We start from the raw sequence: 62,903 nt of genomic DNA, 5'->3' as shown, positions 1-62,903 counted from the left end.
TCAGATTAATAATTATAAGTACTTTGTAATGTTAACTGAAAAGCTTGCATTAGTTTGAGAGCAATGAATTCATTACACTTAGTTAAAACAATTTTCGCTTTTCTATCGATTGCGAAAACGCCGGGCACCCCTTGTAACTTTAGGACTGACAGGAACTTCCAGACTGCAACGCCGCAGAAGCAGTCCAAAAGTTACTGCTATTCTAAATGGGTGTGCTTTTTCGAAATTCGTTTGTGAAAACTTGTGAATGGACACTTGGTCAGTAGATTAAACCCTCTGCAAGTACGCGAAAGATTAATCCCAAGGATAAATATTCTCACCACGAAACCATTATTCTTGACTTTAAGTTTCGTGCCACGTGTTTTCGATGGGAGTTCAAAGGAAATTCATTGGAATTTTAAAGTGTTCAAAACTTTCGTAAAAGTTAAAGCCTTCCCCGCGTGTGAGACTGTGATAGCCCACTCACTGAAGGTTGATGGCGTTTTGACTACCGGTTAGCCTACATGTAGCCTAAGTTACTTTATATTTCTTCAAAACAGTATGATAGTTATGAAAAAAAAACAGACCAAAAATAGGCTCAGTGCTTCATTCACTAGAAAACTTTGGTTTTAACTTTCATGAAATACATAAAATATAGACTAGTCAAAGACTACGGTCGTCAACTAGGCTACAACTCAAGACCAGCGGCTAACAAGTCAGCCTTCAAATGCAAACTTTGCACGATATATTAAGGCCTGTAGCTTATTAAATGCCACCGATTCACGTATACCGACGATTCAAACTTTGAAATGTTTGGAGCAATGATCAATTAAATTATTTGTTTCAACAGCGCCATATAGCCTACAACGAGTCAATAAAACACTCATAACACTACATTGTGAATCGTAGGTTGCATCATAGCACAATCAGGATGACAGCAAAAGACTATAGGCTAAGTGGTCATCTAGTCAATCACCTCCCCATGCAAATTTATTTGCCAACGCACGTAAGGCACGGACACAACTTCAAATGGTATAATACAAACAAATCAGGTTAAAATGATAGCACGTAAATTGTTAGATTACAAATTAAAATTTCATTCCAATACAGCAACAATTTCTGGTACAAAAACATCTTTTAAGTTTCATCTTATTTTCGCTTCATTCCCAATTACGTTTCTGCTGTATACCATGTTGTTAAGATGCAATGGTGGAAAAGTCTTCAAGTTCAACATGTTTCCAATGTTGAAATCATTTATACAAATCTGTTGCAAGCGTCAAATCTGACAACCTTGTTTTAGTAACTTCTGGACTGGCAGTAACTTTCAGACCGCATATACGCGGTCCAGAAGTTACGGTAACTTTCAGACCGCAGTAACTCCTGGACCGTTACACCGGTCACCGAGATTGACAGAATGAAGTTTCTGATTGTTGAAGTCTTGTTGCAGGGAAATTATTAGATGCCGCTGAATGGAGAGCAGTCCTTAACGTGCGTTGCTCAAGCGCACGCCCCGAGAGTCGAACCAGCGGCACTTGATCTTGAAGCTTCTTCGTTCCAGAAGTGAGACGCTAACCAATTGAGCTATGCAGCTTCCTAGGCTACAATAAGACTTTGTTTTTTAGCGGCTTAAAACGAAAAAAAAATGCTAAACGTGTCATAATTAATGGCTCATTTAATCATTTAATAGAGTATTTCTGACTTTGCTTTCTACCTTCTAGAGTTAGACTAAACTATGAAAAGTTGCTTTCGCAAAAAGTGTGAAAATCACATTGCTTGCAGATTTGATGATCTTTTAAGTCGGGAGTTACCCATCTTCGATTCTTTTAATGTTGATTTCAGTTTTTAAAAAGGAGCAGTTCGGTAATACATAACTTCATTTGTTCAGTACGAAATTGTTTGTTATCGAAACGGCTAACTCAATAGCCTACAAACTAATAAAGAAACATTGAAACGTAAACGCTAAGATGCATTTTAGAATAAGTCAAAAAATGACTCCTAGAGCACAATTTTTAGACTACTTATTTCAAACAGCCGAAAAACGCTGGACAAACTAAGAGTTGGTGAGCATAGGCGTAGCCAGGAGGGGGGGGGCGAAAGGGGCCATGCCCCCCCAAATTTTCAAAGTTTGGATTCCGAAGTTGAACCCTTTGTTGAAAATATAATATAATTTGTATAAATTTATATTGTTTTTCAAGACATCTGGCTATTAACACCCCCCAGGACTTGTTTTAGACACACAGAAAGACACCAATAAATTTTGCAAATCGTAAATCGCGCAAAGTTTATGCGATTTACGCTTCTTTTAACTAATCTGTGGAAGCAATTTCAGAATCGCTTACTCTGTTGGTTTTTTTGTAGCTAAATATTTTTGTGTTCTCTAATTTTAGCCGCAATTTTTGCCCGTTCGTGTGTAACAGCTACCTTTAATAAGTTAAGTAATAGCTGTTTATCTGTCTATAAATTTCATACAAATATTAGGCTACCCTGAAAGTGTTTCCAGGTTCTATAATCCATTATTTGAGTGTAATTTTGCAAAAATTTTCCGTGGGACCATGCCCCCGGACCCTCCTAGAATACGCGTGCCTTCGGCACGCTCTAACCCCCCATCAGCTTTATTTCTTCCCTTGCTTAACCCAACAGGAAACGCCACTGCAGATGTCTTAAATTAAACACTTTGTCGTTCTCTTTAATTCATCAAATATTTGGCCCCCCCTCCCCAAATTTTTTTTTCTGGCTACGCCACTGTTGGTGAGCCTCCAATTAATACAGCTCTGTGCAATGTAAGCTAATGAACATAGAGCTTTCTCACTGGCAGGCCTATTTCTTTTTCAAACAGCTAAACAAACTAAAATGAGTGGGCCCCTGAACGATTATGGCCACTCCAATTTCCATGCATAGCCTACTAGCCGAAAAAACCTAAAAACTGTTAGCTTATATTGTTCATTCTATCTCAAGACATTGTTGATTCGACCCAACTCTGGTATTCTTTTGTTTTATTTTACATCCGCTTCTGGTTAACATGCATAGCCTCAAGGATAAAGACACTAGATTGCATTACAATCAGATATATTTTTATTGATTTCACGTCAAAGATAGGCTACAATACCGTACAAACATCCAGCTGCCAAAGATTTGCAACCGTGCTAAATATTAAAACTATTAGGCATAGGCTCCTATTTTGGTCTCAAGCACGTCATAATATTAGCGTTTTGTCGCTGTTACCTTTTTTTAAAACTCTGATACGTTTTGTAAGTGTTGTAATGGTCACAAATAAAAACAAACTGAAAAAATGGTAATTTACAACGTGGTAAGCGATGACCTAGCCTACCGGAAAAGCATAGATTAGATAGGCTGTTTACTTAATTATTTGATTAAATACCACCGCATTTAATAAAACGTATGGTTGATGCCACTGCTTTTACTAAAGTTTAAAAGTACGCACTTTGCAGTTCAATAACATCAAACCTTCAATTATTATCTTTAAATGTCCTAATTTTATGCAAGCCATGCTGGTCTGGCGAGAAAACAGGTAAAAAAAGGTGGCCCAAAGGTCTGTTCAAAATATCATACGCCACCGTCTTCTTGTATTTATTCATCCTCAACATAATTTTTCGTCACAATATGACGATTGAGGCACCACCACAAAAGGTTCAACGATATCTCAACTGCGTCCTTGGGGTGCATGAGCCGCCTACTATGCCCACATCAGTGGCCTCAAATAAGATTGTCTTTACGGTGTCCTGGGGCTTGATGATCTCTTTGACCAAAATCCTTGAACCGGTGTTTGATTCTCGGCTAAGACGGTAGTGGGCTTAGGTTAAATTCACTTTCAGCATTTTTGTGTCTGGTTTTGACAAAATAACGCAATTGTTCAATCACAGCTGCAGTATCGTGTTCTCCATGAACCTAAAAAAGTAACAAAGTTTTTTATTTTAAAGTATTTTTGTTATGACAACATTCAAAAACCAGAAGGAGATGTTAACACAGTAACTCTAAACTGATTTATTCACTGTATTTTTTTTCAAGGGTTTTGTTGACGTGTCTGAGGGAGTCTTTGGGCCTATCTTACTACTCCTCATAATGTTTCTTCGAGTTACACCGAGAGGCTGCGTGAGAGCAACCAATGTTTGATCTCATAATCCAAAACACGTTGATGTTTCTCTCCATCTGGTGGAGGGACGATGGAAGAAAACAGCGCAAAGGTTACAAATCTGATGGGAGCGTCGTGCTCTTTTTAGCAAGATGTGAAACAAAAATGGTCACATTTGATACATTTAAAACATTAAAACATTCAACCCTTTCCCCCTGAACCCATCGAACGCTACACACTAGTTTTCGTATTCCAGCTACTCACTTTATTATCTCGAGTGCGGATGTTGACAGTGTCATTTGCTTCTTCCCTCTCTCCAACCACAAGGATGAAGTTATATTGCTCCACCTGGGCTTTCCGGATCTTCTTGTTCAACGTCAAGCCGGGATCGAGCTCCAGATCCACCTGGAAACCTGCATCATGGAAGCGGGACTTTACGGATGCTGCGTAGGTGTCATACTTGGAGGAGACAGAAACCACCATTATCTGTGAAAACGAAGAAGAGTTCGTGAAAAAATATTCCGACGCTTCAACCTGCAAGCTTCGGACCTTTGTAGGAAATTAATTTGAGATTTCAGTCAACTTTATGAAAACGGTAACCACCCCACATAGGCCTTGGGTACTTCAACAAAATTTAAAGTTTCAACTTTTCATTAAGTAAACACATATAAGCGTGGGAAACTTGAACATTTTAAAGCGATTAAAGCTTAAAAAATGGTTTGTTAGTCATATTCAATCACAACAATGCTTCAAGATGGAGTACAGAACTTCTAAACTTGCTTTTATTCAGTTGAGAACAAATAATAATGATTCGGATGCACCTTACATTCAATTATTCATAATAGAACCAGGGAAACCAAGTGTCAACAGCAATAATAATGATGTTTCATTCTCTTTCTTTCTACCAAAGCGAAACAATTCAAATCATGCGTCATAATATGCAAGTTCCTCCAAACACTACGGCACCTACCTGTCTAGGAGAGAGCCACAGAGGCCATCTTCCTCCATAGTTCTCAGTGAGGATGGCCACCATCCTTTCCACGGAGCCAAGAACAGCTCTGTGGATGATGACTGGTCTCTTCACGTCTCCTTCGCCACTGCAACGATATGCCCATTTTGTCAATCCAATTTAATTACATCAAACTTGTCAGTTAAAGCCCTATTATTTTGTTACTGCTCCAACAACCGATGCCAATTGAATATAACAAGAAAGCGGCTTCCAATGACCACGAACACTCGAACAGTCTGGTGCAGCTCAATTGCGATGATATAACAAGCAAACAAATAGCGATATCCAGATAGCAATTCAACCGTTTTTTACATCGATTCAACGTCTGTAGACGTTGAATCGATGTAAAAATGACGGATTTGCTGTCTGGGATAGTTACAATGACACTCACGTGACGTAGGTTAGGTTAAAGCGGATAGGTAGTTGGAAGTCAAGTTGTATGGTGGCGCACTGGTGGGGGCGATGAAGCGCATCGGTGATCTATAGGCGGTAAAATGTCATTATAACGTAACAAGTGGTTGGGTGGGCAATAGAAGATCAAAAACCATTCATCGAAGGTTCTTTTTCAACAACAGTTACCTAAATACGTAAGTAGTCAAGATTTTCCTGACTAATAAGTTTAATCGGCTAGCGTAGAAGCCACAGCTGCTAAACAGTTACGGTTACTCGGTTAGTTAAACCCAATGCTCACTATGGTAGTGATTACTCGGTGTAGTGCTGAAGATCAGGAAGAACTCTTTACACAAACAAAGTCGTTAAAGCTTAATCTAGCCATCGAAAAATACACGGAGCTAATAGAGTTGTGCTATGATAGCATTATCCTGTAACTGTACAAGTGTACAAGGACAAATTTTTGTAGACTGAGCTGTGGCAGCTGACAATGCCAAGCTTTTAAGTTTCAATTTTGGTTAGATTATAACTCAATAGTAAAGCTGATGATCTTCATTAGAGTAACAATCATTTGAATACCATGAACAGATGACTGATGGTGGTGTAAAATTTATTCTCTCCCAAAGCTATACAATCATTAGAAAGTAAATTACACGGGTAGATATGGATGGGCGGATAAATACCTGGATATCGATCTTCGGCCCATAGAATGCTCCATCTCCTGGGTTTAGTGACCACGCTTGTTTGAACTCATCCAAGCATTCTGACAGTTGCTGAAAGGAAATGATTTATTCCATCAAGAGGCTATACAATATGTATGAAACTTCGACTTCTTTATAATGGTTCAGTGTACTATTATTCTTTAATAGTTTTTGTCATTATGACCAATATTTACCACAACGAAAACAAATAAACAATACGTGGGAACAGTGTGAAAGTATGAAAGAAGAAAGCGGTTTCAAGATCAACCAATCTTGTAGCGCCCTTTTGTATAATTTTCGAATACTAGCCGGTTTGAACACAGATGCACAAATTGCACATGTATGTAGGCTGTAGCCTCTTTGAATGGCATCAATGGTAGTGCAAGAAAGATAAATCCTAACCATGAGCAAAAGACTTTATAAAATAAGTTAGGTAAAAAGTTACAACAAAAAAGAAACAGCCCAGACCATTCACAGAGAATTTGAAACAACATTTTGTTTAGGATAAATCAGAATTCTCCATTGAGAAGTGCTTAGACTTAGAATAAAGACAAGAAACTTTGCACTTAAACATAATTTAAATACGTACACGACTAATCCAAGCGGACTGCATACCTGTTCAGCGTCATCCCATTCGGCAATTTCTCCGAGGCAGTTCTCGGGTCGAGTAGAGAGGAAAAGTTTGAAGTTGAACCCCAAAGTGTCGTAGACGGTTTTCAAGAAGTCCAATGTGTTCCGTATTTCCTTGATGTGCAGAGTGAAAAGATAAAAAATTACAATCACATAACTTTTGCGAATGACGACAGTCAAGATCTATACCCTGCGTTTAGAGACATGCAAAGAATGTGGGCAATGGGCATGCAATGCGACAAAATTCTGTTATTACACATCTTTACTTTCTTAGAACGGGCATGACGGTCTGAAGAGATATTGAAGTTAATATCGCCATAATTAGCATGGGTAGAAAATATAATGAAAAAAATCCGACCAAACTGAATTGATTTTATGACGAGGTTGTATTCATGAAGTAAATTTTAAATTGAATAGTAAATTGAGAAAACACAACAAAAGACAAAAAGGGTATCGTCCGATTTTAGCGGCTTCTAAAGTACGAAAAGCATCTCACAGATGCATCGCACCCATTCATTGACTTGGATTTTTCGCGACTGTCATGAATGCAACGCTATGTCTGGCAAGCAGGATAGTTACACGTATCACACAAACCTGTTTGATTTGCTCCGACCTTGCAAATATGTGGCCATCGTCTTGTTGGAACCTTCGCACTCTGGTCAGGCCGTTGAGGGCACCGGAGATCTCGTTTCGATGCAGAACACCAAAATCAGCGTATCGGATAGGAAGCTCCCTCCATGATCGTTTGCGGTGGGCGTACATCAAGCTAGAAAGAATATCATGAACATACTTCCAATTTTGATCTAAATTCGCCACCTTCAAACACATCCGGGAGATTAGAAACCTTTACAATACGTGACGTAGCAGAACCGAAAGTAAAAAGATGTCAAAACGCAATAGACAATTATTCAACGTGCGTGAACATTCACTTGAGTTGTAGAATAGCCTACAATCCCTACATGTCTGTGGGTAGCACGGCTATGAAACCTGATTGGGCTAACCCGACGTGAACGTGTCAAAATGGTGGAAATTTTTAAGACTCAGACAAACTTAAAGCAAACTTTGTGGGAAACGTTTGTATCTCACCAGTGGCCAGGGCAGTTCATAGGTTTGAGAGCGAAGGTGGTTCTCTCCACATCAAATGAAAACAAGTTCTCAGAAAAGTGCTCCCAATGTCCTGACGTCATCCACAAGTTGGACTTGTAAATGTTCGGAGAAACAACTTCTTCAAATCCTCTCTTCCTGTATTCCTCCTACAACAAAGGCATGAAACTAAAGTTGTAAGGAATGGACTTTACAAAAAGTAACGGCACGACCAATTAGCCGCTCACCAACTGATTGCTTGCAACAATTACAACCATAAATCCGAAACTTCTTAACTAGACCCAAAACTGAAACCAATAAAATGTAACACACAAAGCCTTCTTACCATGTTACTCGAGTCTCTATGATGAACTTTTTACATATTATTTTGAAGCTTGGAAACATAACTCGTCTTCATTGCAAATCGTCTTCACTAACCTTGATGAATTCAATGAGAGCGTTGTAGATGAAAGCTCCTTTTGGGAGGAAGAAACAGCTTCCTGGACTTTGTTCGTGGAAAAAGAACAACTCCTGATCTCTCCCCAACTTCCTGTGATCTCTTAGCTTCGCCTCCTCCTGATTGAACACGGAAAAACAAAGACACGAAAAGATCATACTTCCAGTCAAGTTATTTCATAACTATGCAACTAAAAATGTTGTTTTTGCTCATTTTTGAACATCACAGTTAACGTTTCAAAAGCACCGACTGACAACATGGACAATGAATATCAAGATAACTTTAAATTAACGATGTCAAGCTTCATGGGATTCCACCAAGTGATTTAGCGGACCGAACACTACAACACAAAACGAAATCTGATTGCTCAAAAACAACGAAATACCATTCGGTGGCTTAGTCAATAGATGACTTAGTCTGTTGTCGTGACTGCATTAAGCAGTTAAGCTGCATATTTTTCAGCGCCAAACAAAACAGTAGTAGACGACACCTATCATTACACGATATCTTGATGAGCCACTCCGTGTATGAACAGAGTTGGAAGATTTGAAAAACCTGAAAATGCTGCCATTCCTTCAGTGCTTTCTTATCCGGGAAGCTGATACCGTAGATTCGCTGTAGCGATTCCATGTCAGCTTTTCCTTCCCAATAAGTTAGAGAGCTCTGTGGGAAAATCATAAAACATAACATCGTAAACACGATGGCAGAATATTGAAGGAATGATTGTTTTCCTTGTAAAAGAAACTTTTAAAATTGACAAATCAAAATATCTGAAGAGATGATTACTGAAGATAAATTGGAAAAAATAGCATAGAAAATACTCCACCTTGTATTGCTGTTTGAACTTGGAAAAAAAACTCCTTAATGCAAAAGCTTGTAATAACGTTTGGTATTTGAAAAACACGTTTCTGTAGCAATGCTGGATTAGAAAGGCTCGGCCATTTAGAGGCTTACTTTGTACAACAGGATCTCTTTAATCTTCCCTGTGTGTCTTAGATGTGGACCTCTGCATAAGTCGATGAGTGACCCGCATCGGTACACAGTTGCTGTTGGTGTTCGTACTTTCTCATTCAAAAGGCGGAGCTGGAAGGATGAAGTACAAATTATGTTTACATAACGTTAAACGACAAAAAACAACGTTGAGGAAGTATTCTTAAGGAAACACAACAACAGTGTAGCGGTTACCTTAAAAGGATTATTTTCAAACAATTTCAAAAGATTCTTTTTGGTCACTTCCAACCTTTCAAACGGTTGTTTTTCTTTTACAATCGACTTCATCACTTGTTCAAGCACAGGAAAATCTTGCTGGTTTGAAACCTGCCTGGTACAATACAAAAGTAAAATTAAAACTTTTAATTGCATCGTTGCCCAGTGGCGAGAGCACGTGACCGACACTCGAAAGGGCATCGGTTCGACTCCCACTCCGAGCACGAGGCTGTATTTTTGAAAAGACAAGATTAAACTGCCCCAAGTCCACTTAACCTGAATTTTCAACCAGCGGGAGTAAGCAACTAAGCATTAATACAACAAATGTTCATTTACCAGCAACAACACGACATTTTTAACTCAATTCAAGTCGAAATTGAGACATAGCAATCGTACAAGCTACAAAACTGTCACAAACGGTAAATCAACAACCTCAAGAAAAAAATAGTTCATTCGTTACGGAAAAAGCTTTGCAGCTTCAAACCTAGTTGTCAATTACCTTCCATCCATGAACATATCATAATAAAACCCCTGGTCAATGGGAGGGCCATAGCATAGGCAACCATCGTAGACACGTTCCATGGCTTCTCCCAATACGTGGGCAGTGGAGTGCCAATACACAGCCTGAAATACAACTCATATTCAAGCAATGAAATCAAGCCAAAAATTGGTACATTTGTTGATCTAACTACTTGTATTGAACTAACAAGAGATTTAGTATACCAAACTTCGTGTTTCTTGTGGCTGTCTGCCATCAGGACATCATCTGGGATAATACCGCATTTTAGGGGCATCTAACTTATCATCCCGTAGGCTTTGGAAGTAGCCCTCGCTACCTCTTACGCTATCCACCACTCCCCTAGCTACTACTTCTAAAGCGGCATGGAGCACCATTGATTGGTTATGAAGGATAGATGTAAATTTATTAAAATTAAAATTTGCAAAGCACAGTCGTTGATTCACTAAGCCGCATGCAGACCAAATGTATTTTTGCGGCAAACATCAGAATGCTTATTATGCCACAATGGACGCCTGGGGAGCGCGGACGTTGAATCTAGGCAAAAAAGGATTGCATCAAAAAAAGATCAAACAAAGAATGATGATGTCATAACGATTGATGTAAAGTTTATTAACGGAGTTTTGTTTTTGAAAAAAGAATTGGTTTCCTGATTGAGGGAGTTACTACGCCAAAAAAATCATTATTTTTTTTGTTTCCCTGCATATGGGGCCAACATTTTTAATAAGCATGTTCAGTTGTTCACCTTGGCTGCATCATCGTCGAATCTGAGAAGCTGCACAGTACTGTCTCCCTCTAGAGGACGGTCAAGGTCCCAAATGACATCATTTACTTTAGCGACAATGCAAGAATCGGCAAAGCGTTGACTGAAATCACAAATATAAAAGTACTTACAATCATGGCCGTTGCAATTCTGATACACTATGACAAACCTTTTCGTCTTTAACATACAAAAGACATCATTAGAAGTCTTTTGTATCAATAAATGGTGATTTACAACGTTTCTTCGTGAACAGAGAGAGATCCAAGTTACAAAATTGGTGAAAGAAGCAAAACATGAACGAAAAAATGCAGCGTGTCTAAACGTTCAGTATATAGTTAGAGAAGAACGCTGTGGATCACTGAGCACAAGTGTGAAGCAGTCATGGCAAACCATCCGTGTAACGCCACAACCACCACACACATATTTTTAAGCAAAAGCACATCAGTACGTTAAGGTCGAGTGTTTTTGTAGGTTTAAACACGTTCTTTGTCTGCATAACCAGTCATACACGCTCTGAGACTTTCCATAAGATAAAGATAGGTACGCATGTAACTGACAGTTCAAGTACATTGTGCTATACAGTTCTCACCATTTCAGACAAAAAGACGCTAAGCTTGTTTACGATGGACCAGCCGAACTCAAGCCAATACAGCGCAACTGATTATCTCAGCATAAGCACCGGAGCAGGTATGAAGATGTAAAGTTCTAATTTACTACTTAAGGCTCAACTGATTAATACAGGCATATATACAATAGTAGTGAAGTTGAGAGTCTAAAGTAAGTTTGAGAGGCCAAATGGTGGAGCTAGATTTTATAAAATATCATTTTTGTATCATAATGTTAAAATTTCAACAACAAGAAATTGCGAAATCTGAGTTCTTCTTTAATTCGACTACATCATTTCAACGAAAAGTAATTAAAACTTCAAAATTGAAAATCACTATGTGATCTGAAGTCGAATCAATATAACGATACCTATAATAGAATAATCAAAGCTGTTCATCAACTTTATTTACATTACAGTCATTGGGTTTACTGTGCTGCTTGCTTTCGTGGTGACGGGAGCAGTGTTGAAGGAGAATGCAGTCATACGACAAGCTAGGAGAAGAACTGAGCGACTAAGCCGGTGAGTGGTTATTAATTCCCAGACAACAATGAACAAATTAACCGTTTTTTACATTGATTTAACGTTTGCAGAATCAATGTAAAAGCGGTTAATTTTTTGTCTGGGTTTTGATCATCCAGTAAATGTAAAAAGAACGAATATCCCGACTGGATCAGTTCAGTAGAGTATATCCCTAAGAGGGGCAAGGGACGTACGGTAGGCATTTCTCTCTGGAACAGTGTACTGTTCGTGTTCATGAAAGAAATCAAAGGCTATGATAGTCGAAGAGGCACCACTCCGCAATCAACGAGATGCCTTTAAGTGTCTTGCCGAAGACACAACCACATGCTCTTGAGTGGTGTCGAACCGGCGCCCTTTTGAACGTCAAACTATGACTCCACCACTCAGCTCAAGTCATTTTCCGGATTTTGTTTCGCGAGCAAACATTCGTTTGGTAGCTACGCACTCTTTTCAGCCAGTTTTATAAATTAAAGTGTAACCATTATTTTGTACCAAAAAGTGGGTTATATACATCATAATATAGGCTATTAGTTACATTAAAAACTAAATATCTGTTCGCAACTAACTACAGTACATTTGAGCAATAGAAATGAGCACCATTCTTCGTAAACTATTGTAACCCACTTCCGTACCAAAATTGTATCATATAAAAAAGTTAGATGGGTGAAATGAAGTCAACTATGTAGTTGGGTGGAAGATAAATCAATTATGGTGTGAAATATGTTTCTTCAGAAAACGTACGGGTGCAGACAACCCTGCCGGGCCAGAAGCGCAAGAAGGCAAGGTAAGTATCAGCCTAGGCCAGTGAATCAGTCCATTTCTACGTTTGCAGACGTTGAACCAATGTGAAAAACAACTCATTTGCTAGTCGAGTAGATACAGTCCATTTCTACGTTTGCAGACGTTGAACCAATGTGAAAAACAACTCATTTGCTAGTCGAGTAGATACAGTCCATTTCTACGTTTGCAGACGTTGAACCAATGTGAAAAACAACTCATTTGCTAGTCGAGTAGATACAATGGTGAAAGGTAAAGGAGGTCTCAGTTAATCCAGGCATTGGGTAATGAGAAAATAATGTTTTCGTTATACTAAGTTTTTGACACCAACGAGAGTAGGGTGGCCAGTTCCCTTCTCTCGGCCACATTTTCTTCAGCAACTACACCCAACACAGGCAACACACCAACTTACGCCCATACCCTGAGTAGAAGTGAATGGTGTTTTTCAACTATGTAAACCCTGTCTGCTTTGTAAAGCGCTGTGGAGCAACGCATTCTGCGATGGATACAGCGCTATATAAAAACTAACATTATTATTATTATTAACTACTGGCTTAAGCGTGGGGGAGAGTGAAGATAATCTGCAGCATAAAAAATGTAATGTACAAAGAAATGATTAAAATGAATAACTTTTTTTTATCTTTCAGAACTCATCAAATTTCTTAGAATATGAAGACATATCTCCATCCACGCAACAAACTGGCCCAGTTTCAGGTAGCCAAGTCCAAACAGCAAATATGCCTCTAACGTTTGCAGACGTTGAATCAATGTAAAAATGCCGACTGGAGCTACAATATGTGCAACAAGAAAGCAATCTAGCAAGTAGAGGAGACAGCTTTTTGAGTGATCTACATCTTAATCTAACAACCCTTATTTAAATGTGTAGCATTTTAAGTAGCTTATCGGATGTAGATTACAAAGCATTGCATACATAGCATCAGTGCTGTCTGGGGCCCCTAACATGTGGTATCAAGCAAATCAACTGATTACTCTGCGCTAAACCACTTTGTAACGAGATTTTGAGCAATTGGCCAACTTATTTATAATTAAGTGACTTATTATATATCTGCTACAAAGTTGATTTATCTTATTCAATCATATGCTTCAGAATCAACTGCTGGAATGATGGGCATGAAGAAAAATGGTATCACTGGAATCAATGAAAATATCAAAGTCAACTCCTTGATGAACCACACCAATGCTTCCAATGAAGATGCAACGCAAAATGACGTCAGCGGCGATTCTACTCAATCAAATGTAGCATCTGAACAGGCCAACAAAGAACTGAAAAACACAAAGCAAGATATTGACAAAATATATCCAGAAATAACAATACCCCAAGATATCCCTTATATGGATGATAATGCTGATGCAGACTGCGGTAACCACAAAGAAAGTAATCCCAGCACAACATCAAAGACACACCAATATGAAAATTGGGATACAAATGCTACCACTGGTATCCTTCAAAGTGAAGTCACGCAAACCGAGTACAAGCCAGAAGCTAAAATAAGAAAGCCAGCACGTGAAAACACCGCGAACATAGAGCTTCAAAGTTTTAGTGAAAAAGATCAACCAAGCACAGGGCAGGACGGCACAGACGAAACGCACCTATCAGTAACAGCACTAAGATCGGTCTTTGAATGACAAAAAGGAAACTGGGATTATCGCAGAAGTGGGAGTATCAAACTGCAATGACATAACCCATTCAGACATATAGTTTGTATAAATGATCAACAATTAAAAAGAAAATAAAAAAGTGAAAAACTGCAAACTGTTTTGATGCATAACAAGTTGTTTTTAAAGAAATCATTTGTAAACAGGGTTGAGAAAAACCCAGGTTTTTTTGGGTTTTATTGTTTTTTTTTTAAAAAGATGCAAAAAAAGGTAGATTAATGCTTATTTCACCTCAAATACTACTTTTTACGAATGAAGTGCCTTTCACTCACAGTACATGCTTGCACAACTCAACAAAATAATGCACTAGGGCTGTTGTTGCATGAATGTTGCATCATCCATTAATTTCAAGATCAAGTTGGATGTTGCATCATCCACTGATTTCTATGCCAAGTTGATGCTACCGTGGTAGAAATCACATTATTGCATCATTTGCTTTAGATTTGAAGGCAAGGAGCATTTACACCATCATGTTTAAATATTTTTTATCATTTATATATATATACAGTAGAATTCGCCTATAACGGCACCTCTAGAGGATTTGCAAAAACTGACGTTATAGCCGAATTGACGTTATAGACGAACTACCGCAAACTATTCCACAAGTGTTTTTTGATTAAAGAAAGAGGTGTATAATCCAATCAGGGTTACTGTGCACCACCAAACTGACAAAAGGCAGGCAGAAAATACAGTAAACAAAGAAATTGTTTAAAAAAAAAATAATCTACAGCGAAAGGTACAGGTAATTTGCGCAATCCAGCTCGTTACATACAGTAGTAGAAAAGTTCATTGTTTATTAGCAAAAAAGGCATTGATCTTGAGCTGTTTCGGTTTTGACACGGATTCGACACAGCTGTAGAGCTGCTTTTTACACGTGATAGTTTTTCACGCGGGAAAAAAGTTAATTCACTTAAAGTCCCTGCTGAGAACGACGTAGCAAAATAAAGGGAAGACATTTTGCAAGCAGCAGCGCTAACTGGATTAAAAGACTGACCGTTCGTGGTGAAGGTGATGGCTTAAAGTGACGTTATAAACGAACAAAAGACGTCTGGGACCAATAAAGGGTGCTGTCACATGCGAATTGACGTTATAGGCGATGCTGTTGTAGCCGAACTACAATGTATGTAAAAGATAGGAATTCTGCCGGGACCGAGCAAAATGTGACGTAATAGGCGAATTGACGTTATAAACCAGTGGTTCTCAAACTTTTTCAAAAAATTTGTTGAACGGTCCCCTTGCGATTTTTTCAACGATTCACGGTCCACTAAAAACTTAAGGCAAATTAGCACAAAACGGTAAATAATAATTTATTTGTTACATGCAATTAAAAATGTACCCGTCAATAAAATGGGTGCACCTGCTTGGATGTTATCAGTTCTATATTAGGTTCCGTTTGGTTCAATATGATCTTGATATTATGCATTACATCCAACATGTTTTGAGCTAGGCATCAATGTGACATTGACTTCTGTATCTTTGACACCACCTGCGACAAAATGTTTTCCGATAGCTTAGATATTTTCCTACTCACAGTGTCGTCTGGCAGATACTTGCTTCAGCTTTTGAGTTTCAGATTCTCCCAAAACTGATACAATAACTTGGCAACAAGGCAAGATCCCTGGTTCTCCGATGGTGTGAGGCTTCCCAGCAATAGCCATTTTTCTTGCAACTTCGTAGGAGGCCCTTACCCATGCAATATTTTCCTTCCATTGATCACTAGTGCTATCAAATCTTGACCTAACTAAACTATGAGCTTGCCGTTTAAAAAGATCTGCATCTTTGTTTAGATAATCTGGATGATGTGTTACCAAATGTCTTCTCAGCTTGATAGGTTTTAGAGCAGAACTTGCTAAAACTTTACAACATAGCACGCACTGCGGCTTTTCTTCTCCAGAATGTATCACAGTGGAAGCGAATTGAATATAGGAATCATTGAATCTTAATTTTTTTCGAGGCTGAGCCATTTTCACTTTTTATACTCAAATTTAAGTTAAAAATTCAATTATAGTAAAGTTAAAAAGTTATTAATTTTTGGCTAATTCGACTGAGGTTAAAAAAGCTAAAAGTTCGGAAAGACATTCGATTCAAAACTTAAATCAGTAAAAATAACCAGCCTTAAATCAACTTCGCCTAACTCCTTTTTAGTCAAGTAATTTGATAATTCTGTTCTTGATCTGGTAAACACAAGTGTTGTAGGAGTACGTCACCACTATGCACTCCTTGATGTCACCAAGGCGATAGAAACGAAGACCATCACAATGAAACGAAAGGCCAGGCTTAAATACCTGTGTGAAGGGATGCCAAGCCAGCTTACTAAACTATATCTTTAACTTTGGTTTGGAAAATAAGTTGAAAAAAAGTTGAGATCGAGCAAATTTTTTTGGAAGGTGCTTCGCGGTCCCAGAAAATTGTCTCGCGGACCCCAAAAGGACTGCGGACCCCAGTTTGAGAACCACTGTTATAAACGAAGCCGTTATAGGCGAATTCTACTGTACAGTATATTATATAGTAATGGATAAGCAATTGAGCGATTGCGTGGCCAATGGCCATAGGCAAATGCTCTGAAACAGCCATGTGTTAGAATCCAGAATCTGTAATTGGTAAATAGCCTACTAAATTGCATTTTACATCATATATATATACAGACTACAGTAGAGTAGTACTTTCACCAGTTTAACCATAGTATAAGGCCTTCTTGCATAAATGAGTTTTAGTATAGTATACACAAAGTGGCATTACTTGATTTTTGTGTACTGTACAATATCCACTGCGTTTTCAGTTTATTCTTGGAAATTTACTTCACAATCACATCCTTAAGTCCTAATTTAAAGTTTGTTTTAAGTGCTTTGTAGTGTTTTTGTTCATTCTTTTAATTTTCTTATACAAACTGGACAAATATGATGCTCTGGGTTTTTTTATGGGTTTTTAAGTGGGTTTTTTAAAAAAAACCCACCCTGGTTTTTTTGGGTCGGGTAAAATACCGACAACCCTGTTTGTAAACATGTAATTTCGAACAATATACTTATATACATATTGTACTATATGGTATATACATAGTACAATTATGCAGTATCACTCAGTAAATAGAACTTATACATTTATAGACGATTACATGTGTGCTGTGCAGTATGCAATATCTATACTCTCATCAGTTTCATGGTTTATATACATTACTAAATGCAAAATAAGGTGGAATAGTGCAGTAGATAAAGCACTGACTTCCCAATCACGGTATTCTGTTTTGATTCATAGTTTGAACTGCTTTTTGAAAAATCATTCCGATCTGTTTAGGGGGTAAAAAGTTGCGAGAGCATAGTTGCTGAAGAAAAAGTGGCAGAGAGAAACTGGCCACTCAATTGGCATTAATACTGAAGACTTTGTCTAGTGAGAACTTAATCTTCTCATCCCCTGATACTTGGTATCAAGTATATAACTACAGTATATATAATGTATATACTGTATGACATGTATGACTTACCTTTACGTTTTGTTATGCCAACAACCCCCGACCTCACAGGCAAAAGTTCCTAGTTTTATATATAAAAATCTCCTTTAAAATGGCAATTTCTTCAAGAAAAAAATAAGCATGTAATAAAAAAATAAGTTTTATGAGAGATAATTGGTAAGCAAGGTATTGGGGTATTGGCAAGAAAAACCTAGAGACATGCGTTCAACAGCAGTATTTTTGTTTTGAACGCAAAACCTGGTACAGGTCTGTTTGCAATTAAATTAGTAATGCTGATTTAATGTCACAGCATTTAGCTAAGGAAATATTCTACCGTGTTTTAATACTTTTAAGATTTTCGTTTTGTCACTTAAACTTTTGCATGACCTCTGTTCTGCTAAAATACAATCACACAAATATACATTGTTTTTGATGTACCGTAGTGTAATAAAAACAAACTGACACTGGTGTCGGTAGCATTAAAAGCAAAATATTTTGAACCTTATTCCTTGAGCAATGTGATGAGGAGTTGTAATCCATGATTGCCCATCAACAACCTTTCCATCAGGGAGAGTGACTTCAATAGAAGTTGATTGGGCTTCTTGCTTTTCTGGAAACCAAAGGTTTATTCCAAAGTATTAACAGCAGTAAAAATACATTCAAAGATTGGAGCAACAGCTGAGTTGCTGTGCATCATAAATTAAAAACTATAATATATATAATATATATTATAAATTAAAAACTAGCAAAGTAATTGTAAAGGCAAAATAAATAACAAAAAACTACCAATAACTGTAATTATCTATATAATAATAAATCAAATATAGCTATTACTATCTGAATCCTTAACAGCCTGTTTCACCTTTGACGGATCATCAGAACAGAATGTCTTATTTAAATAGAATTCTATAATTATAATTATATGAATAATTATACTAATAATTTTAAATAGATTTTATTTGAATAAGAACTTCTGATGATCCGTGTAGGTGAAACAGGCTGTTAAGGATTCAGATAGTAATAACTATATTTGATTTAATTCGCTCTGCTTTGCTTTTTTGCTTAGCATTGAGCACTTTTGTAGTATTAATAGTTTTTATTGTTTTTATATTAGATATATAATATTATATATCATATGCAGAAGGATGTCATACTTTCATCATACTTCCAGTGACTACAACAGTCCATAAGGATTATTTTAGCGGTATTGAAAATTGCTTAAAGTAACAGCATACCTTTCAACACTATATCTGACTGCCGTTTCAGCTCAGCATATAAATCAAGTCGTTTTTGAATATACGTTGGCCATGGTTCAAGCTCTTTGCAATGGAATGATGTATTTCCTTTTCCACTTGAACTTTTTGCTTTTAAAATGAACACATACACAATAATTTCACAAATTAATTTAGTTAACTGTGGTGGTATTTCATATTTATAAACTAACATGAATTGTAATTGATCAACCATTGTTAATTTTTTCAAAACATCATTTTACTATGAACTTCTTACAATTCTGTAAATTGATTTTGTAAAATACCTTCCTTAAATGACAGTACCTCAGTGCATAACTGTACTTAGCAAAAACTCAAAATGATGTAGCGTGTAGCCATGTTATAAAATAACTCAATAAATCTTAATACTTATATAAGTTTTATTAAAAAAATAAACAGTGTTTAAATGTGTCTTGTCAAAACAATAAGATACAATTTTCAAGATTCAGTTTGACTATGAAACAAAAAGTATATTTCCCAACACGCAATACACACTAACAGACTTGATGATTGCAACTGAACAATGATGGAGATGAACAATAAGTATGAAGAAATCAATCATTTCATAACAATGTGAATACTATATAAATACCTGTTTTGGATTCTTTGCATATTTTTTCATTTGATTGAGAAGATATCTGAAAATTAAAAAAGTCTTTGCCACTAAAGTGATCTGATGAACAGACTTGATGAAGATGCTCACTGCTCAGCTCAGGCCTCTAAGCCCATTTATTTTTCTGACGGCCAAGTTATGGCCTACCAGAGCTTCTTCCCAACGACCAAATTCTGACTCCCAGCAGTGGCAGGCAAAATAAAAATCGATTAAAAATTTGTCTTTTTAAAAATGCATTGATTAATATCACGTTTTTGCGTTCACTCATTTAAGAACAATGTACATAAGGCCCTGAAACATATTTGCAGTTGTAAAATACACTGCTTTCCAAGTGGTGTAGAGCTAGTTCTTGAGTTTTTATAAATTGACACTCGGACTTATTGCAAAACTTTTATCAGCAACATTTCTTGTCGGCTTGTGGAAGACTTTGACTTGTTTGTGAAAATGCGAATGGTTGCAAATGCAAATGAAGAAAAAAAAGTTTTACATATATACAAACGCAAGTGAAGAGAAAATGCAAACACAAACACAGAGTGGAGAAATGTTGGCTTGTTGAAGCCAGCGACCAAACATGGCTTACCGAAATGATAGTTTTGAAGGTCATTTAATGACTTCTTGGTGGCCATGGCCGCCAGGAACTTAAAGGCCTGATGCTGAAAACTGCTCCTCCAATACAACATAAATGATAAAACAAACCTTAAAGTTATCCACACACTGATAAACAAACCTTAAAGCAGTGGTTCTCAACTGGGGGTCCGCGGACCCCTTGGGGTCCGCGAAGCGATTTCAGGGGGTCCGTGAAAGCTTGCGAGTTTGCAGCATGATTGATAAGTTACGAAATGTAAAAATTGGTTGGTTGTGCTTTATTTGTGTATTAGGCTACTGTGATTTTCAAACTGTACTTCCCAACGAACCGGTGCGATGTCCTTTGAAAGTTCAAAGGTTTGGTTTCTAACTAAAAAAATATCATATATATAAATGAATTAATTTTTTAATAAGGCTATGTTCAACTTAATTTTTTTGAGACAGTAGTCTATTGGTCAATGCTTAACTTAGAAATACAAACGTTGGTCAGCAGTCTATCACCACTCACAGTTTTGCGATGACAAAGATTATAACGAATTAATATTGATTAGAAACGAAAAAAAAGGAAGAAATTGTTTGTAACGGTCGCAAAATTCTATTGGTTTTTGATAAAATTTATAGAAAAACATCAAATCAACATCATTATAGATTATATAGCCTACTGATTTTTAATGTGCCAACATAAAGCTCATAACATAATTTCTCTAATGTCATCAATCGTCATAAGTGTGTCGCGAGTTCACCAAATTCTTTTAAGTCGTTTCGAAACTCATAAAATATTTGATTCCATTATAATTACAGGAAAAGCGATATACCAAAATTTCAGATAAAATTTTTTCGGGGGTCCGCGACCGCTTCGAAGGTACCAAAAGGGGTCCGCCAAAACAAAAAGGTTGAGAACCACTGCCTTAAAGGCTCACCAAATTAAAACATCTTCTAAAAATCTTCAAATTAAGCACTCAAAAGTTTACACTTTTTTGAATTTGAAATAAAAATCAACAACCAACATGTAACATTGTTTGTAACAACACCTTTTTTAAATTTTGAAATGCCAATTTTCGTCTGAGAAATGTATATCTCCATTTAGACAACATATGAATTACATTTGATGAAAGTTAAACAAATAAGATGATTATAGAAACGGTACAGCTGAAACACAAAAATAAATGTAAAGTGTAATGGGCCTGCAAACCCTGTATGTTGAAAATAAATTTGGTTTTGATTACTGATATTCTAGGTTTTAACTGTGAAGTGCACCCTTGAGAACAACACTGCATTTCAAGTGAAGTGGTGTGAAACTGTTGGTGACCCAAAGTTGGGTTGCCAGTTGCATCTAATCGGCCATCAACCAAGCCTAAGAAATGAGCCATATGGGTTGCAATATGTGAGAGTTTATTATTAATAGCAATCACAATGAAACACTTCTTTTTGTAACAATTGTTATTTGGATTTTACAACTTTGAAATGTAAAAAGGAAACAAAATCACATAACAGGCCTTAAAATTCGTTTTTGTTGACAGCGGACAAATGTGGTGCCTTGGTGAACAAACTAAGTCTTAGGACAGACACACAAGTTTTAGCGTCGATGGTCATGCTTAATCACTTTATCTTGATAATTCTTCATCATTTGAGAACTACAGCTAACCTACGGTTTAGAAGGCTTTTGTGGTGGGTCCACGTCTTTTAGGCGCAGACAGTTAGGCGCCCGTCAAATAGGCGCGCACACTGTGGCGTCAGGATATTTAGGTGCTGAGCACTGTGGCGCCCGTTCATTTAGGTGCTATTCCTTGTAAAGTCTGCGAATTGTATCAGCTCAGCTTTGGCAAAACCTAGTCAGGGTTTTGACGGGAAACTAAGTTACTCTTCACTCAAGCCTACCACCCGCTTGAATATAAGCTACGGTATGATATACTTTTTTCTGATGTAGTGTAGTTATTATTTGACTTATACAGTATAACTAAAAGTGAACTCAGTCATGTTTGGAAATAACAGCTGACTAACAGCAAATAAATGCCAAACACGCGCATTAAAAAAACAATATTTTTCTGTTCAATGCCGGTTTAAGCAGATTCACTCACTGAAGCCATGACATATTTTTCTGTTCAATACAACATTTTGTGTAAAAAGCATTGCCGGATAAAGCAGCTTCACTCACTGAAGCCATGACTAACAACAAATAAATGCACGCGCATTAACAAAACAACATATTTTTCTGTTCAATATAACATATTGTGTGAAAAGCATTGCCCTTCCTGCCAAGCTCATACAATCTGCAGACTTTACTAGGAATAGCACCTAAATGAACGGGCGCCACAGTGCTCCGCACCTAAATATGCAGACGCCACAGTGTGCGCGCCTATTTGACCGGCGCCTAACTGTCAGCGCCTAAAAGACTTGCTCCCTTTGTGGTGCTGGTTCGACTCCTGAGGTGTGCGCTTGAGCAATGCATTCTAAGGATTGCTTTTTATTCAGCGGCCCCTAATGGATGGAATAATTCCCTAGCAACAAGACTTTAACAATCGGAATACTTCACTCTGTCAATCTCGATAACTAGCCCAGCATCAAAAGCCCATGCAAGTATACAAAACTGTCAGAATTAACCTAGATAAAAGCTTTGGCAGTCTGAGGATAAATATTCAAAACCAAAGTAATTTTGCTTATAACGCTGGATGAAAAAATAAACTGTAGTGTTTTCACCACCTGACTATATAGCGTAAACCTCCAAATAAAAATCAGTCAATTTTTAGCCTTTTCATTGTCTAAAACTACATTGTAAATGTAGGAACTACATTTATTTGTAACATGCTGTGATGAAGCTGGCCCCTTAATGTCAGCTTGCATCAAAAAGCCTGTCAAAAGCCTCTACAAATATTGAGAAATTACCTACAAATATAAAAACTATGAAGACTTTGTCAGCCTAAAGATAAAGGTTCAAAACCAACCAACCCAGCAAATGTTTCTCGCCAGCAGTATGTAGCAATCTGAATTGACAACATTAGACACTGTGTTTTGCTCATGAGGCTGGCCTCAATATCACACCACTAATTCGGCCGCAGACTATCTGCCACCGCCTTTAACAGTCAGTTTAACTCATGCTTGAGTAACGCACGTTAAGGGCTGCTCTTCCAGCAACAAAACTTCAACTATCGCAAACTTCACTCCGTCAATCTCAGTGACCGGGCCTGCGTCAGAGATTCAAAGCCTCTACAAGTATGCGAAACTGCCAGGATTAAGCTCTGCAAGAAGCTTTCCCAGTCCGAGGATAAAGATTCAACAAATCAAATCTTGAGGAAAGAAAAAACAAACAAAACCAGCAAGCACCAGGAGAGAACATTGTGAAGGGAGCGTTCTTCCTGGCTATCAGCACTAAAACGAGTACTCATAGTACAGCAACATAAACGTTGATTGGACAACGTACAAGATACATAACGTTGATGTGGATAACAACATACGGTAACATTGTTTAGATGACATCTAAATGGCTAGCGTGGAAGCTACACCGTTATTGTTAGCAAATCACAATTTTTTCTGCATTAGTGAGTACTCAGCCTTGTGCTGATAGCCAGAAAAAATGCTCCCTTCTTCACAACCTAGCAAAGATAAAAATTACCCTACTGTGACAGAACATATGCCTAAGATGGTAGCCTAAGTGTAAGTTGAACATTTAAAGATTTCACTCATGCCAATATTTCAGTCTAAAGCACATCTCATCGTTTGCGTTCAGTTGGTTCTACCTGTTTCTAGACCTATGTTATGTATGGACAGTGTTGTTTTTATTGAAATGAACACAATTCAGAACTGAAAAGTGTTTTGTTTACAAATATTAAAGATTTATTTGTTGCTGCACTGCTCGCCAATGCAGAGTTGCCAAACAAAAATCTAACTTCTTGCCAAAGAAGATTGAGTATTTAAAAAAAAACGAACTGTACAGTTTTTGTTTCTGACCATCACAAGTACCAGATCAAAACATTCAGACAGTTGAGAAACCAATATTTTCAAATGCTAAAATTGTGAGCCAAATGAAGTAAAAAACAGCTATCATGTTTGTTGAATTAGGTAGGAAACATGTTAAAACTTTTTTTAATCGTTTGACCTTGAACAAGTGTTTCAGAAGGGATTATCCAATGCAAATCAAAGGTAGGTGTTAAGTAGCAAACATTATTTATTAATTTTTGTTGCGTTGGGAAACTGACGCACTATTGTTTTCCTTAGTCCACTTCATTTGAAGAATAGCCTAACGACAGAGCCTGCAGGTTTCTTTCGAAATTGGAGCGAACGGGCTCTATTGCTTAGATCATTATTAGGTCTGCTGGAAGGGCAGTCTAACTTTCGGAGCGAACACTCAGCACAAGTTAGTCCTTTAAAATTTGGCGATAGGCCTTCCAAAAATTCTGTGATATTCTTTTGGAAATTCAGAATCACAATAGCCTACTATGCTAAGTAAGTTTACCGTCAGTAAGCCTAATTGATCAAAATATAAACTGGTGTAGCCTAGTTACCTAAGACAGCAACTTCATTTGGTAGGCACCTAGTTCTTCTATCTGTGAGGAAATTGGCTTTATTGATGTAAACTTTTCTTGAACAAGACGTCAAAAGCAAAAATACTTTGCTTTTGCTATGCTGGCCTAACTCAACTACCGGTAGCCTACTAAAGTTTGTTGGTTGCAATGCCAATGAGTATGCAGACCAAGTTGGCCTGACTTCGAAAAATGGTGTAGGATTAGGCCGAATTCAGTTTAACGATTTTGTTAACTTAAAATGGTGAAATATTTAGTGCCATCTTGTTTATCGTGTCTCTATTGCAACGTTTGTCTTCACACTTTTGAATAAGTAGGCTGCCAATTAAAACACGGCTATTTGTTTGCTGGTTTCCTGAAGTCAAAGTCTAGCCTGACCGAACTCAGCTCATTTAAAATTTATTATTTTAACGTTCGCGTTTTGTCGCTTCTACCTTTGCTTCTTTGACGTGTATTGTTTTTGCTGATGGTCAAAAATAAAAACAAACTGAACTTCTTTTTAAAAAAATTCTGTAACTACTGTATTAACTGGGCTAGCCTACCTGTAAGCCTAGCCTATAGATCTGACTCGTAGGCCTAGCCTACCCTCACAGGTTTTAGGATAGGCTACGTTTGTCGATCATTTGGCGCGAAATCTTAAAAACGGTTCGAGACCTCTATTTTAAGCAGCGTAGGTTATAACGAAAGAAACCGAACTTAACGGTAGTCTTCGTGTGGAAGAGATTAATATTAGGCAGCTTCGGGAAAACTGAGCTCACTTTATCCCTTACAATAAAACTTATTAAACAGGCTGGTTGGCCTACTGGGGCTGTTGAAAACAAATATGTTTCGTCTCGCTGGGACGCGAATGAAAACTTTGGAATGCAGAAAGTACATTTACAGGCAGAAATATTTTGTTGATTTCTTTTCGTATAGGCCTACTGGTTTTAGTTCAAACTCATTCATGGAGTCAAAATAAGATGTTTCAAACAGTCTGAGACTGGTTGGCTTAACCTAGCCCATAGCCGAAGATTCCACCATTTTCGTGATTACCTAACAAGTTCTGTTCAACAGCATGACTGCACTGCATAGCAAGTATCTGAGCTGAATGTAGATAGCTCATCCACAAAGCTACCGGTAGCCTAAGAAAACAATGTCGTTTTTTTTTTCGAGCATTTAGCAATATTTTGGACTTCATCTTACAAACACAATAGCAGCACACTGTACATTACAATGAGTAAGCACAAATAACGAACGGTATTTACAAACAGGAGCTTAGAAGAAGGCCTAGGCCCACACGAAATAAATCAACAAGTAGGGGAGACTCGGGTAAGTTGGCCCAGTAAAATGTAAAATTGAATTTGTGAGCTAACAACAAAACATATGTTAAAGCGAATGCTATTGAAGAGTAGAGAATTTATCACTCTAGAAGTGGACATATTCTTGCACCAAACAAACATTCTTGGGTAGGCCTATCTAATTTTTCAAGTTTTCCGAAAAAATTAAAATGGACCATCTTGCCCGGCTGTTCAGGTAAGTTGGCCCACCATGAAAGGTAAGTTGGCCACGTGTCCATCTCTCGGTATACAAACAGTGGAAAAGCTCTCTTTCTCCTCAATTTTACTTTCTTTCTAATTATTGCTTGGTTTTATACAGGCACACTGTATATACAGTGTATGCATTCATGTACCGGTAAGGTTTATAATACAATATAATCTACTATTATAATGCAGTATTTTACCTCAGTAAACTATTACATGAATACACCAAATAAACTTTCGAAAATAACGAAGGCTGTATCAAATATCATGTAGTTGAAAGGGCATGCCTTTATTCCTAACGATACTGATAGGTAGGACCTTTGTTTGCAGTACAAACCCCATTTTGCATGGGTACCAATACCGGAATATTTTTTAATGTAGGCTATCTCCGAAACGAGGTACGTTTTACGCTAGACCGTCGCTTGAGAAGTGGTTGCATATTTTTCTTTGACTCACACCATTCCTCAACATCTTTAGCCCATCTTACACCTGCTGAGACACATTTCCGCGATTGTTTTTTTTTTTTTATATAATTACTTACCATTATATTCTATTATTACAATATGGGTTGGGAATAAGTTGTTGCAATCTGTGGCATAAAAACGATGTTAGGAAGTGAATTATTGATTGCTTAATGCTGATGTAAAGCCGCGATTTACTTACTTTGGATACTTGATACTTCAATCTTGAAAAAATAAGTCATCGTATTAATTAGTGCATTATCATTCTATAATACCTCGTGAAGGCAAGTTGGCCATGGTGGCTAACGTACCCACTCACGAAATGGGCCAACTTCCCTGCATGGCAACCATATTGTAAAAACTAACATTTACGTCAAACTATCGAGCTTCTAACAACGGTTTCACCGTCGAAGTGAGCTTTAATAACTACCCTAGCGCTGCACTCACTAAATAATAGCCTTTCTTATATAATGAGAAAAAACTCACTCGACATCAAAAAAATTCTAAAATCCAAAAATTTTAAAAATCATGATTTTTCATACAAAAATTGTGCTCACATGTTTATATTGCTTGCTAGAGCCTCCCAACCTGGTGATAAGGTAGTTTCAACAGCATTTTTTCGGTATGCGTATGATACGTCACAATAACTATTGCACTTAAAAAAATATTTAGAGTGGGCCAACTTGCCCATTGGGCCAACTTACCTGAGTCTCCCCTACGCTTTCGTTATAGCTTTATAAAATCATGGTTGAAATAATAAATTTATCTATTGAAATTTGTTTCAAGCTCAACAAGTTATTCCACGGCAAGTGATCCAAAAAGTGTCTTTTAGGCACTTTCTGTTGAACTTTAACGAGCTTGCAATAGACTTCCGCCTACGTCCACGCTGGGCATACAAACGGACCAAAGAATTATAACAAAACGCAGTAGCTAAGACATGGTTAAATATACACACATTTAAGGCTACAGAAGCCTAGGATAGGCTATCATTGTTTAGCTAATGATTTAAAGAAGTTAAACAAATTTTTTCTATCTCTAAATTAGTAAATTTTGTCTTTTGAATCACTTGTTGTGGAACAATTGCACAAAATTCCAGAATATCAGTTTAGTTTGTTTTAATTTCTGAAAATTACAACGAAAAACAACACATGCCCAACATAGCAAAGGTCTAAAAAAAGGTAGAAGCGACAAAACGCGAATGTTATGACTTTTTACAAACCCACAGCGCAATAAGAGAATTTCTAACGTTTTAAGTAAAAGGCGGCACACATGCTTTATGCTTGCAGAAAAGCTTTGCAGTGGCTCAGCAGGCTTCAAATGAGAGTGTTCCATTTCCAAGTGAGGTGTAGGCTAGTCTAATGGCTTGAATTAGGCAACATCAGGTCAATTTTTATCAATTTAAACAAATTAAAGGCCAATACATGGCGAACAAGCAATGACAGAAAATAATAAAACTTTTTGACTTCTAAACAGACCCACATGAACCAAATCATACAACTCGCTCTAAAGTTTAATACAAGAATATCTCAAGTTGTGTTGGTAGCCTAGGCTATGTAGCACGAAACAGCTGAAGCTGTTTTCGGGATTTTGCTCTCTTTCGGTACCACAAACCTATAAGTAGTTTCCGACAGAGCACAACGGTCTGATCAGAGTGCAAAAAGTCAATGGTGCCTAAATTCACATAAGTTCTCACGATTTGCGCGTATCGATCAGCAATAAGCGGAATCACATCAATGTATAAAAACATTAAACAATCCCTTGCAGTAACTCACAAATCTAGCGATTAAACATTTAGAATCAAACCCTTGCATGACTCATCTTAAAAGAATCTGACTTCTGTCAAGTTCCGCAGCTAGGGTTTCCAGCGCCCGTGGGCAATGACAGCTCCCTGATGAGGAAGAGTTATAAAGAGTAATTCAGTACCGTACTGGAAATTTTAAAAGGCCAACCTGGTGTCCTCTCATAGCACGCTCAGATATAGAGACTTCCATCCCTAGCTACGCCACTGTCTCTAGTTAATGAACTAGTAAGCAAATAAGTTAAAAGCAAAGTAACGCGAATGCCTGTTGATATCAGACCAAGATTGCGACTGTCTATTGTAACATTGTGTGATTAAACAGCAAATTAGTTCGCGACTGCACTATTTTAAAACGATGCGCCCAAACTTCCTGGTAATCTACATTTCTCACAAAAGACTCGCCGGAGTAAAGAGTGAAACAAAACGTCTACAAAGAAAACTATCCTGCTCTCTTCATTTCGGTAGCTGCTAAATAGACATCACAGCGGTTTGCTTCTCGATTAGTTCAACACTAACCAGCAAATAAATCCTTTGTGTAAGGATTCACCGACGGGAATAGTTGCTCAAGCTGGTGCCACAAATATCAAGTCACAGACGAATCCGACCGAACGCAGAATAAATGCGTACAACCACAAACGATTGTCAATGGTTTAGGAATTACAACTGACATGTAAAACGATTATGGGGCCACACTGATAATGCAAATAACCGGATTCGCCTGTATCAAGCTAGACACATAAAGCAGCACACACAAGTCTTCTATGAAACCAACTACAACTCCTATATTTTGAATACATCCATCTTATCAATGGTTGCGGCTGCACCCAGAAATTAGACCACAGGCTAAATAAAAAGTATGGGCCTGTTTAAAATATTACCTCCACTAAAAACCTTTGCAGCAAAACACAATTCTGAAAACTTTGACTTTCATGCCTTTTCTTGAGACACTAATGCATTACGGTGTACGGTATAGTATCACATAACTATAGCATGAATAATCACAAAATAACTGCACCAACAAATGTAAGATACTTCGCTGTCTGTAGGCTACATTATGATAAAATATCTGAATATTTTGTTCTAACAGTATTTTTATTAAACATTTATTATTAAATCTGAAAGTGTTTGCTTACTATTGTCTACACAATGTAAGTTGGTAGGCTAGAAACCAGCTTTTCCTGTCTAACGTTCAACCAAACCATAATTACAACCAATGTCTCATGACAGTAACTAGTTAAACAAATCAATTTGCAACCAACACAGCCTAAAAGTTGCTTGCTTAGCTGTACTTGCGCTATAAGTGAGCTTTCTAATCTCTAAGGGTTGGATGCACCAACAGTGGATCTTTTAAGAGGCCGATTAAGCAAACCGTCTAATTAGTTTACGCTAAGTTTATTGGTAGATCAGTAATCTACGGTTCTAATCAGCGGTTTACGGATGAAGAAAAAAGTTCTCAGCAGACAATTTTGAAACTGAACTTCACCAGATTTTTGTCATCACTAAATGATTCAATGTTGGTGCATTCAACGTTAAATTGAACGACAGAAGATTTTTCATGACTTAAGATTCAGAATAAGTCATTGTCAACAAATCTTCGCAAACATACAAAGTCAAGTAACATAACATTTAAAACTAGATGAGTTGAATCTAGCAACGTAACGAGGTGAATCTCAAAATGAGCAATGTAACTTTACGTTTGTGATACATCAAGATAACTTCTCTGTCAATGCTCTATCTCTTAAACGCATTTCGAAGTCCGACTTTCTGTAACCTTTTTCTAGAGTTATTTTTATCTCTCTACACATAATGAACGAGAGTAACTTTTCTAGTATTCTTGGAGATGAGTTGCAAAGTACGTGACAGAATTCACTGTTTTTGACAAATGCAACCAGCTTCCTTCTACAATGGTGCTTCGCAATCTGTACTGCAGGGAACGGAATACTTTAACGCGCTAGACTTGTGAATAGGCTTATTAAAACACAAATATCTCATATGGGTGCACTTTTATACGTTTAGTTACAATCATGGTCAAATTTTATGCGTTTATCCATATGCTGTGACTGGAAAAAACGTTACGGAGCACTGCTGCACTATTTTCTTGTAGCATTTGGAAGAATCGCGCGGGCTTGATTTTGAAATTTGTTTCAATATCAGTACTGCATCAGTATTGCCTATCTTGGCTAGATCTGACACTGACAAACGAATTAAAACAATCTAAGCTCATTTTAACCCATTCAATGTAATGCAAGTTATTGTGTGATTTATATAAAAAAAATTGCTTATTCTTACACTTTCACCGTTTGAGAAGTATTTGATTTCTAGTCTCACTAGCAAGTACCGAATCACTCCAGTGGATCCCAATGTAGGGTCCACGACTCCTAAGCTGTCTATGGAAAGTTCGAGGTGATTTATAAATGCGCTGATCTTCGGGAAATTTTGTTAAAATTTTTACTTATGGTAACTGAGAAATTTCCAGCCTAACAGGCTTAATACTTTCACGAAAGGGACAGCGGCTATAAAAAAAACGTAGAAAATCACTCGTTTACTCAACTTTGGTTTTGTTTTACCAACAACAAAGACAAACTTTGAACCTATCAACAATGCAGAACAACACCGTGACATAGGTGAAGGCTGCGAATCCACAACTCTAACATTACAGAGACACTAAAACACCACAACAAATCTCCAACTAGTTTTTGATTAACAACTGTGATCATAGATGTGAAATATTAGCTTGATGTGGGTAGAAAAAACATGGTCATGTTTCGAACGTACCACTAATCCCCCTAGCTCAAGTTTAACAGTTTCCAGAAGACAGGTTCTTTTAAATGAGGCCAGATAAAAAAAAATGTAGCATTCCGACTTTTTATCGTTGAAATGAAGCATATGAGTGTTAACATAGTGAGAGATGAAATTTTTCTGTAAAAACAGACCACAATTTAAAAGCAATCAGAGCAATCCTATATCAGTTTCCCCAAATTCAAGAACACATGCTCAAAGCATCAGATTCTTACCACACATCATCTGCAATAACGCTTTCCTTCTTCATCATGCAGTAAGCTGTCTCAGAATCGTATTCTTGGCATTCCGTTAAAAGGGGGTGGGCGCATCATTCGGGGACGAAAATTGGGAGAACGAGGAGGGGGCGGGAAGCGGTGGATAGAAGGCCTAGGATGTGGAAAACTAGGAACATGCATGAGACCAGCCTCTTTGAGTGCTTCTTCCTCCATTCTTCTTTCGTCTGTTAGACGAGCCAATTCTAGCTCGATTAAGTCATCTTTAGTACTTGCCTGAAGCATTGGACTTGCCATTCGAGGGGATAATCGATGCATGTTTGAAGGAGCAAAACGCTCACGGGGTGAAAGAGGCCGAGCCGGGTGTAGAAGCCGCATACGAGGAGCGATGGATCGTCTAGGATGTGGAGGAGATACAGATCGCCGGATGTTGTGTGGAAACATTGGACGCTGAGGAAAACGTTCACGTGGCGATGGAGGGCGGTCAAAACGTGGCGGGTAAGAGGGTGAAGTGGGTCTGACAGGAAAACGTCTTCGGTCATTGTCACCCTTAAACCTTTGTAAATCGTTTGGTAAATTTGGATGGTTTGGGGAATGAAAGCGAGCATCTCTATCATCAATATTTCTTGGAAAGCGAAAAAATGGTCGAATTGGAGGTTCGTGACAATTTGGTCCGGCCTCACGGGGAAACTCTGGCCGGATAGGACGAGAAATGTTATTTTCGAGTGATGGTCGAACTGAGTGTTCATGACGAATAGGACCTTGATCATGAGAAAACTCTGGCCGCATGGGACGAGGGGGAAATGGCCGAGAAATATCGTCTGAAGGTGGTCTTTTTGAACCTTGATCATGAGGAAACTCTGGCCGCATGGGACGAGGGGGAAATGGCCGAGAAATATCGTCTAAAGGTGGTCTTTTTGAACCTTGATCATGAGGAAACTCTGGCCGCATGGGACGAGGGGGAAATGGCCGAGAAATATCGTCTAAAGGTGGTCTTTTTGAACCTTGATCAAAAGGAAACTCTGGCCGTATAGGACGAGGGGGAAATGGCCGAGAAATATCGTCTGAAGGTGGTCGATTCGAACCTTGATCATGATGAAACTCTGGCCGCATGGGACGAGGGGCAAATGGCTGAGAAATATCGTCTGAAGGTGGTCGATTCAAACCTTGATCATGAGGAAACTCTGGCCGCATAGGACGAGGGGGAAATGGCCGAAAAGGGTCTTCTGGAGGTGGTGGTTGATTTGGGCCTTCATCATGAGAAAATTCTGGCCGCATGGAACGAGGGGGAAATGGCCGAGAAGGGTCTTCTGGCGGTGATCGATTAGGGCCTTGATCATGATGAAACTCTGGCCGCATGGAATGAGGGGAAAATGGCCGAGAAGGGTCTTCTGGAGGAAACTCTGGCCGCATGGGACAAGGGGAGAATGTCCGAGAAGGGCCTTCTGGAGGTGGTCGATTTGGACCTATATCATGAGCAAACTCTGGCCGCATGGAATGAGGGGGAAATAGCCGAGAAGGGTCTTCTGGAGGTGCTGGTCGATTAGGGCCTACATCATGAAGAAACTCTGACCGCACAGGATGAGGGGGAAATGGCTGAGAAATATCGTCTAGAGATGGTGGTCGATTAGGGTCTGCATCATTAGGAATTTCTGGCGGCATGAGATGAAGTGAAAATGGTTGAGAAATATCTTTTTCTGGAGATCGTCGAATTGGAAGTGGGCCTGAACCATGTGGAAACTCAGTTCGCATAGCAGGGGAAGGCATCCGTGGAGGAAAAGAATTATCCGGAATAAATTTCCGTTGCTCTTCGTCTCTTTCTCCCCAATTTCGACCATCTGACAGAAGAGGGGGTGTTCCATTATTGGCAACAAACACTTCATTATTTGATCGCAAATCTTTCTCATACATAGAACTCTTGTTTTCAATGCCAGGTACAAAACCAACTGGCAGTTTATCTGGTTGATCGTCAAGAGTCGAGCTAGATGACACACTCAGACCCTGATCTGGAGTCAGTCCTGATGAGTTTGCCCTGAAAAGCATCATGTCATTCAAGCTATATTCACACTTAACAATCAAAATTGGCATTATTTCAACACAACGATAACAATTTCTGGTGACGTACCTGTAGTCAATGTCACATGATTCATCCAGTTCCCAGCTTCGTTGTTTGGAGACAAGTCTAGGAATGTCTGACTTTGATGTGGTTGAGCGCATCTCAGAATCAGAGTATCTACTATTAATAGGGTCCTGCTGTGATCCGGACGGCCATGTAGAAGATGCATAACTGGATGGTAAAGATGAAACATCACTGCTATGAGGGTATGAGTGCCATGGATCAGTTTCGGTGATACGAGATCGCAGAGGCGATGTGGGATTGGCAGCATCGGACGGTGAAGCATCTAATGGCCATACAGGAACAACTATGTTGGAGGAGTGTTCTTCCCATTTTTGTTTCTGTGGTGGTGCGGGATTATTATCGGTCATATTGTCTTTTCCAGGGTGCCAGCGGTCAAACTCCTGATTGTTAGAAGACTGAATGTTCATAGGTGCGACAGATGAGCCAACACTAGGTTGTGGACCATCTGAGTTTAGTTTATTGGCAGAACCAACAAATTGCGTCAGAAAATTAAATGCATCTCCACTGAAACGAGGAGGTGAAAGAATCGTAGAATGCGAAGATGGTGCCGCATATGACACTTCATCAAGAGTTGGAGTGGAAGAACCATCAGACGTTGGCATGGACTGGTTTGATTTCTGGACAGACATAGTCGGTTTAAAACCTCCTTCGTTTTTTATTTGAGAACTCTCCTTGGCGGTAATAGAAGATACAACACTTGGCTTCGGGCTATTAAAAAAGTCCAAAGATCTTGGATTACTGGGTTCGGAATCTGAAGCTTTTCTCGGTGCCAATAAACCAGAGGCAGAATTATTTGCTTTGTTTACAGATTTTTTTGTAAACTTTGTAAAGTTAGAGTCTGAATCATTGTCACTGTCATGACGCGAGACCTTCCTTTTGTCTCGTGTGATGCGCGAATCAAAGAATTCGGCGAGCCGCGAATCCAAGCTCTGATGTCGAGAAGGACTTGCGATGTTTAAATCCGAGGAACCAGTAGGAGATGGAGGAGACTCAATTCCTGGAGGACAGTCTTCTGGAGGAGCTGCTGACCTGTGAAAAAAAATTGCCTTTTTCAATTTGTGTGACCGAAGATTTATACCTATAATAGTCTTGTGCTGTAGTTTGTTATCCCGGAACACTGATAAAAAACAGGACTCAACATGTTCCAGGCTTTAACTGCTTCACCAACACATTAACACTAATCTTGTTTTAAAATAAGCAAGTTCTATGGAAACAGAGATGTTAAAACATTATCAATAAGCACCTCCGAAGTGTCGGGGTATAGCATCCGCCATCAAAGATAGTTCAAAGCTAAAAAATGGCATGGTTAGTCATAAAAACTGAAGTAAAAAGCAGATAGGGTAGTCAAACTATGCTAACATGTGCCAGCTATACAACGCTTTCGATACCTTCGGTCTTGAGTGGCATGTTCCGACCCAGTTTGAAAGGTCACTGAAGTTCCTTTGGTAGTTTCCGTCTAAACAGATTGGATGAAAATTAATAAAGCACTTGAACAGATTTGATATCATCAAACGTTTTCGATAAAGGGCCAGGTGACTGTAAAAAAGCTGCTCGCGGGTCGGATAAATATTTTGTTCCACAGTCTGCAACCTGTGGTGGTGATTCAACAGAGTGGATGTGATTTATTAAGCTGTATTCAACAATTGATACGTTCGGTTGTTGGCGACACATATTCACACACACAGAAAATCACACATGTTTACTAAATCTTTCAAAACTAGTTATTTTCAAATCTTTCATTGATAAACGAACGGGAAACGGCACTTGAATACCGTCGAACCGATGTCCTCACGATTATAAGGCAAAAGGCGAAACCACTGAACCAAATGCGCCAACGAAAAATGTTTGCATTGACACGGTATAAATACAAACTCTATGCGAAGTAGTAAAAAGTTTGTGGGAAAAAAAATTCGCTGGCGGGCCGTAGTTTGGTGACTCTCGACTTAGAAAACAGTTTTTAAAATACGGGCAATCGCAGGCAATCTGTTCCTTACCCAAGTGGGTGTATCTGACGCTAGTCGGACACCTGGACGATTGGCCAATCCGGTTATGATACGCTTGAGCGAATCTGATGTAGCTTCGTTTTTCATTGAGCTCAAACCAGAGGCTAACAGCTTCAGCTGGAACATATTGAAATGCAAATTGCAATAACGTTGTAAGTCGATCTTACGTCAGACTACTACTTCATTCCAAGCTCTCGCGCCAGACAAAACTAATCAATCCAAAAAAAACATGACACCACGGAGTCATTACGTCATAGTCAAATAAAATACAGTGTACAAAATAACATAGTTTTTCTTTGATTTATTTTCATTTCGTTTTGTGAAAAAGAAACCAATTTTCCATCTAACCAAATGAAAAAAAGCCAATCACTGGCGAGGAACTATGAACAAATTCTATTTAAATCATCGTAAACTTACAACACTCTCCGCTGCGTTCTGAGTCGCAGATGACGTCGACGGTGTTTTCGTCACTGATCTGCGGTGCTTCCTTTCCATAGCAACTATTTTTGAGGGCTTGCTGCAATCCAAAAACATTTTGGTGACTTTCAATGCTCACAGTATTTTGGAAAAATGTTTCACAAAAAATCTTTGCTATCTATCATGCAATTCCACATGATATATAACTGTGTGATTACAAACTAGGGACGACCAGTATGTTAGCTACTCGCTACAATTCTGGCTTGCAATATAACAATAGATGGCGATTAGCCATAACTTGGAAACAAATAACATGGTTTAGACTTAGAGCATTCTACAGTAGAAAGCACACACCTTCCGAGTTCCTTATCTTCATCCGACATCTCCATGTCATCATCTTGGGCAGCGACGGACAAAGGTAACGAACCATCAGAACGGAGAGGGAACCGTTGCTTCACTTTGTCTAGTCCTTGCTTCATTCTAATCACTCTCCCTTCAAAGTTTTTGTAGGCCTGGAAAATAAGGTACCTGGATGATTGTTGTGAAGAACGTTATGACCTTGTGTTGATTCAAAGCAGTAAGTGTACTGAAATGTCTTAGGACCTAACCCAAAACCATAACGGGAATGGTGTTACTTTTTCACGCAGTCATTCAGGCATAGAACAAGGATGTAACTAGGCCAAAGTAATTGATGAATAAAATTTTATCTTATCTCGAAAACGAAATGTTTTCACCACAAATGCAATGTATCTTGATACGTTATCTTCGGCAATTAAAGTATTTGCCGGTTAAAATGTTGTTTTACTTCATTCAACTTTCCCATCTAATCATTTCAATGCTCTACAGCAGGGGTGGGGAACCTTTTTAGTATTGCGGGCCACATAAAATGAGAAATAACACAGGCGGGCCACTAAAATTTCGAAATTTTATTTACAGATAAAAAAATGCAGCGAAGTAGACAATGATTTATTTCACTTTCACAGCTAGTGGGATGGCTGAAAGTTTTTATTTTTGGTGAGTCGTGTGATGTCTGCTGACACGGAAGATGTTGCAACTCTTAACTACATCTCCACGTTTTTATCAGTCAGTCTGGAGCGAAGCCGACTTTTTGTTAGATTCAATTTAGAAAAAAACTGCTCGCAACGGTAGGTGCTTCCAAACAGAGACACACATTTCAAAGCATGTTTCCGCATGACTGGAAAATCATCAGCATTTATGTAGCGTTGATAAAAGTTGAGCAGTGGAATGTTTTGGTACATCGCTTTCAACGTACCGTCACTCTGTGAGCTCTACTATTTCATGTTGGAAATTACTAGGAACATCAGTTGCAACCACATTGAAAAGAGAGGCAAAAATATCTAACTCCATTTCTTTACTCTTTATGTCCAAAAATCTTGCATTAAATGTCTCCATAAGATTGACACATGCATAGGCAATGGGTAGCCTATATTTGTTGTTGTAGAAAGCTTTTGCTCTTGCAAGGTAGGAAAATGTGCGGTGTTATTGTTTTCAAGTTGTACTTTCCACAGGTAATTTAGCTTCAAATGATTTCACTTTTGCAACAGAAAAAAAAATTTTTTTACGAAATTTTGACGCGGGCCACATAGAACAGTTACGCGGGCCGCATTCGGCCCGCGGGCCGCAGGTTCCCCACCCCTGCTCTACAGCCATGGTATACTATCAAACAACTGCACATGGTTGTATAACCATGGTGTGGAATTAATACTTGCATTAACGACTATCTTGGCTTCATGGTACTGCGCATGATAATACACAGTGCCTTGGTCCAAAACTTCTAGAAGATTTTTCCTCTGTTCAACATATGTCTCGTAGTGTTCGAGAAACGATTCCAGTTGCGCGGCAGACTCTTCGAATTCATTCGAGAACTTTTCTCCTCCGATTTTGTCTGGAAATACAACACGTGGAAATGATTAGTTTTCATTTAACAACATCACAAAATGTACCTTCGAACTTACAAAGCGTACTTTCGGAAATTTAATTAGAACTGTTTCACATACTTGTTGATAATGTTCAACCTGTGACAGAGACGGGGTTATCAAAATTGGCAGTTTAGTGTAAAGTTGAGCTTAATTTAACGTTGAGCTTAGTGCCTAGTGGTTAGTACAAGTTAAAGTGCACGCGACTATTGGTGAACCACTGTAGCCTGGTCTTCCCAATGTAGGTTAATAGAGGCTGACTGACTGGTAACGAAATCCTAAGGATAGGATACAACACATAATTGGCTTGAAAAAGGTTAGTAGGTGAAGTGCTGAAAAACATGCATTATATAGTGGATGGAAAGGAGATAGGAACCATGGGAAGTCGAAAAAGTCTTGATCAGTAAAGAGGAATGATTTGGATGAAATCCAGGCGAGACTCAGCGATAAAAACTCGGAAAAAGTGAGAAATTTGAAAACGCTAAAGAAAAACAACAGTATGCTGGCACAACAAAAACCTTTCAGCTTTCGAACAGCATCAGAACTTGACACATCCATCCGTATGGCTTTCAATCTTTTCTGTTCAAACTCAATGCCTTGACAAGCCGATTTGAATGCTTTTATTTCGTCGATTAACGTTGATGTCTGAAAAGGCAACCTTTCAATATTGGTGTCAGTGACAACTGTACAAATCCACTTATTTCGTATTACCGCACACTGTAAATGCAATCGTATCAAATCAACAGATACACATTACTTTATACATTGCGCTATTTCATTTCTGTCTTTTTTGTTATTCTATTACACTGGTGACTGTATTGCCCATAGCATTATATAAAATGGTTAAAACATTATTTCTCGCATTAACATTCCAACCACATCTTCCATCCATTGTATACAAGTATGCTCTATTTTTGACAAATAAACCAGTTGCAGCTGAAGATGTACGAGAACTCAACATGGTATGAGCAATCGAGCATTGCATTTCGTTAACCATTTGGGTGTATTAATAGTGATCAAGTATTTTCCAAAAACAAATGTTTCTCGGTAGATAACTAGATATGGTTGGCGAAACCTAGTGCTCGATGTTCTTAGTGAATATTTAGCCTTATACTAACACCAGGAAGTTCGCTCCTTCTACACAAGAACAGGATAGTGAAAATTAACAATTCACCACTGAATTAATCTGTTTTCATTATTATACACATACAACCTTGTATTCTATCAGCAACTTATTTCGCAACTTTTCGGGAGCTCGATTCGTGATCAAAGCAGCCAAGAGCTGATCTGTAAACTCTGCATCAAAAATACCACGCTTGGCCCAAATCCTCACCACACGTTGGACATCAATTTTTATTGCAGACTCTCTATGAAAACAAAAAGTAAGAATAAACAGTTCATTCAAGTTATTGATGGCACTGCATAAATTGAACTACAACACTGATTTAGTTAAAGTCTTGGGCCAAACATGGAACCACATGCAACATCTCAGAAGTATATAGCAGTGACACAAAAACAGTATCTTATCCATTACTTTTAATGAAAAAGATAAACATTACCGGTATATATAACTAAAGCCAAATTACTTTTCAGTGATTTAAGTGACATAACGATAATTACATTAGGTTACAGTTTTTAGTAAGCTTACATAGAACTTAGATCAAAATCAGTGGTACCTTAAATGAGAAACAGCTTCAATGAGGACGTCAGCAAAACTTTCTCGATAAATAGAAGCATTTTTTCGATTGCAATTTTGAACAACATCATTGCAGAGGTACAGCAAAGTCAATCGATGTGGATTTTTTGCTAAAAAATATTAGTTAAAGTCACTATCCTGACTAGTTATGGACTTATGGTCTGTCGTAATCCGTAATCGTAATAATTCATAATCATGATAATCGTAATCAATAAAATAATAACCAGTAATCAATAATCGTAATAACCATAATAATAATAACCCGTAATCGTAATAAGTAATGCAAATAGTAATACATCATCTTGAAATCTTGAACAAATGGCAGAACAACTAATAATAGTAAGAATGTGTGTTTTAAATAGCGCTGTAGGCTATTCATTGTATCCATTTTGTGCTATGTTGCTCCCCGAAATGGCCCGTTTCCCTATTCAGCTACAGCCCGATTCGGCTAGTCCGATTCGACTAGTTCCCTATTCGGCTACAGTTTTGAATTGTATTTTGTTCCACAATATCGTTTCTTTTGCATTCCGACAAAGAAAAATAAATTGAAAAGAAATTTAATGCAAAATGTTTGAACAGCAGCTGATCGCATGGCTTTCTCATAGTTAAGTCGAAAACGTTTGAATGTTGAACTATTGTAAATATGTAATATATTATACTGTTGTAATGCTCAACCCTGTGTTATTGTTGTGTCTTGCCTGCCTTTAATATTAAGTAAACTAGCTAAATCAGACGCGCTATTTTCAACAAGGTCTTCCAGCTGTGAGATCAATTATGATTCAACAGAACGCATTGTTTTGTTCGCAATGTGTGAGAATTAAATTGAAAACCGATAGAAGAAAAGGTGTTTAATGGTTTTGGCCGCAGATATTGCCTGCAATAACGACGTCTCTTATCGCTATTATCACCTAGCTAACCTGACATCATTGTTTTATGCGACCGCTTAGGTTTGACATCGACTTCAACGATCATGGAATGCTACGTAATAAGAACGATTATAGGCCTATCCTACACGCAAAAATAAAAAAATCGATTTCTTAAAACAGCTCTTTCTGTTTTGTCTCGTGAGCTTTGCATATTGCTCAACAAGTGCATAAAGTTTAGAATTGACAAGAAATCATTAAATTTGAAATTTAAGTTCGAATCACTGTAAATAAACGTATTCAAAACTTTTACTTTTTGACGCCGTTTCAAACTCCGTAATCTACGTCAACAATGATTTTGCGGCAGTAAAAATGTGCTCATTGTGAAAACTGCCAAGCTGGAGACAATAGCTTGTCTCGTGTATAGGTTGAACTTGTCTTTTTGAGGTGAAATTCACTTGCGAACATCTCGACTTATACTCGATTATATACGGTATTCGATAAAAGACTGTATTTTATAAAGACTTTTGATAAAAAACAGAAGTGAAAACACTTCGCCGTTGTTAACGCTTTGAAGGTAAGTATTAAGCAAAACGTGCGATACGAGGTTAATAAAACCGATAGCAGTTTCCACTCTGCTTGAAATCATGATTTTTTGCGTTTTATTTCGATAACTTCACTGTCTTGATCGTTGTTATTCAATCACACGAAAAGAAAATGAATCGGCTTGTTTTCCAACTGTTCCAATTATGACCTAACAATATCAAAATTGTTACGACTAGGCGTACTGCATGCGTAAAACTAATCGTTTCAAGTAGCGGTTCTAATAAATTGGGTTTGCGACCTAGGTGTCAATATAAACAAGACACTAAGCTTAATCAAGACACTAAGCTTAAACAAGCTTAAACTAAGCTTAAACAAGACACTAAGTTTAATCAAATAATAAGACACTAAGCTTAATTTAGTAAAATAGCGTTATGTCTATGACGTCATCACCTTTCTTGCCCCCTAAAGTTTTTTGAAAAGTCGGCGCCTATGATTGTGGAATAAAATACAAAATACAATTCAAAAGTGTAGCCGAATAGGGAACTAGCCGAATCGGACTAGCCAAATAGTAGCAGACCCGTTGCTCCCTGCACTTCTTTAGTAGCCTTCCAGTGTAGTCACTAGTCAGAGAAGATCATGAATCTGGGGTGGTAAAAGTATAGACCTTCGGTCTCATTTGATGAGGACGGGATACATGGATAAATTATGTTGATGGTGTTCGGGTATGCCTGAATGGATGATTGAATGCCTCAATATCCAGCTTTGCTGATTTAGGCCTTGGATTACATACGTCATAATACAATTATTAGGTACACTGTAAAAGTGTATTCATAAGGCATAACCACAAAATTCACATCTATCACCAAAATTTGCACAAACTGTTCAGATTCAAGTTGCAAACTTAACCATAACCAAGATATTACTGTACAACGTTAAAAAAGAGAAAGCTGTTTACTCGAATCCACTTATTGTACATATATAACAACAATTGGAGTTCTTCTTCTTCTAGAAGAAGAAGAAGAAGAATTGGAGTTAAGCACTGAATATAATATTTACAATAAATAATAATTCTTATAAAAGCATTTCTTACATTTCTTCACTGTGTCCAGCCATGCTTCAACAATCTTTCTGTGATGAGTCTTATGATGAATGATCCATAAAGAAAGCATTGGAATGCTGTCTTGTGAATTGGAAACAGTTTTGAACTTTTTAACCAAAAGATCTGTGCCCAACTGCTTCGGCATTTTTTCCTGCTTCTTTATTTAGATTAGAAGGCCAGGTGACACACAATATTTAATGAATCTTCCTATTCAGAACCAAATGAAGTTACTATTAAGTAGGTGTAATAACTTGTGATATAAATGTTTTTTCTCTGGTGTTTCTAACTAAAAATAATTTTAAATTAAATTAAAAACAAAATAAAAAATAGGTAAACTTGAACTGTAAACTACGCCTGCTGCACCATTGATTCCAACATGCTACAAGTCTGAACAAATAATCACTGTTGGGTTTGCAAGATTGACAATATTGAATTCGCAAACATGTCGCAAGGCAGCCGTACAATGGTTATAGGCAAATTGTTCGTAAGCAATTGTTCGTAAAGCAATTGTTCGTAAAACAATTGTTCGTAAACTGTTTTTCGTAAAATGAAATCCGTAAAACAATTCTTTGTAAAGCATTTCTTCGTATATATACATCAAATTTTAACTGCATGCATGAAAAAATGCTTTAGGAAGAATTGTTTTACGAAGAATTAATTCTACAAAAAATTGTTTTACAAACAATTGCTTACGAACAAGACACCCTGTACAATGTACAATTGTACATACATGTCTTTCTGTTGTTGACTTCATAGTGAAACAATGCTGTTGTGATTGCACATGATTGTGTGCATTACTCAAAATAAATAAATTAAATGTATACTGTAGGTCATTCCCCTAACCACGAATTTTTTTTCTGAAACACAAAATATTTTTCATCACCCACTCTTTGATTCTGAAGATATTTCTTTTTGGTGGTAATCCACTTCTAGCTACTTGCGTCTACCTTACAAAACAATTTATTTCAGGCGAAAACTCCATCAACTTCGGAAATACGGAAGAAGATCGTGAATTGGGAGCAGGATTTTCGTGGAAAGGGAAAAATCCTTAATGCGTAAATGCGCAATTGGGGAAATTCGTGGATACAACAAATCTTTCAATTGCACGTTTATTTTGGAATGAATTTGCTTCCATTTGAAATGGTTAGCTCCTGCATACCTGGGTCAGATGCATCAATTTTGTACCCTGTAGTCTCCAGAACGCACTTTTGCAGTTTTGGTATTTCTTAAGGTTTCAGTCTACATTTTTAGGCTTTAAGTTACAGTTTAGATATGTGCCCCCCTATGGCCCCTATGTATTTTTCAATGGAAAATATGCTATTTTTCAATGGAAATTGTTAACTTCTTGGCAAAAATTTTGGATTTATCACAAAATTGCCCACTTTTTTTGGATTTTTTACGTTTTTAGTTCTGTAATTCCCTTGTGATTTTTCACAAGCAAATACTGCAGTGCTGAACTGACTTTTATTTAACACTGTGCAGCTTTAGCTACATTTTAATGTTGAAATGACACTGGCTTTACAATTTTGGCCTTGTATTTTTCTCAATTTTACAAATCTGCAATTTTGGCTCCACTATGTTGTAGTCTCCAGAACGACCCATGGTACTACTCTAGTACTCTATCAATGCCTACTCTGTGCTCCTGTTTGGGTGTAAAATGATGCAAATTTATATATAAACAAACCTACAAAACAAAAAAACAGATTTACTAAAAAAGTGTGATAATAGTTCACTCTTCTATGGAAGCTATTTAGCCTGGCTCCAAAATTGTGTAGTCTCCAGAACAAACTTTAACAAAAAATTTATGCTTCCCTGTTTAAAATGGCAAACATTCTTCCAGTATGTGATGGACTAGTATGCTTACTTGGCAGGATTTCATAGAGAGGACTCGCAATAAATAAAAGATTAGGAATTTATTTGTTATTGAATTTGTCTGTAGTCTCCAGAACTTTTTTTTTTCTTTTTTTTTTTTCGTAAAACCAGTAAGCACTCCTTTGTACAGTTATTTTTACATGTATTGTTACAATAAAAGTTGCTCATAAGAAATGATACTTGTTGAAGCATTCTGTAACCTATTTTTGATCTTAGAGAACATAGATACAGATAAAGTTGTTAAATTTTAATTTAGCTGTGATTGTGAGGTGCTTTTTACGCATATTTGATTGGCAATGGCTCCACATGAAAAAAGTACTTTAAAGTGCCCCTGACAGGTTGGATCCAAGTATAGTAACTTTGTAAAGCATTTCCTAGCGCAGAATTACACTTAGCGAACTTTTTAATCTTAACCTCGTAGCTCAACTGGTTAGGGCGTAATTTAATCAAACGACTTCTCCGCAGCGCCACCACAGGCGAAACTCCATATTTCACTGCTCTGGGACGACTTTAGTGGTATTACGTCATCCTAAGTGGACGTCGTTAGCAACGGATGAAACAAACGCTTCCTAGATGTAATTGGTGGATCACAGTTTGGTCGGAGTTGGTACAAGCGGTTGCTTTTTTCGAAGATTTATTGTTTTTTGCAGTTCATTAAAACTGTACTGGATACGTTCCTACAAAACCTAAAATATATTTTAAGTGAAAAATGAAGAAATCGTACGAATCATCATTCATATTTAATTCATCATTACCATTCAAAAATAAATAAAAGTTCTCTCTCTCTCTCATAATGTGCCTTCAGTTGGCCATTGAAATCCTGTGTAACGGCCATCTGGATCTGGAAAATTGTTTCGGATTCGCCAAACAATGCATGACGGCATCACAATCCGATTGCTGCTTCCGAGAGCATCACCTTGTAGAGTACACACTCCAACACATGCCTGTAGGCATTTTTACTTTAGTGGTATTAACAAAATCATCTTCAGTGAAGTGAACATATACGACTAGTTTTGCATGGCCCATCCACTTTCGAACACTTGGAGAAAACTTTGATCATTTTCTTCTCAGTAGCCTACCTTGTTTTGTGGGAAAGTGGGAAAAGAAATCACACGGTCTTTGTCACTGACAATGTCACATAAACAGAAATTTGCAGGCATTGCCTCAACCATAAATTAAAGGTGCTGTTTGTGAGATACTTTTGTTACACTGCAAATGGCTACAGCCAGATTAGGACAAATAAAAAAGTATCAAAATTGTAGCCCTATGAAACTGCAATTTCAATTAAATTGAGATGCTGTTTGATAAAAGTAAACTCAACCTATTTGATCGAAACCTGATAGTAATACTGTAATAAGTTCACTTTTTCATTTCGGTAATTCTTAATTTGCACATGCTTTAGACCAACAGAGCCCCACACATTCGCGTTTTGCAGTAGCCGTACCATACTTTACCAGTGTTGCCAGATTTTTTGAAAAAAAAGAGCCCAAAAATGCGCCAAAGCGATTTAAAAGTAGCCCAATTTGCCGTCGCGACGTCGACGATCGAGCGACGAAGGCGCAAGCTTTCTAGGGAGGTTTTGAGGCATGCCCCCAAGAGTCATGGACAAAGCAACATCTTTGTCCATCATGCTGATTGTGTAGATACAAAATGCATACACTGTTACAACATACAAGAAGTACCGTAGAATGTTCAATATTGAATCAAGCATTGTTCAATAGAAAAAAACTTAGATGGGACAATGCTATACAGACTTCCTACAAATTCCTATTTTCAAATTCAAGATACAAATGGTTCCATAGTAGATGCTAACGCATAGCATAAGCCTGTCAACTCAGATGAACTACTAAGAACTAAGACCCGACAAAATTCTTTCATCAACTGCTGAAGCTTCATTTTCATAAATAGAGCTATCATACTTCAGCACTGATGACCGGGGATCAACCAGTCATTTTTCCAATTGTTGCAGCAGAGTTCTGATCCTCAAAATCGCTGACAAAAGTTGAAGTCCCATACGATTTCGCAGTTTGGTTTTGATTGCAGAAACTCTCGAAAATGCTCGCTCAACCAATGCATTGCTGATTGATATACATTGTTAGTGCCAATTGAGCAACTTCTCTAAATTTATACTCCCCTGCACTGCAGCATTTCTAAACTCGTACACCTTGGTACAAAAAGTAGCCTACAACAATCTATCATTGTTTTTTCATCATACAAGGAAGACCAGTTTACATTCAGTATATTTCTCCACTGACATTCAATTTTTCCAACTTTAATTTATAGCTTAGACACCAATAAAAGCTTCAAAAATTATGGCACTAAAAAGATCATAACTATAATTTCCGATATTCGATACAAGTGCAATTTCACTTTCGCCACTCACCAGTCAGTCCTTCCGTTTTCCCGGATGAAAATAAATACAGCATTAATGCAACAACAGTCAAAGCTGCTCATGATCAGCGGTAAAATCAATCCTCATGCCGAATCATAAAAATAATGTCATTTTTTCCGTAATAAACCGAAACTTTACCAACATTTTCAAAGGCTCGTCGGATTCTACCAATTATTCCATTCTGCCAACTCAAAATTCACTGCCAAACAACTTAAAGTTCTGCCAAATTTAAGCGCCGTATCGCGCCAAATAAGAGACTGAAAGTAGCCCAAAAAAGCGCAAGTCGCAAACCAACATTTTTTGGCGCCAAGCCCAACTAAAAGTAGCCCAATTGCAGATAAATCGCCCAATCTGACAACACTGTACTTTACCAAGTCATCACAGAGAAAGAATGTATCCTTCCCTCTTACTGTGACGTCTCAGCGGTGTTGCCGTTTTTATTTTCGCAATTAAATGAGTGCCCGATTCGCCGATGTCAACGAAAGTTTGCAAGCGTGTAACTTAGTAGCCTGTTGATATTTTTTACGATTTGCTGGTCAGGGAAGTTTGTTAGTGTCATCTTTTTGGTATCTTAGGTAAATTTAGCAAATTTATTTTCCTGTCAGAGGCACTTTAAGGACAAGGAAATTCAGGGGTCTGCTACTATTCGGTGAGTCCGATTCGGTGAGTCTGATTCGGTGAGTTTCTAACCTCTAACCCCAAACCCCTAACCCTAAAACAGCAATGATAATTAGGCTACGGTACCCGATAATTTAAAAAAAAAATTGAAAAAATCCCCCGTTAAGGGATCGGACTCACCGAATCGGACTCACCAAATCGGACTCACCGAAACGGGCCATTCCGGAAATTCAGAGAGCGTCTTCGCAAAAATGTAAAAGAACATTCACAGTTTAAAGACAGAGATTCACAAAGAAGCGATTGGCTTATGCAGAAAAAATGACGGCATCGCCTCATGATCTTGCATATCATAGAAACATGAAAAGAGAAAAAGTGATAGCATACAGAGAGAAGATGCAGCAGTTGAAAAATTCGACTATGAACAGCTCTGATGTGAGTGCAAGTACTAGCAGTGGTCCAGCTCCACAACTGCACTCAACACCAAAGCATCGAAGGCAGATAAAGAATGTGGCATGAAAAGTACGGCGCCATAAAGACAAGGAAACATCCCTTTTAAAAGTAAGAGTAACCAATTTAAAGGAGAAAAAAAAAAGATTTCGAAAGGTAGTTGAAGCATTCATAACTGACAGTGATGATGAAATAGAAAATACCTCGTCCTTACCTACCTGCACTGGCGCCGACTTACGGGGTTACGGGGTGGCCACACCACCCCGTAACGGCTGTGGCGGGGTGGCAGCCACCCCGTTTAGGTTACATTATATACTGCAAATAAATGTAATTTGAACGGACGTTTAAATTTTTTTTTTGATCATTGGTTTTCGCTTCAAGTCAACGTAAAGCAAGAGGTGAACCAATACAGTATTGCGAAGAAAATGATTGTTTTTGTCACAAGCATGATACTCGCGTAACATCAAGCAAGCTACGTGAAGATTACGCAACACGTGACTACGAGTTTTTTCCTTGTTGTTGTTGCGATCGTTTTATTTGTTACTTGTCATAAGTCATTGTTACATTTGTTAGGTTTATAATGGGATTTATTAATCAATAAAAATAAGATCTTTCCTTTGCCTCCCTCAAAAATCTTTTTTGAAAATTTTTAAACTGCTCATAATATCGCTATAAATTATGCCAGCTATAAAATACTTGGAAATAAAATTATCTCGATGATTGATAGCTCCACCCCCTAAATGAATATCTATTTTCAAGTTTCATTAATAAAATGCAATTTTTGAAACTTTTTGAGTTTTATTTAAAAAGTGCACTTAGTAAAGTAGCAGTTTTATCGTTCTGCAAATTTACACGTTTACATGATTCTATTCGGGGAAAGCTACACCCCCTGCCAATTCCCAATAATAAAAGCAACCTTTTTCAATTACTCAAGATTTTGCATTTTGAATTATTTTCCGATTTCAGTTGGAGTGTACTGTACTGTGATATACTTCATGCAGTAATATTACGTGTCAATGCGTGACAAACTGTGAGGCGGGAATTTATTGGTCTGACATAGGAGTTGCTTGTTACATCATAGAAAAAATTACGAAAAGTCGTCCTATAAAAGTCTGAGGCGGGAATTTATTGGTCTGACATAGGAGTTGCTTGTTACATCACAGAAAAAATTACGAAAAGTCGTCCAGTAAAAGTTTTTGCCGACATTCCAGTTTTATTCAGCTTAAAGATGCCACCGAAAAAGCGTTTAAAGTTGCAGCCCTCCATTGAGTAATTTTTTGTTGCGTCTAGTCAGGATTTCAGCCAGCATGAAAGTGACCAAACGCCTGAACAAAACGAAAGTGTGCCCGTGCCAAAAGGCAGCACGAGCAGGATAATCGCTGTTGAAGGGAGAAGCTATCAAAAATCATGGGAGAACGAATTCCCGTGGCTAGAATACGATAGATGCATACGATAGACTCTGTCAGTTCTGTCCAAATGTTAAGTGTCAGAGCAGCAACGTAACAATAAAATTCATGACATACCTTTTGAGCTTTGTTTTAAAGTTGCTTTGTAAATTATCGAGCTACAAATCAGGTGTGAAAAGACAATTTCATCTACGAAACACGCTTAGTAAAAATCAAACAAAAACATGCAGTTTGAAAGTTTTTAGGTTGCCATATTGTGCTATCCGCCACCCCGTGCAAAAATAAAAGTCGGCGCCTATGCCTACCTGTGCTAATTCACCAAATGTCAGTGCAAATTTAAGCAAAGTTTTGTGGGATACAATGAGCCCGAATGGAAAACGCAAAGTTAAACAAAAGTTGACTATCATTGACTATCAATCAAAGTTGACTATCAAAGAGACTATCATACTGCATACATATCTGGAAAATTTAGCTGTCTTTTCCCAAAAATTTTTTGGTATTAAAACTTATCAGTAGCCAAAATTTAATTTGTAGTCTCCAGAACAAAAAAATCTTTATTTCTCATGGTACTTACCAAATACATTCTAACTATTGCTAGCATATGATTTATTACTACCTTGCGGTCAAACAATACATGACTTTGGCTGAAGTATCAGAATATTTAGGTACATTATCGCACAACTGCAGTAAACCTGCTAAAAACTGATAAAATGGGTATACTCACACTGATATTTAATTTTCAGTATAAAAACATGATATTTTTTGAGGGCAGTCTTTTGATTTAGTTGGTAGAGAAGTACCGTATCACAAGACTTTTAAATCAAAATTTTATGGCAACAAGCATTCTGAATTTTTTCTCCGTTCTGGAGACTACAGGTATAAAATTGATGCATCTGACCCACCTACTGATTATTTTCATATAGTTTCATCCAAAAAAAAAAAACAAACCTTGGCGTAATGGATCCCGAAAACGATGTTGGTCTATAGGAAAATATGTATAAATTACCGCGGATCCGCAATTTTCCTAATTCTTATTTATTTATTGAAAAAATATCAATCCAAACATTTTAAAGACTTGAGAACACAATAGCAGTGATGACATTACTCATCAATTGATTGATTGAATCTTTATTCGAGACGTACTATGGCAGCATAGTTAGTGCATTGCCATTTGTTGCCTTTAACTCTTTCGTGGCCACGGATGTATATTAGGGCAGGTCGATTTTATACTTTTTTTGGAATATTAAAGTGAATAATGTACCGGTAGTTAGATTTAGTTAAAAAACTCACTTCTGTGAAATATCAGCCATATCGGATGAGAAACGGGTTGCGGAAATTGATTTGAATTTTTTTCAATATTTGAAAGAAAATTGCATTACCGCTAGATGGCGCAAAACCAACTTCAAAAATGGCTGCTTATTTTTCGTTTAAACTGCTTTGACTCAATCCTTCGGGAACTCAAAATGAAAACTTTTATGTTCAGGCGTACTCTTCGAAGTAAAAAATTAATAAAAATGAAACAAATATTCAGTATATACGCGAACTACAGTGAGTGAAAGTTGGTTAGGCTACTGAGCTACTACAGCTCGGACTGCAAGTCGTCGTAAGAGTGACGATAATGACCTTAAGACGGAAACGTCCGGCGCGTATTTCTACTGAGAGCTTTGGCAACAATTGTTTTGTGACGATTTTCGAAACCGTAGGAAACTTGCGAAGCTTCCGAAACCAGTTTTACGCATCTCTCCACACTTTGCGAATGTGAAGGTCCATCAGAAATGTTCAGTTTTCAATCGTTGTCAACGAATGATTGAAGGTCCTAATTTGAAACTTCCTGTGTCAGTGGTGGGTTTGGGCTTTCAAGATCGCTGATATCAATTAACTCTTGCCACTCGTTTGCATTCCAGTTGACTAATGGAATCTTTTTTGCTGCCCTGTGCTCGCTAGAAAAATACAAAAATAAGTTAGCGACTGCTAAAATTTTTACTATCCACGCCAAGAAAAAATCAGTTCAGATTTTGCTGCTGTCTGTAATTTTTCGCCGATAACTTTGGTTTTTGCTTTGGCTCGATCCAGTTTGGACTTATTCATTAAAATGTGACGGAGATCAATTTCCGGTCTCAAAAGATGTTTTATGTCATGTAATAATGCATTGCCAAGCAATGATACAGTCACTCCTCACAAGCTCTAAACGGAAAAAAGGAAATTTTACGGTGCTGTATTTGCAGGCCGGCACTCTTGCTTGTCCTAAAATAAAACATGATGACATTAAAAAAAAAGTAACTTACGGTAATAATAAATCTGTGATACAACTCAAATGTTACCGGCCTAAATTATAAACATTTAAACATCAGGGATTTATGGCAAACAAAGGTAAAATACCGTAGTTTCGGTATGTAAATTTTTAGGTTACTTATACTCTTTGTGCACTGAGACTGAGCTTATTAAAAAACATCAATATGATGCACGTGTTGATTTTTTCATTGTGGTACCAATTCATATTATGTAACCTATCACTTTCAATCCACTAAATAAATCGTGCTTACCTTGTCTGACGCCGAACCTGACGTGCTTGAGCTACTTATCCATTCGGGTAATTCTAATGGTCCAGGTATGTCGCCTTCCTCCTCGTGGAAGTCATGGGGAAGTTTTTGTAGCCATTCTTCATTATTTTGTGCTTTAGAAACTGCTGATCGATCAATCAATAACATTTGAAAGATACCTTTAGGACCAATTTTTAGCGTTTAATCTATCAGATTAACTCTTTCTTCCAATGGAATTTTGGCATTTGCAGAGAATCCACAGAGAATGTGCTCTTTCTTGCAATCCAATAGCTTGCAGTTGACTCGAGTATCCCTGCATGCCACAACTTCCAGCGAACAAATACATGTCCAGATTAGCTTTTGCTGAGCCTTTTGCGTGTATGCAGTTTATATTCTTAACCAATTTCACTAAATCTTTAATTTTTCTGTTGATGGCTTTGTCAGACATCAAACGTAGGCGAGGATTTAGCTTACTGCCTGCCAGATAGGCTACTAATTAAATCCTCGCTGATGCGCAAAACAATACCCCAAATATTTCTTTTAATTTTAGCATTGTTAAGGTGGTAATAATATTGAATTAGTTGTTTATAAGTGCTAGGTTCCGTTTTAGCAAGCTCGCAAGGGCCTCTTCCATGATGCTGTTCACTTTGTCGTGTTGGACGCGGATTTTCTTTTGGCATATTTCAATAAGAGTTTGTAAACAAGAAAGTTTATCACATACTAGCTGAAATTAAATAAGATTTAAAAAAAAATTTATTTAGATTAACTGATTCACTGGCTTGTCAAATCATTGCTCAAAAACGATCTATTATATTCATGTAAGAAGCACATCTCCAATCCTGTAATAAGCTGATTAGGTTACGGTACTCAAGCTAATGAATAGCCTAAATATATAGAGACGCGTCAGGCTTATAACAAGCACTAGACCTACAGTCTATCACTGAATTAAGTGCTTAATTTCAATTCGAGCTAAACAACTTTTTCACTGTTCAGGTCTCCTATTCTTATAAAATTCCGCTAACTTACTGTGATTAGGCAAGCCTACATCATCTATAAAGTATGGAGAAAGTCATCGCGCGTTTGCGGCTGTTATGACGACTTCCGCTAACGGCGCTACATATTCGCGCTTTTCAAAAAAAACGCGGGGAGCAACTTTTAAGAATTTAATCGTATTTCCGCAAGCGATCGTTGCACTTTACTTATTTTTTTTACTTGCGAAAGATGTTTTTCACTTATTGGCAACTACCGGTACTTTATTCCATATCAAATTTTAAAATCGACCTGCCCTAATGTATATACACGTCTTGGGATTTTTGCCATGATGACCAAGGTCGTATTCATACGTCCAAGGTAAAAAGGTGTTTCAGGCAAAACAATGTAAAAATTTTTCAATCAAAAAGACTGTAAATTACGTAAACTTTTTTGCTTAAAATTTTCCAAATTGTCCATATTCATTCTGCTGTATCTCCTAAAGCATTTCGCGCAGAAACGAAGTAAAATTTTTCTCATATGCAGATTGCAGAATTGTTTTCGCATTATATTAAAGTACATATATTTTTCAAATTATTACATCATGCTTGGGTAGCAAAGATTATATTGAAGTATACTTTTCTGCCAATTTTTAGTTTTTTTAGAAATTAGAAAAAATACCGTTTGGAAAGTTGCTAATTGAACATTGAATGTTTTTAATTTTACGGCAAAGCTTTGCATCTTCGGGTAGCTGAAGATGTATGCTTTCATTTCATGTCAAGATTGTGCGTCTATGTCGTTCATATGAGATGTTATTACGGCGTAAATACAAAAGATTTTTGTGAAAAATGTCTGGTTATTTAGATTAAACGTCTCGACCTCGGTGGTTGCGAAAAAGTTAAGAGGCAGCATGGATGCAACAGATATTACGTCACATGCTGGGAAAATGGAGATGTCCGGATTTAAATGATCCGGGACATTTTGCATATTTCAAACATGTACTATGTTCCTGTTATTGACAAATAAACCATTGATTGATTGACATTTGTAAATTTGCCTTCGGCTCTGAACAGCCCCACACTAGCCTGTATAATATACATGTTTAAATAAGTTTCTACATTCTCTAATGCATATATCTGAATTATATCTGCAACTGCATCCTAGGCAAAGGCTACTCTTCATTACACTTCCTTACCTTTTTCATGACCCGATCAAAACGGATATAATAAAAGCATGGCCGCTCTTACGCAGTAGCAAAATTGCTCGAAACGCAAAACTTACTATCGCCATCTAATGGTTGCTGTTTTGAACTTTTATTTGCCGCATGGTGGTAGAGTATTCTTTTCCAATTTTATTGATGTTTCAATGGTCATTCTAGGTTCACCAGAAGAGATTTAACAGCAAAGTTAGTGCAGACGGTCAGAAAGTTTTCAATTTTATTAGGGACAGGGTTTTGGGACTAGGTCAAACATTTGCTGATTGCTGAAATCTGAAAAGCGGTTTTGGTCTAATTTTTAGTGCAGAAATAGGGATAGCAATCTTCTTGCCTGTGCCATTTCAGTTTTTGAGTTTGAACAAATATTAGCCTGTTTATTTTGAAATTCGTGTTTCAGGTTATTTTACCAAAAGTTTGCGGTTAGGAGAATGACTAAATAGTGTATACATAAAACTGTATACAACCATAGATGTTGCCACCTCCAAAATGATTTTGATGTTGAATTTAAACTTGTATGTATCGTACATTACCGATGACTAATTATGACAATTTTAGTTTATTTATTGTTTCTGCTGGAAAATAAACAAAAATATAGGCTACACAATACAACAAACAAAAACAGTTCACGCAGTTAAGATGGCAACGAAAGACCAAAAGGTCACCAAAGTCAGCTGCCACCCGAACATATTATTATAAGCAAAACACAAAAATTAAATGAACATAATATGGGTATATACCGGTACCGCCACGGTATATATGTTAGAAACGAGTCCCCGCCCATTTAATATTATTACTGTATTTCCGGTCCATTCTATTTTTTCATGCTTGAGTGACCCGGCCATGCATTAACAATTTTTGCTAGTTTATCTTTCTTTTACGTTTTGGCATGGACTGGAGTGGTCATTGTTTTATAAACCTGGAGAGTGGAGAACTGGAGATTTGGAGTGACTAGGGAATATGTAATAACTCGGTAAGCAACTGTTTCGTAAATTATTGTCGTTTTCAATACACCATTTCTTCTAATAAGTACCGGTAAGGCCTGCACTTTATCCAGTCTAGGCAGAAAACGTTTAAGATACGGTAGGCTATACCTATTTAACATAATACAGTGAAAAAATGCAAACAAAGCAACATAAAGAATAGTCTAAACAATAAGTACTATTAATACTACAAAAAATGTGCTCAATGCCAAGCAGAGCGAATTGCATCAAAAATAGTACGGTAACTTATAATTCACTAAAAACCTCTACAGTCTACAGCTTGTTTCACCCTAAAAAGGGGATAATATTTGAATTAAGATTCTATTTGAATAAGGACCTTCTGATGATTATAATAGCACATTTTCTGATTGCGGTTTTAATTCCAACATGCGTCTGAATAGCCTACTGCTGTCATTCTGGCAGAATAATTCTGTGCGATCTGTCTAATAAAAACTTTTCCTAAAAAGCGCACAGCAAACAACGCGATGACAGCAACAATACACAGATTTACAAAACTTTTTGTTGACATAGTATTTATTCGTATACCACTTGACATTCAGGATGCCATTTTTCATTTATAAAAAGCAACGTTTTTCTAAAAAGGTAATTTGAAAACCAGAACACTGTAAGTCGCATAGATGGTGTAAAAAGATAAAACTGTACACAAGTTATGATAACATTATTGATAAATAAATTGTTAAATTTTTTTCTGTCAAATTATTTTCAATTGCAAAATACTTACAAATTTGTGAAGTGGACACAATTACATCAATGGTCGCAAATCGACTCCAAAGGTTGAGCGAGTTGTAAGTCACACAAAAACAACTCATGTATAAGGTTGAGAATTGCAAGACGCAGCATTTGCCTCATTGCAGATAAGCAGAACAGCGTCAGCCTCGTCAGACATCCAGCGTTCATCAATTTATAATTAATCATATGCCACTTCTTTTCGATTTCCAAGCAGTGTTGCCACTTTTTCATGCACAACTAATTTTTTAAAACAGGACAAGTTATTTTCTTGTGATTTTTTGGTGACTGCAAGGGAGCGCTTGGCTATCAAAAGATGTTCAAAATAATAGCCAGCTATTTGCTTTATGTTTTGTTACTCAGCACGGTTGATTTGGTAAAACAGGTAAAAACTGCTGTTGGTCTACCTGTTTAGTAGTTAGTGGGTGAATAACACACCAAAAGCACATTGACGAATTGGAGAAGCTTACTGGTAGCATATCTCTATATACCTATTGTGACCTATTGTCAAGCATTGTCAGTTTCAATTGGGCTCTTTTTGCAAATTACGGCTTTGGTTGCGATTTGGGTTAAAGCTTTAGGCTAAGATTATGGGGCAACCTTTGAAATATTCGCTAATCCTTGAAAATACGGATAGTGAGTCAGTGACACTGCCTGGCAATCCTCGACAATGCTTGGACAGTTTTCAAGAGTTGCCAGATACGCAAGTTTTATGCGCGAAATCCGGGCTAGTTTGGCTTTGTAGTTGCGGAAAGTTTTATCAGTTGGATGTTGTGATATTGTTAACTCTTATGATTTACTATCATCATTTTGATGCGATTCCAATAAAATAAATACTGTTTTTAGTTAAAAACATTCGGCAATACTGACAATGCCAGACAATGGGTTGGTTGGTTTTGAATCTTTATCTTCGGAATGACAAACCCTTGATAGGTTTTTCCTGGTAGTTTCGCATACTTGTAGAGGCTCTCGACGCAGGGCCGGTTACCGAGATTAGCAGAGTGAAATTTTCCGATTGTTGAAGTGTTGTTGCTGAAAATTATTCCATTCAGTAGGTGCCACGCTGAATGGAAAGCAGTCCTAAAAATAAATGCGTTGCTCAAGCGCACACCCCTTGAGTCAAACTTGCTCCGCGTGATCTTGAGCCGAGAGCGTAACCACTGAGCTAACGGGGCGGACTATTTAGAGGTGCCCAATTTTAAAGGATACGAAGTTTAAAAAACGTCCGTCCAATTTGATTGGCCTTCACATGTGTAGTAAGTTATTAGGCTATCCAAGCACCACTTTTCAAATACCACCGTCATTCTGGCAGAATAATTTTTCCGCTTTCCGCCTAAAAAGTCATCCGTGAATAAGTGCGAGGTATATAATGCGGTATATAAAGACATCACCTCCCGTTCCCGGTGGATCAACGAAAAGAGGTCCATCCTCAGTACCTGCAGTACGCAGAGATACTGTGTGCAAAGATGACTACTGCGTACAAGCAAGAATAGTACCAACTAGCACATAATCATGTAAATTGGCATGAAAAGGGGAAGGCTTAGGCTACGCTCTGCAGTGGGCTCTCACAGGCTGAAAATGATGATGATGATGTAATGCGACCTGAGCTACTTTCGACAAATGTCAAATAAAACTATAATCCGCAACACGTGCCACTTAAATTTTACATGCATCGAATTCAGTATTGAATTACATTTCCAGGGGTGTGCACCAATAGGTGGGCATTTGGTAGGAAATCCCAGCAGAACGGTTCAAAGATGGATGATATATTGACGATAATCAAGAAAATAATGCAAATTTGCATAATTAACACTTCTCCAATAAACCTCAAATAAAACTATAATCCGCAACACGTGCCACATAAATTTTGCATGCATCGGATTTAGTATTGAATTACCTTTCCAGGGGTGTGCACCAATAGGTGCGAATTTAGTAGGAACTCTCAGCAGAACGGTTCAAAAATGGAGGATATATTGACAATAAACATTAAAATAATACAATTTTTGCAACTTCGAATATAGCTATAATCCGCAACACGTGCCACTTAAAATTTGCATGCATCGGATTCAATATTAAATTACCTTTTCAGGGGTGTGCCCCAATAGGTGGGCATTTGATAGGAACACCCAGCAGAACGGTCCAAATTTGTTGAAGGATATAATGACGATAATCAAGAGAATAATCCAATTTTTGAATAATCGACACCTCTCCAACAAACCTCAAATAAAACTATAATCCGCAACACGTGCCACTTAAATTTTACATGCATCGGATTCAGTATTGAATTACATTTTCAGAGGTGTGCACCAATAGGTGGGCATTTAGTAGGAACTCTCAGCAGAACGGTCCAAAGATGGAGGATATATTGACAAAAAACATTAAAATAATACGAATTTTGCGTAATTGACACTTCTCCAATAAACCTCAAATAACGCTATAATCCGCAACACGTGCCACTTAAATTTTGCATGCATCGGATTCAGTATTGAATTACCTTTCTAGGGGTATGCACCAATAGGTTTGCGTTTAGTAGGAACTCCCAGCAGAGCGGTTCAAAGATGGAGGATATATTGACATTTAACATTAAAATAATACGATTTTTGCATAATTGACACTTCTCCAAATATCTTCGAATAGAACTATAATCCGCAACACGTGCCCCTTAAATTTTGTATGCATGCATCGGATTCGGTATTGAATTACCTTTTCAGGGGTGTGCACCAATAGGTGGGCATTAGGTAGGAACTGCCAGCAGAACGGTTCAAAATGGATAATATATTGACGATAATCAAGAGAATAATTGTTGAAAGAACGTTCTTTGTTTTTTATTTCTGTTGTGATGACAGTCTCGTTGTAGGCTAACTGAATTGCCGGGTGATGATATTTTCTTCATTATCAGTTCTAGCTATTATCAGACTAAAATTAGTTAGCCTCCATTGGGGATGCTTGAATGAAGACTTCGTACCCGGATCACTCTTTGCCACTAGAATAACTTAGTGCCCAGGCAGTATAGCGTAGCCAGCCCAACATTTCGAAGGAGGCCAAATTTTTGACTAAATATTTTACATATTTGAACGAAAAATGCTGATTTGGCAAATTAAAATTTAGTCATTTAAGAGACAAAGTAGCTAGCTTTTATTAAAATAAAATTCACTTCACCACATTTTTTACAGCTTTTTTAACTAACACATCATAGGCTAAATATTTACAACATTACCACAACTTTTCAAGCTCTTATTTGTAAAAAAAATTATATCAATTCGTAATACCTTGTCAGTCATTTATTTATTTGCAATCATTTGGGACATGTAGCCTACTGGAAACTTTTCAAATAAGTGTAATATTCTTTAAATAGGCTATGCTCTATGCCCTAGCTCTATGTAATATTTGCTAACTGTCTTCTGCAGCCGACTGTACCAGCTGCACGACAAAACTTTTTGCAATTTTAAAAAGAACGGCATGTTTAACGCGCTGCAAACTATACCTCCCTATGGTAGTGTCGTGAGAATAAGACAATCGCTGCGAGCCTTCGTATCCCCTTCTTTAGATATCCCTAGTAGCCTAACACTCCCGTTCCACTGGGGATAGCATTCTGCTTAAATGTGCTGTCTGAGCAACTTTTTGTCATTCGTTTGTAGGCTATTGGCAATTCAAGAAAACTTGCGGCTCTTCGACGTTGTAATTGAGTGTTTCTTTTATTGTAATTTTGTGCAAAATAATTCTTTGAACACGCAAAGTTTCCGAATATAATTTACACTTAGCCTATAACAGTCAGCAATTCTGTGAACGGAGAACGTAAATACATTTTGGGCAGAAGAAACGCTAACACATTTGAGAAACTTTTTGTGAAAACTTTTGTGGGAGTGCTGCAGCACACACTATAGCGAGCCGCCTCTGTCAGCAGCAACAAGGTACGAACAAGCCAAAAAATACTTTAGACTAAGGATGTGTGTTTAAAAAAAATTAAGGACAGCAGAATTGGCAGATGGAGGTAGAGCAAGCGTTAATGGAAAATAAAATTGCGAAATTTAAACAACGCAAGCCAGCTCAAGTAGAAAACATTCAACAACCATTTACATGCGTTACGAATACTCATTCCTTATTGTCTTATCTACAAAATTTTCCAGAAATAAAAATACAAATAATTTCATAGAAGCTCGTGGATTTTTACGTAATCATTCATAAACAAGTTCTTTCAATAATCGAGTAACCTTAGCCTTTTTAAACTCTTCAAAAGATAACATATCATCTTTGTTTTTGTCCAAAGCCTTAAACGTTTGTTCTGTCAAAGCCACCGCGCGGTCCAAAGGGGTTTGAGTTGGATGTTGCTCCAATCTAAAGTAGGCCTAAACATAAGAAAGATTGCAACAACACAAAGGTTAAAAACAGAATGAAACTGTTCACCAGGCATTTGATAAATGTTACGGACAATCGTTCCCCAAATCAAACGTCACATAAAACCGGTCTACTTAACCTGGCGTCTTACGTCACGGAATATTGCTAAAAAATGAGCAGAGATTTCATTATTCTTTTGTGTGAATTATTTCATCATCTTAAATCATGAATTACGAAATGTTGCATAAGCCAAATTTACCTTGTGCTGAAATGACACAACAATACTATCGACTATTACGTCACAGATGCAAGTTATGTGGTTTGAAATATCCCAAGTCAGTTTCGTCATTTTAGAATTGTCGCTGGAAAGGTTGTTCGAATATTAAAACTGTTTTGCTTGTGCTTACCAACTAGACAAAATTTCCGTCTGTTATCCCAGAAATCTGTATTGTGGTGACAAGTTTTCTACTGCGTAGTGCATACGCGTTGCACTAATTTTTAACAGCCCGAGTTGCTGAGTTTTTCTTCAAATACAATTCGTGAAGAGGATTTCAGAAGTGTGCTTCGCTGGTTGTTATCGCATAGGCTACAGACGAATGGATTCGGGAATTTTATGTTACAACTTTCCCACGGAGATATTATGGTTTTCCACTGTGACCAATAAATAAAGTGACTTGCGTTCTGCTGGTGACTACAATAAGCTACTAGATTATCTCCTGATGATAAGGATGATATCTAGTTTTTATTACCGACGTTTCGTCAATCAGCACGACTGACTTTATCATTATGGCTGAAACAGGTAAACACAACCCGTTCAGCAACAAATGGCACAACACAAAAACATACTGACAAAAATGCAAGGTTATATGATTTCAAAGAAACTTGTTTGCAACAATTAGGCCTGCTTGTTTAATATTTTTGTTGAAAATCTTGATTGTTATTAGCCTATGTCTAAGAAGGATTATTTTTTCTGGTTAGTTATGCTTTAAGCCAGGGGTTCTTAACCTTTTTTGTCTCGTTTACCCCTTGCCGAATCTAAAAAGGAAAATTTACCCCCACCGTTTTGGTGGCCCCTTGTGATGTCATCGTGTCCAGTCAACCACGCGAAGAAATGCAAAACATCCTTTTTTGTCTGGATTCACCTTGGCAAATATCAAAAACAAGCTGTTTATTTGCCGAGGACACGATTGTTCTTGACGGGGTCCTGTGATTGTGAACAATAATGTAATGGAACAGTCCTTGAAAGAGCTACTCGCATGTCGTCTTAGGGAACTAAGCGTGATTGCTGTTTTGTTTTAATAGTCAACAATGAAGAGAACTCTGCTTCACACAGATAAGTAGCTGGAAAAGGTATAATAACTTAAAATGCACGCTTAGTCAGCGTAGGAAACTCTGACTAATCCACACCAAAATTTTGAAAAGTCACCATGGCACGATAAGAATTTAGACCAAAGCGTTGTTGAACATTGAAGATCAATCAATTCATCTTTGCAAAGATCATCGTCAGCAGTAGCCTACTTTCTAACTTGGCTTCGAAGGGATGAGTTATGTAAAGAGCCGTACTGTTAAAACTTTCACCTTCGAAGTAACCGTCAAAGTTCTTTTTTAAGGCGGCAAGGTGCTGGCACATTTCGACTTCGAGGTCAGAAATCTCGTTGCGACTTCTACTGACTTTCCAATCATCAAATGTTGGAAAATTTGTCTAAATTCCTTTTTGAACTCTTCTACTCCACAGATCTAGTTTTGTCTGAAAGCCTTAATTTATGACTCAGTAAATTTACCCCTTCGGTAAGTGAAATTTACCCCCAAGGGGTAAATTTACCCCCGGTTAAGAACCCCTGCTTTAAGCTATGTGGTGACTCAAGCAATAGACCTACAAATGATAAAACTAGTTAAGACTTATCTTCATTAAAATTTTAAGCAACTCGTTGGATTATGAGGGTACAAAAACAAAGCTAAACCAAATCGGCCAGTGGTCGGCTGGTGGCCAGGGGTGTGAAATATGACAAGGAACAAAAAAGTACTAGTCGATACTGCAGTATGTCTGTATAGTGTACCGGCAGTGATGGGCATTATCGGCGATAATTTATCGGCGATAAATTTTTATCGCTTATCGTTATCGCTTAATTATTTTTTCAGTTATCGTTTATCGTTATCGCCAAGGGCAATATTTGATTATCGCCGATAATTAATCGCCGATAAATTTTATTTCGGATCAACACACAAGTGGAAAGAACATGAAAAGTAACCTAGTTCATGAAACTAAAATTAAAACCAGTTCTTCTTCAGTGCCTGAAGTGTGTGTGACAGGTCGTTGTCATGGGAGGAGCACGCCCCCTGCAGCGACGGCCCTAACAACACAATAATTTTTAGAGTTGCAAATTGCAATGCAATGAAATGCATGCAACAAGTCTCTTGTTGTTTTGCTGCAATCGGCAATCGCGAGTGAATTTTACAATTAAAATGTAAGCGCACAGGCGGTACAGATTCCTTTGAAGCGAAGCGAAAGAAATTGGCAAGTGGTTTATGAAAGTGTCGCAATACGAGGCCGCTTTTACATCGGAAACATGGTCTTTCGCGCCACCATCACTGAAACAAGTCATTGCAGAATATGATATTGCTTGAAGCATTTGACATGCAGACCGACATCACACTTTTTGCATCTTGTAGTAGTTTTTGCATGACAACAGGCGCATCGAGTTGCGTGGTAAAATTATGCTAAATACAGTATAACCTTTCTCATTTACCTATGCTGCATAGCCGAGTGGTGAGAGCGCTGGAACGGCAATCGAAAGGGCAGGACACTTAAAGGCATGCCTGAAGGTGGACATGAAGATTGGCTTCCTTGCCTTCCCGTTTACTTAATCTAAATCTTCAACCACCGGGCGTAAGCCTGGATACGACGACGATTTACCTATGCGACATAGCCAACGCTCAATCAAATATTTTTATTCCCACTAATAATACAGTGCCCATATTGTAATTATGATCTCAACAACTCAGCATTCTGCCATTGCTTTAATGATGGTGTTCACAAAGAAAACAGAAAAA

The 62,903-nt window shown here is 37.6% G+C and overlaps 4 protein-coding genes across 4 annotated transcripts in view; 1 reads left to right on the top strand and 3 right to left on the bottom strand.

Annotated features, from left to right (window-relative positions):
• Positions 1-3,039: 3,039 nt before the first annotated feature.
• LOC145765544 (threonine--tRNA ligase 1, cytoplasmic-like) lies at positions 3,040-21,469 on the bottom strand. Its single transcript, XM_082577381.1, has 18 exons — positions 21,351-21,469; positions 19,714-19,759; positions 19,086-19,214; positions 18,352-18,460; positions 10,808-10,928; positions 10,045-10,169; positions 9,525-9,660; positions 9,294-9,422; positions 8,895-9,002; positions 8,321-8,458; positions 7,886-8,052; positions 7,394-7,565; positions 6,785-6,913; positions 6,152-6,241; positions 5,470-5,558; positions 5,040-5,166; positions 4,334-4,555; positions 3,040-3,885 (listed from the first exon to the last, which is right to left on the bottom strand). The coding sequence occupies exons 1-18, from the start codon at positions 21,411-21,413 to the stop codon at positions 3,775-3,777; spliced, it is 2,211 nt and encodes a 736-aa protein (XP_082433507.1). The 5' UTR covers positions 21,414-21,469; the 3' UTR covers positions 3,040-3,774.
• LOC145765547 (uncharacterized) lies at positions 11,310-14,497 on the top strand. The gene is made up of 5 exons (XM_082577383.1): positions 11,310-11,512; positions 11,849-11,951; positions 12,684-12,735; positions 13,376-13,442; positions 13,837-14,497. The coding sequence occupies exons 1-5, from the start codon at positions 11,449-11,451 to the stop codon at positions 14,373-14,375; spliced, it is 825 nt and encodes a 274-aa protein (XP_082433509.1). The 5' UTR covers positions 11,310-11,448; the 3' UTR covers positions 14,376-14,497.
• Positions 21,470-31,680: 10,211 nt separating the features above from the next.
• LOC145786608 (uncharacterized) lies at positions 31,681-42,475 on the bottom strand. Its single transcript, XM_082598297.1, has 11 exons — positions 42,322-42,475; positions 39,803-39,932; positions 39,340-39,493; positions 38,645-38,771; positions 37,920-38,095; positions 36,544-36,701; positions 36,190-36,289; positions 35,764-35,889; positions 35,158-35,225; positions 33,755-34,798; positions 31,681-33,661 (listed from the first exon to the last, which is right to left on the bottom strand). Exons 1-11 carry the CDS (start codon positions 42,473-42,475, stop codon positions 31,681-31,683), a joined length of 4,218 nt encoding a protein of 1,405 aa, XP_082454423.1.
• A 16,748-nt stretch (positions 42,476-59,223) lies between these two features.
• LOC145786599 (neurocalcin homolog) overlaps positions 59,224-62,903 on the bottom strand; it is a 5,975-nt gene continuing 2,295 nt past the window's right edge. The window contains exon 3 of the mRNA XM_082598286.1: positions 59,224-59,863. Within this exon, the coding sequence (XP_082454412.1) occupies positions 59,693-59,863 (171 nt within the window). The 3' untranslated portion in view covers positions 59,224-59,692. The remainder of the gene's footprint in view (positions 59,864-62,903) is intronic.

Source organism: Aplidium turbinatum, chromosome 2 (assembly GCF_918807975.1).
Source record: "Aplidium turbinatum chromosome 2, kaAplTurb1.1, whole genome shotgun sequence".
In the NCBI taxonomy this organism is placed as follows: domain Eukaryota; kingdom Metazoa; phylum Chordata; class Ascidiacea; order Aplousobranchia; family Polyclinidae; genus Aplidium; species Aplidium turbinatum.
This window is presented reverse-complemented; position numbering and strand designations above follow the sequence as displayed.

What these genes read in the sequence shown, in the direction of transcription:
- LOC145765547 (XM_082577383.1), top strand. Translation starts at nt 11,449, where the DNA reads ATGGACCAGCCGAACTCAAGCCAATACAGCGCAACTGATTATCTCAGC. An exon ending in AGAACTGAGCGACTAAGCCG is followed by an intron (nt 11,952 to 12,683) that starts GTGAGTGGTTAT and finishes ATGTTTCTTCAG; the next exon opens with AAAACGTACGGGTGCAGACA. An exon ending in ACAAACTGGCCCAGTTTCAG is followed by an intron (nt 13,443 to 13,836) that starts GTAGCCAAGTCC and finishes CATATGCTTCAG; the next exon opens with AATCAACTGCTGGAATGATG.
- LOC145765544 (XM_082577381.1), bottom strand. Translation starts at nt 21,413, where the DNA reads ATGTTGTCTAAATGGAGATATACATTTCTCAGACGAAAATTGGCATTT. An exon ending in GATATGTTCATGGATGGAAG is followed by an intron (nt 9,661 to 10,044) that starts GTAATTGACAAC and finishes GTATTGTACCAG; the next exon opens with GCAGGTTTCAAACCAGCAAG. An exon ending in GGCCGAAGATCGATATCCAG is followed by an intron (nt 5,559 to 6,151) that starts GTATTTATCCGC and finishes TACCGCCTATAG; the next exon opens with ATCACCGATGCGCTTCATCG.
- LOC145786608 (XM_082598297.1), bottom strand. Translation starts at nt 42,475, where the DNA reads ATGCCGAAGCAGTTGGGCACAGATCTTTTGGTTAAAAAGTTCAAAACT. An exon ending in GAAGCTGTTTCTCATTTAAG is followed by an intron (nt 39,494 to 39,802) that starts GTACCACTGATT and finishes TTGTTTTCATAG; the next exon opens with AGAGTCTGCAATAAAAATTG. An exon ending in AGAACGCAGCGGAGAGTGTT is followed by an intron (nt 35,890 to 36,189) that starts GTAAGTTTACGA and finishes AATATGTTCCAG; the next exon opens with CTGAAGCTGTTAGCCTCTGG.